General features: G+C 44.1%; 5 protein-coding genes across 9 annotated transcripts in view; 4 read left to right on the top strand and 1 right to left on the bottom strand.

Annotated features, from left to right (window-relative positions):
* Positions 1-3,509, top strand: part of rft1 (RFT1 homolog) — a 26,395-nt gene extending 22,886 nt beyond the window's left edge. Inside the window, exon 11 of the transcript XR_002474201.2 lies at positions 3,490-3,509. The gene's annotated coding sequence lies outside the window, so the exon portion shown is untranslated. The remainder of the gene's footprint in view (positions 1-3,489) is intronic.
* The window catches only part of LOC110528987 (scm-like with four MBT domains protein 1), a 17,986-nt gene extending 13,824 nt beyond the window's left edge, over positions 1-4,162 (top strand). For all 4 annotated transcript variants that reach the window (XM_036983674.1, XM_036983678.1, XM_036983675.1 and 1 more), the window contains exons 17-21: positions 771-946; positions 2,378-2,553; positions 2,792-3,025; positions 3,125-3,253; positions 3,348-4,162. In XM_036983674.1, coding sequence (XP_036839569.1) covers positions 771-946; positions 2,378-2,553; positions 2,792-3,025; positions 3,125-3,253; positions 3,348-3,488 — 856 coding nt within the window. In that variant the 3' untranslated portion in view covers positions 3,489-4,162. The remainder of the gene's footprint in view (positions 1-770; positions 947-2,377; positions 2,554-2,791; positions 3,026-3,124; positions 3,254-3,347) is intronic.
* Positions 4,163-8,941: 4,779 nt separating this feature from the next.
* On the top strand, positions 8,942-10,941 carry mustn1a (musculoskeletal, embryonic nuclear protein 1a). The gene is made up of 3 exons (XM_021609958.2): positions 8,942-9,353; positions 9,524-9,653; positions 10,723-10,941. The coding sequence occupies exons 1-3, from the start codon at positions 9,345-9,347 to the stop codon at positions 10,818-10,820; spliced, it is 237 nt and encodes a 78-aa protein (XP_021465633.1). The 5' UTR covers positions 8,942-9,344; the 3' UTR covers positions 10,821-10,941.
* Positions 10,942-11,524: 583 nt separating this feature from the next.
* ruvbl1 (RuvB-like AAA ATPase 1) lies at positions 11,525-23,968 on the bottom strand. Of its 2 annotated transcripts, none has more exons than XM_036983680.1 (11): positions 23,945-23,968; positions 21,293-21,379; positions 20,997-21,129; positions 18,795-18,946; positions 18,622-18,711; positions 17,504-17,653; positions 17,280-17,343; positions 16,877-17,075; positions 16,606-16,708; positions 16,383-16,474; positions 11,525-11,998 (listed from the first exon to the last, which is right to left on the bottom strand). In XM_036983680.1, exons 2-11 carry the CDS (start codon positions 21,338-21,340, stop codon positions 11,839-11,841), a joined length of 1,191 nt encoding a protein of 396 aa, XP_036839575.1. In that variant the 5' UTR covers positions 21,341-21,379; positions 23,945-23,968; the 3' UTR covers positions 11,525-11,838. The 2 variants fall into 2 exon arrangements, with proteins under 2 accessions (XP_036839575.1, XP_036839574.1); XM_036983679.1 differs by lacking the exon at positions 23,945-23,968 and adding an exon at positions 21,583-21,926.
* eefsec (eukaryotic elongation factor, selenocysteine-tRNA-specific) lies at positions 22,078-45,717 on the top strand. The gene is made up of 7 exons (XM_021609959.2): positions 22,078-22,849; positions 25,247-25,454; positions 27,131-27,227; positions 27,579-27,743; positions 29,619-30,290; positions 32,837-32,993; positions 45,288-45,717. The coding sequence occupies exons 1-7, from the start codon at positions 22,546-22,548 to the stop codon at positions 45,467-45,469; spliced, it is 1,785 nt and encodes a 594-aa protein (XP_021465634.2). The 5' UTR covers positions 22,078-22,545; the 3' UTR covers positions 45,470-45,717.
* Positions 45,718-71,240: the final 25,523 nt, after the last annotated feature.

The following is a 71,240-nucleotide window of genomic DNA, read 5'->3' on the forward strand; positions in this document are numbered from 1 at the left end:
TCCCACAGTGAAGCATGGTGGTGGCAGCATCATGCTGTGGGGATGTTTTTCATCTGCAGGGATGGCAAAACTGGTCAGAATTGAAGGAATGATGGATGGCGCTAAATACAGGGAAATTCTTGAGGGAAACCTGTTTTCAGTCTTCCAGAGATATGAGACTGGGATGGAGAATGACCCTAAGCATACTGCTAAAGCAACACTTGAGTGGTTTAAGGGGAAACATTTAAATGTCTTGGAATGGCCTAGTCAAAGCCCAGACCTCAATCCAATTGAGAATCTGTGGTATGACTTGAAGATTGCTGTACACCAGCGGAACCCATCCAACTTGAAGGAGCTGGAGCAGTTTTGCCTTGAAGAATGGGCAAAAATCCCAGTGGCTAGATGTGCCAAGCTTATAGAGACATACCCCAAGATACTTGCAGCTGTAATTGCTGCAAAAGGTGGCAATTATGCACGCTCAAGTGTTCCGTTTTTTTGTCTTATTTCTTGTTTGTTTCACAATAAAAAATATTTTGCATCTTCAAAGTGGTAGGCATGTTGTTTATATCAAATGATACAAATTCCAGGTTGTAAGGCAACAAAATAGGAAAAATACCAAGGGAGGGTGAATACTTTTGCAAGCCACTGCATGGTAGTAGTCGAGTGACACTGAGGATATACACACTCTCTGCTGCATAAACATCATACTGGAAGAGATGCTCCCTACCACATTGGTGTCTGACAGACAGTAATGGATCAGATTCTGCTCTGGACCATGTTGTGGTTTGAAGGTACAAAGGGAAGAGTTACCGGGCCACTGTGGGGATTGCCCGTACAGCTGACCAGGTGGCTGAGTTCTGCAGGAAGACGTGTGTGAGGCTGGAGTGCTGCCCCAACCTGATCGCACCTCACATGGTGCTGGAAGACTGCTCGGAGAACTGCTCCCTTCTCACCAAGACCAAATACAGTACGTGATACCAAACATGCACACACGCATACATACAGTACCAGTCAAAAGTTTGGACACCTAGGGTTTTTCTTTATTTTTTACTATTTTCTACATTGTAGAATAATAGTGAAGACATCAAAACTATGAACTAACACATATGGAATCATGTAGTACCCAAAAAAGTGTTAAACAAATCAAAATATATTTTTTAGGTTCTTCAAAGTAGCCACCCTTTGCATTGATGACAGCTTTGGACACTCAACTGGAACTGGAATGCTTTTCCAACAGTCTTGAAGGAGTTCCCACATATGCTGAGCACTTGTTGGCTGCTTTTCCTTCACTCTGCGGTCCAACTCTTCCCAAACCAGGTCATCTGATGCAGCACTTCATCACTCTCCTTCTTGGCCAAATAGCCCTTATACAGCCTGGAGGTGTGTTGGGTCATCGTCCCACTAAGCGCAAACCAGGTGGGATGGTGTATCGCTGCAGAATGCTGTGGTAGCCATGCTGGTTAAGTGTGCCTTGAATTCTAAATCAGCGACAGTGTCACCAGCAAAGTACCATCACACCTCCTCCATGCTTCACGGTGAGAATCACACATGCAGAGATCATCTGTTCACCTACTCTGCATCTCACAAAGACACAGTGGTTTCAACCAGAAATCTCAAATTTGGACTCATCAGACCAAAGGACAGATTTCCACCGGTCTAATGTCCATTCCTTGTGTTTCTTGGCCCAAGTAGATCTATTCTTATTATTGGTGTCCTCTAATAGTGGTTTCTTTGCAGCAGTTTGACCATGAAGGCCTGATTCACGCAGTCTCCTGTGAACAGTTGATGTTGAGATGTGTCTGTTACTTGAACTCTGTGAAGCATTTATTTGGGCTGCAATTTCTGAGGTGCAGTTAACTATAATGAACTTATCCTCTACAGCAGAGGTAACTCTGTGTCTTCCTTTCCTGTGGCGGTCCTCATAAGAGTGAGTTTCGTCATAGCGCTTGATGGTTTTTGCGACTGCTTTTAAAACTTAACGTTCTTGAAATTGTCCGTATTGACTGACCTTCATTTCTTAAAGTAATGATGGACTGTCGTTTCCCTTTGCTTATTTGAGCTGTTCTTGCCATAATATGGACTTGGTCTTTTACCAAATAGGGCTATCTTCTGTAAACCACCCCTAGCTTGTCACAATGCAACTGATTGGCTCAAACGCGTTAAGAAGGAAAGAAATTCCACAAATTAACTTTTAACATGGCACACCTGTTAATTGAAATGCATTCCAGGTGACTACCTCATTAAGCTGTTTGAGAGAATGCCAAGAGTGTGCAAAGCTGTCATCAAGGTAAAGGGTCGCTACTTTGAAGAATCTTAAATATAAAATATATTTTGATTTGTTTAACACTTTTTTTGGTTACTAAATAGTTTCCTTGGTGTATGTCTATGTGCTCTATAGCTCATTACTATGGTAAGCAGAAGACCAAGCGAATCAGCCTTCCCCTTGGTGGTTACACCAACCTGGAGAGCAGCACCAAGCAGGGGAGCAGGAGGAAGAAGAAAAAGCCCCTATTTGTCCTCAAGAAGAAACACCTGTCTACCTCTGTAGACAGCACCCCTGCTGGCTCCCCACTGGTACTGCACATTCTTACGTTCATCTCCATCAACTGCCATTAACTTAATCATCACAGAGAAGCCAGAAGAGTTGCCCCTAACTATTGGTCCCGGGTCAGATGTTATCTAACGGTTAAGGTTAGGATTTGGGGTAGGTTGCAGAGAAATCTGATTATAGATCTGATGTTACGGGGAACTTTTATATGAAAGGAGCCAGTATTCAAACTAATCATAACTGTCCACATTTCTTCCACCCCAGGCTAGTGGAGAAGAGGAGGACCTGGATGAGGACTACTCTCTGAGTGAAGAGGACTCAGGCTCAGAGCCGCAGGATGACTATGAGGTATCAGAGAGGAAGTCCCAGCCCCCCTCTCCCTCCCCCTGTCCCACCCCTATAGAACCTCGCCCCCGGGACAGACCCCGTCGCCAGCGCAGGAAACCCGCCCGCTCACCCTCCTACTCAGACGATGAGAACGGGCCCACCTTACCTAAGGTAGTGGTGGTTACATAATTATGCACACAAATACACACACACACACTGATCCTGGAACTATATACGTGTAACCTCCCCTTTGTGTGTGTTCTGTCTCAGAGTGGGCGGGTGGAGGTGCAGGAGAAGCTACATCTGGACAGCAGTCCTCTGGGCTGGAGCATCACTGATGTGACCCGTTTCATCAGAACTACTGACTGTGCCCCGCTGGCACGCATATTCAGGGACCAGGTAGGAGTGACGCACACACCAGGAAAAACACACTCACATACACACACTCACAGTGTGGTAATTTTCTGAGCCATGTTGTTGTGCGTGTTGACAGGAGATAGATGGCCAGGCCCTGCTGTTGCTGAGCCTGCCCACAGTACAGGAGTGTATGGGGCTGAAGCTGGGCCCTGCCATCAAACTGTGCCACCTTATAGAGAGGGTTAAACTGACATTTTACCAGCACTTTGCCAGCTGAGGTGTGTGTGTGTGTGTGTGTGTGTGTGTGTGTGTGTGTGTGTGTGTGTGTGTGTGTGTGTGTGTGTGTGTGTGTGTGTGTGTGTGTGTGTGTGTGTGTGTGTGTGTGTGTGTGTGTGTGTGTGTGTGTGTGTGTGTGTGTGTGTGTGTGTGTGGTTGGTCTCAAGCTCATTACTAAGCCATATCACATCCAGCGTTGTTGTAATGTACAGTATGTGCTGCTCCAGGATGGACACAGCTTATAGCCTCAGCTGTTCACCCTGGAATGTGACTGGATTCTGTATCGTTCAGGGATTTTATGTTTACAGTGCCTTCAGAAAGTATTCACACCCCTTGACTTATTATACATTTTGTTGTTACAGGCTGAATTCATAACGGATTAAATTGATTTATTTTCTCACCCATTTACACACAATACCCCATAATGACTAATTTACATAAGTATTTTCACCCCTTAGTCAATGTTAGAATCACCTTTGGCAGCGATTACAGCTGTGAGTATTTCTGGGTAAGTCTCTGGGTAAGTCTAAGGGTTTTCCACATTGTTCAATATTTGTAAATGTTTTTTTATTTTATTTGTTGAACTCTGTCAGGTTGGTTGTTGATCATTGCTAGATAGCCATTTTCATGTCTTGCCATAGGTTTTCAGGCTCATTTAAGTCAAAATTGTAACTAGGCCACTCAAGCATTTAATGTCATCTTGGTAAGCAACTCCAGTGTATACAGTTGAAGTCGGAAGTTTACATACACCTTAGCCAAATACATTTAAACTCAGTTTTTCACAATTGCAGACATTTAATCCTAGTAACAATTCCCTGTCTTGGGTTAGTTAGGATCACCACTTTATTTTAAGAATGTGAAATGTCAGAATAATAGTAGAGAGAATGATTTATTTCAGCTTTTATTTCTTTCATCACATTCCCAGGGGGTCAGAAGTTTATATACACTCAATTAGTATTTGGTAGCATTGCCTTTAAATTGTTTAACTTGGGTCAAATGTTTCGGGTAGTCTTCCACAAGCTTCCCATAATAAGTTGGGTGAATTTTGGCCTATTCCTCCTGACAGAGCTGGTGTAACTGAGTCAGGTTTGTAGGCCTCCTTGCTCGCACATGCTTTTTCAGTTCTGCCCACAGATGTTCTATGGGATTGAAGTCAGGGCTTTGTGATGGCCACTCCAATACCTTCACTTTGTTGTCCTTAAGCCATTTTGCCACAACTACGCTTGGGGTCATTGTCCATTTGGAAGACCCATTTGCGATCAAGCTTTAACTTCCTGACTGATGTCTTGAGATGTTGCTTCAATATATTCACATCATTTTACTCCCTCATGATGCCATCTATTTTGTGAAGTGCACCAGTCCCTCCTGCAGCAAAGCACCCCCACAACATGATGTTGCCACCCCCATGGGTGGGATGGTGTTCTTCAGCTTTGCAAGTCTCCCTCTTTTTCCTCCAAACATAACGATGGTCATTATGACCAAAGAGTTCTATTTTTGTTTAATCAGACCAGAGGACATTTCTCCAAAAAGTATGATCTTTGTTCCCATGTGCAGTTGCAAACTGTAGTCTGGCTTTTTTATGGCGGTTTTGGAGCAGTGGCTTCTTCCTTGCTGAGCGGTCTTTCAGGTTATGTCGATATAGGACTCATTTTACTGTGGATATAGATACTTTGTACCCGTTTCCTCCAGCATCTTCACAGGATCCTTTGCTGTTGTTCTGGGATTGATTTGCACTTTTCGCACTAAAGTACGTTCATCTCTAGGAGACAGAACACGTCTCCTTCCTGAGCGATATGACGGCTGTGTGGTCCCATGGTGTTTATATTTGCGTACTATTGTTTGTACAGATGAACGTGATACCTTCAGGCGTTTGGAAATTGCTCCCAATGAGGAACCAGACTTGTGGATGTTTACCATTTTTTTTCTGAGGTCTTGGCTGATTTTTTTTTATTTTCCCATGATGTCAAGCAAAGAGGCACTGAGTTTGAAGGTAGGCCTTGAAATACATCCACAGGTACACCTTGAAATACATCCACAGGTACACCTCCAATTGACGTCAATTAGCCTATCACAAGTTTTTAAAGCCATGACATCATTTTCTGTAATTTTACAAGCTGTTTAAAGGTTACAGTCAACTGAGTGTATGTAAACTTCTGACCCACTGGAATTGTGATACAGTGAATTATAAGTTAAATAATCTGTCTGTAAACAATTGTTGGAAAAATTACCTGTGTCATGCACAAAGCAGATGTCCTAACCGACTTGCCAAAACTATAGTTTGCTAACAAGAAATTTGTGGAGCGGTTTAAATGAGTTTTAATGACTCCTACTGAAGTGTATGTAAACTTCCGACTTCAACTGTATATGGTCTTGTGTTTTAGGTTATTGTCCTGCTGAAAGGTGACTTTGTCTCCCAGTGTCTGTTGGATAGCAGACTAATCCATGTTTTCCTCTAGGGTTTTGCCTGTGCTTAGCTCAATTTCATTTATTTGTATCCCTAAAAATACGTCCAAGTCCTTGCCAATGACAAACATACCCATAACATGATGCAGCCACCACTATGCTTGAAAATATGAAGAGTGGTACTCAGTGATGTGTTGTGTTGGATTTGACCCAAGCATAACGCTTTGTATTCAGAACAGTTAATTTCTTTGCCAATATTTTTGCAGTTTTACTTTCGTGCCTTATTGCAGACAGGGTGCATGTTTTGGAGTCTTTTTATTTTTTCTGTACGGGCTTTCTTCGTTTCACACTGTCATTTAGGTTAGTATTGTGGAGTAACTACAATGTTGTTTATCCATCCTCAGTTTTCTCCTATCACAGCCATTAAACTGTAACTGTTTTAAAGTCACCATTGGCCCATGGTGAAATCCCTGAGCAGTTTCCTTCCTCTCCGGCAATTGAGTTAGGAAGCACGCCTGTTCCTTTGTAGTGACTGGGTGTATTGATACACCATCCAAAGTGTAATTAATAACTTCAACATGCTCAAAGGGATATTCAATGTCTGCTCTTTTTTTTAAAATTTTTACCCATCTACCAATATGTGCCCTTCTTCGTGAGGCATTGGAAAACCTCCCTGGTTGAATATGTTTAAAATTCAATGCTCAACTGAGGGACCTTACAGATAATTGTATGTGTAGTCTTTCAAATATGATGTTAAACACTTAATTGCACACAGTGTGAGTCAATGCAACTTATTATGTGACTTGATAAGCAAATGTGTACTCCTGAACTTATTGAGGCTTGCCATAACAAAGGGGTTGAATACTTAATGGCTCGAGACATTTCAGCATAAAATTTTACATATATATATTTTTTTATATCACCATGCTCTACCAACTGAGCCTTACAGAACCACAACCCTGGCGGTGCAAAGCACCATGCTCTACCAACAGAGCCTTACAGAACCACAACCCTGGCGGTGCAAAGCACCATGCTCTACCAACTGAGCCTTACAGAACCACAACCCTGGCGGTGCAAAGCACCATGCTCTACCAACAGAGCCTTACAGAACCACAAAGTCAAGGAGTGGTGTTAATACTTTCTGAAGGCACTGTATGTGTTTGTTTACCATTTGTTTGTGTACGATCAGATACATAGTGGAGGGGAATTGAAAAGCACAAGATAATTGTATGGAGTCATGATGGAATTATTTTTCATCCATCCATGACTGAGCTATTCAGGGTATAATGAACACCCAAGGTAAAGTATGTCAACAAAATACATCTGGATTCCTGTTTAGGTACTAGTTCACCCCTCATTGTGAAACAGTAAAATATGAATAATGTGAATAACAAACAGCACCTGATGTGGGGAGACACATTTGCACTATCACAGCTAGGTTTTTACATTGGTCTACAGGGCTATGTTATCAATTTGACCGACTTCTTCTTGAAAATAAATAGCAGCTCAGACGTTTGGGTCTGGTTTCCAACACAGATTAAGCCTAGTCTAAAAAGCATGTTCAAAGAAGATTCTCCATTGAAAGTTGTTCTTAGTCCAGGATTAGTCTTAATCTCTGTGAAATCGGCCATTGGATTGTGATTCATTGCATTTTAAATGCATCCTATTAGATTATCAAGGGGTTAGGCTGTTCTTAACCTTTTGTCTTTATGATGACTATGATGATTGTCACTTTAGTTGTGTGTAGTATAGTAAGTCACTCGTTCTGTGGCCATGGGGTGTACGACAGCGTTATAAGATGGTCCTAACAATTATTGACATCTCGGTTCATACAAATATTTTTATAGATTGTTGAGGACCTGTCTGTCCTCATTTTACCTCTTGTATATTGCAGCTTGATCAAAGTATACATTTATGTTTTTACAGGTATTTCTAAAGATTAAATATAAATGATGCTCGGAAGCTTTCTGTAGATGGCTTTGAGTAGGCTAAAACATGTCTTTATTGTTTTGATTTATGTCATGTTTTTGAGGATAATATGATACACTAATGCTATATCTAAAAAATGAACTGTACTGAAGGCAAAGCTGAACAAGTATTGTTCAATGTAAAATTACATTTTTGTTAGTTCTGCATATGGTTCAGGTTGGTTTTGTTGAAAAACAAAATGTTGTGCCATGTTTGAGACATTCCCTGTTATTTATGTATCTGTTTTCACATTCCACATCAGCTTGGTTTTTCCATTCAGGGCTGTCATTCTCATTCACTATACACTATATCGATTACACTAGATTTTACATAACCTGTTGCTCATGTTGAATATAAGTGTTGGCCGTTGATGTAAACTAAAGGAATTTCTCATGAAACAATCCAAAATGTAAATGGTTATTATTGGTTTGTGGATGTTTCCAATGCGAATATGTTTACAGAATGATCATTATTAAAAGTTATTGCTTTTGAAACTCATAAAATGATAAACTGATTTTCTTATATTTCCTGTATTGTGTCATTTGTTTAATCCCAGGAAGCTATCTTCACTGAATGATCTCATTCATATTTAGTAAAGCTAGGATCCACCTTTGAAAACCATTGCCTAGCAGCCCTGAGAATGATAACATGAGTATATTGTATTGGCTTTCAAATGTCTAGAGGGAGATGTAAGGTGGAGACAGCCTTCTGTAGCTCCAGCTGCTCTCTCCATGATTCACAATGTTAATTAAAGATCCTACTAGGTTTTATATGGAACTTCTGTCAGCCCCCCCCCCCCCCCTTTTTTCTGAAGAGGAACAGATTAATGACATAATGACAGAACAGAGGAAGGAAGGGGAGGGAATGAGACATACCTCTGTTGGCATGTAAGTTGTTTCTCTGCCCATGTTATTTGTTTGTCCATTGAATGATTGTGGTATGGACATATGCATGGTAAAGTGTTGCTCTGTTTGACTGTAGGGTCTCTTCTATCCATTGATGAGTGTAAGGGTTAGATTGGTTCCTTAGGTTGTTATTGTTGAGGATAGAAAGATGTCTTAAACTCATTTCAATTGTGGCCTAGTGACAGGAGAAAAGGAGGAGGGCCATGACAGAATGTTGTCATAGTGGAGGAGGAGTTGAGTTGTAGACTTTGATTTGTGATCTTTTATTTGTCCTTGAGGAGTTGCTTTAAAAGAAGGCAAGATCGTTCCAACTGTAGAGCAGATCACGTCATTCACTCCCTAGTGATACACCACCCTGAGAACAAACAGACTCAGAGAACGTGAGAGAGAAGAAAGAAGGGAGGAGTCCACTGACCCACTGAGTCATCTACTGGGCCTGCAGACAGAGTTATAGCTCACTGGAGAGTTACAGTGTGTGTGTTGGCCTGCACTGCCGAGAGGGAGAAAGAGAGCGCCGCAGTCATTCTGACCACAACAGTCTTTATCCAGGAGGATCATCCACTACTTCACAGTCAGTCACCATGTCTCAGGTAAGACTACAGTGCTGGACTAGGGAGGGACATGTAGAGTTATGACATGATCTCACTGAAACTTGCCTAGAAAGTTCCTGCTTAGTAAACCTACTGGAGAACTCTACATGGGAACTTTTCTTCAGCTGTCTTTCTTCGGCATTCCAATTCTTCCCTCTCTTCTTCTCCAGCCTGAAGAGGGGGAGGAGGGACAGCTGAAGCGTCCTGAGGTGAGCGAGGAGGATCTGATCGGAGCGAAGGATAAGCTGAGCTCCAAAGGAAAGCTGAAGGGCAAGACCATAGAAGTGATGGATGAGTGCGGTGAGCAGTGCCACTTTTATTGGCATGACAATAGGGTTAGGGCATCGTTTCCCAAACTCGGTGCAATTTTGGTTTTATTGCCCTAACACAACTGATTATAATGATCAAAGAATGAAGATTATCTGATTATTTTCATCAGTTGTGTAGTGCTAGGGCAAAAACCAAAATGTGCCCCCTTTGGGATCCTGAGGATGGAGTTTGGGAAACCCTGGTTTGGGGTAAGTCTACGGGGCAGGAGTATATATTTAAAAACCTCTGAAATCTGTTTGTTGTTTTTGTGGCGGATTTAAAGCGGCAATCAACAGTTGAAACTATAACAAAATATACTCCCCACCCGTTTCCGTAAAAGGTTGAGGGATGGGGCTGAAATGTAACAAATCTCAATTCATATACAGAGCTATGGATGCAAGGACTGGCTATACATATTGAAATTATAGATTGAATCGTGTTGAGGCTATATAGTGTTTGTTTGCATTTATTTGTTTACAAACATTTTAATAAAACAACTTATGGTTTATTATGGGATATGACAGTTGAATTAAGCTTCAGACATTTCTAAGTTATATTCTTCAATAATCAATGGGTACATATTAATTAAGTCCAAGAATGGAGGTAGCAACTGCTGATTGCTCCTTTAAGATTGGAAATAAGTTTACATACAAGTGTACATATAGAGAACCTGGGCTGTGTTTAAACAGGCAGCCCAATTCTGATATTTTTTCCACTAACTGTTCTTTTGACCAATCACAGATCTTTTCACATCAGATCTAATCTGTCAAAAGACCAATTAGTGAGAGAAAAAAGATCAGAATTGGGCTGCCTTTCTAAACAAAGCCAGAGTGTTATTGAACAAGAGAGGGAGTTAGTGATTAGAGAGGGCGTTCCTTACTGTGATGAAGTTTCCACTCCATATACAGCGCAGTTGAGGATGTTCAAGACTGTCAAACACACTGCCCATCTCCCTGCTGCATGAACTATGGATGTTTATACATATCTACTGTATGACATAGCTCTTCGACTGTAGCTACCTGACTTCAGAGTGATGGATGGATCTGTGTTGTGTTCACAGAGCGTGCGGGTAAAGTTGCCCCTTCTGTGTTCAGTGGAGTGCGTTCAGGGAGAGAGACCGCCATCAACAAGCCCCAGGGTCGACAAATCAAGAAGTAGCAGAGGCAGTAAAGCCGCTTCTTATACTCCAGCCTGGCCTATATTTAAAACCACACTTGTGTGACTGAATGGGCCTTATGGTCAAGTACTTCTTAACTTTAATAAAAAGCTTGAACCCTCATTCTGTCAGGAGTCTTGATTGTTAAGAAAGGAGTTTAAGTGGGCATTAACTGGATGTCAGTTGAGTAGGCTGTATTGGTTGGGTGTGAATATATTTGAGTTGGGCCGCCCGAGTGGCGCAGCAGTGCTAGAGGCGTCACTACAGATCTGGGTTCGATCCCGGGCTGTCGCGACCGGGAGAACCATGAGGCGACACACAATTGGCCCAGCGTTGTCCGGGTTAGGGGAGGGTTTGGCTGGCTAGGATGTCCTTGTCCCATCTCGCTCTTGAGTTCTTGTGGCGGCCGGGCGCACACACGCTGACTTCGGTTTCAGAGGACGCATGGCTCTCGACCTTCGCCGAGTCCGTATGGGAGTTGCAGTGATGGGACAAGACTAACTACCAATTGGATATCACTAAAAAGGGGTAAAAAAAAGATTCCCCAAAATACATATTGGTGCTGTTCAGCTATACACTTTTGGTGTTCATTGAGAAGTGGATGTTCTCATTATGCTGAGCATCTCTTTGCCATTCCCAGTCCTGTACTGTATCAGTTAACTCTAGCTAGTGTATCTGATACGTCTGAAAGCAACAATGACAAATATCAAGTTTTCAGTTTTATTGAAAAAATCTAATTTTATTAACACGCAAATAACCTTTAAAACAATGTATTTATCTGAACGTAACAAGCTACTACAGTGGATGATGCACAGATGGGGCAGCTTGATGGGGGCTCAGAACAAAAGGATGAGAGGAAGGCTGGAATGAGAGAAACAAGAACGAGCAGGATGAACTTTACATGAAGGAGAACGAGGAGAGAAAAAGAGACTGTCAGGGTTTACAGACATTTGATGCCTTGTGGTAGAAAGTGAGGATGAAGGGAGGTAGAGAAGGGTGGAGGGAGTGGACGATAGTTCTTTATTTCATGTACTTGTGCTGCTGGTCCTGGAGGATCTTAGCGGAGGACTTGGCATCGTAGAAGAGTTCGTTGATCTCCTCCACCTGCTCCCTCTCTACTCCCTCCTTCCCCTGGACTCTGCCTAACAGACTGGCTGGGGTCAGCAGCTGAGCCGCATACCTGACAGAGGAGGAGAGGGGTGGGTGAGTCAGTACGCACGCGCACACACACACACACACACAGTATGGGTCTCTCCAACCTTTTCTAGCATGAGAGCTACTTTAGAATTATGAAATATGTCAAGAGCTACTTAATTTTTTTCCCCTAGCATTCAAATAGGCACTCTTTGTATTTTCCCAAATTCCATTTTCTCTGTGTTATTTTTCCAGGTTTGGGGATTTTTGGGGGGATTTTCACTCAAAATCACAACTATTCATAGAGAAACAAGAAATTGGATGTTTGGAGTTCATCTCAATGCTTAAATCACATGAGAATACAATTTTTGCGTGCTGGGAAAAAAAGAACAAATTCAGATTAGAGTATTAATACCCCTTTAATTGTGCATTTTGCAAGAGAGGATTTTGCTGGTCTAGGGATGTGTTTGCTGTTACATATGCCATGACACAGCTTGCAAAACAAAAGCCCACCCGATTGATACAAATAATCATGATATACACCGAGTATACAAAACATGACAGACTGACCAGGTGAATCCAAGTGAAAGCTATGATCCCTTATTGATGACACTTGGGGAGGAGACAGGTTAAAGAAAATGTTTAAGCATTGAGACATGGATTGTGTATGTGTGCCATTCAGAGGGTGAATGGGCAAGATAACAAATGTAAGTGCCTTTGAACGAGGTCTGGTAGTAGGTGCCAGGCGCACTGGTTTGTGTCAAGAACTGCAACTCTGCTGGGTTTTTCACACTCAACAGTTTCCCGTGTGTATCAAGAATGGTCCACCACCCAAAGGACATCCAGCCAACTTCACAACTGCGGGAACCATCCCTGTGGAACGCTTTGGACACCTTGTAGAGTCCATGCCCTGACAAATTGAGGCTGTTCTGAGGGCAAAGGGGGGTGCAACTCAATAATAGGAAGGTGTTCCTAATGTTTGGTAAACTCAGTGTAATTCTGCCAGGAAAGCATACCTTGCACTTAACATTTAAATGAGAAGGTTTTGGGGAAAGTATTTCTGTCTATCCAGAAGTAGCTAACTGGTTACACGAAGTGAATGACAGAAACGCTCACACATCGGTGGAAGCTGTGGAGGGGAGGGCGTCTCATAATAATGTCTGGAACAGAGCAAATGGAATGGCATCAAAAACATAGAAACCATGTGTTTGATACCATTCCAACTATTCCGCTCCAGCCATTACAATGAGCCCGTCCTCCCAAATGAAGGTGCCACCAACCTCCTGTGACACACATACAAGGAAAATATTGCTGGAAATTAATCGACAGACAGTGTTATGTTTTTATAAGCCAATTGTGACTAACTAGGGATAATGTGGATTTGATTTGATAGAAGCCAGGAGCTTGAGGTGTCTGATACTGGACAGTTTGCGGTAGAGGCCGACCATCTGTGCTGGTCTTATACATAATAGTAAAATGCTTGATTGCATGTAACGGCATGAATGACTCAGATGCTGTGTAATGGCATGAATGAATGATTATATTGAAGTAGGCTAAGTTACATTTAAACAGAAAAGAGGCAGAAGGTGAGGTCAGGACAGGTGCATCAAAGCTGAAACAAAGACTGGAAAACAGCTTCCATCTCAGGGCCGTCAGACTGTTAAATAGTCACCACTAGCCGGGCCTCCGCTCAGTACCGTCCTGAACTTTAGTCACTAGCCGACTAACACCCGGTTACTCAACCCTGCACTTTAGAGGCTGCTGTCCTATGTACATATTAAAGTGACCAGTGTTCCACGTCTAAAGTTGACATACTGTTTTAGCCATTTCATATGTACAGTGCATTCAGAAAGTATTCAGACCCCTTGACTTATTCCAAAATGTAATTTCGTTACAACCTTATTCTAAAATGTATTAAATCGCTTCCCCCCCCTCAATCTACACACAATACCCCACAATGACTAAGCAGAAAACATGTTTGTAGTAACTTTAGCAGATTTATAAAAAAAATAAACAGATATAACATTTACATAAGTATTCAAACCCTTTACTCAGTACTTTGTTGAAGCACCTTCAGCAGTGATTACAGCCTTGAGTATGACGCTACAAGCTTGGCACACCTGTATTTGGGGAGTTTCTCCCATTCTTCTCTGCAGATCCTCTCAAGCTCTGTCAGGTTGGATGGGGAGCGTCGCTGCACAGATATTTTCAGGTCTCTCTAGAGATGTTCGATCGGGTTCATGTCTGAGCTCTGGCTGGGCCACTCAAGGACATTCAGAGACTTGTCACAAAGCCACTCCTGCATTGTCTTGGCTGTCCGCTTAGGGTCGTTGTCCTGTTGGAAGGCGAACCTTTGCCCCAGTCTGAGGTCCTGAGTGCTCAAGGATCTCTCTGTACTTGGCTCCATTAATCTTTCCATCGATTTTGACTAGTCTCCCAGTCCCTGCCGCTGAAAAACATCCCCACAGCATGATGCTGCCACCACCATGCTTCACCGTAGGGATGGTGCCATGTTTCCTCCAGATGTGACCATTGGCATTCCGGCCAAAGAGTTCAGCCTTAGTTTCATCAGACCAGAGAATCTGGTTTCTCATGGTCAGAGTCTTTAGGTGCCTTTTGGTAAACTCCAAGCGGGCGGTCATGTGCCTTTTACTGAGGAGTGGCTTCTGTCTGGCCACTCTACCATAAAGGCCTGATTGGTGGAGTGCTGCAGAGATGGATGTCCTTCTGGAAGGTTCTCCCATCTCCACAGAGGAACTCTGGAGCTCTGTCAGAGCGACCACCGGGTTCTTGGTCACGTCCCAGACCAAGGCCCTTCTCCCCCGATTGCTCAGTTTGGCCGGGCGGCCAGCTCTAGGAAGAGTCTTGGTGTTTCCAAACACCTTCCATTTAAGAATGATGGAGGCCACTGTGTTCTTGGGGACCTTCAATGCTGCAGAAATGTTTTGGTACACAATTCTGTCTCTGAGCTCTACGGACAATTCCTTCGACCTCATGTCTTGGTTTTTGCTCTGACATGCACTGTCAGCTGTGGGACCTTATATAGACAAGTGTGCGCCTTTCCAAATAATGTCCAATCAATTGAATTTACCACAAGTGGACTCCAATCAAGTTGTAAAAACATCTCAAGAATGATCAATGGAAACAGGATGCACCTCTGAGCTCAATTTTGAGTTTCATAGCAAACGGTCTGAATACTTATGTAAATAGGGTATCTGTTTTTAAAAAATTATATATTTGCAAACATGTCTAAAATCTGTTTTTGCTTTGTCATTATGGGGTATTGTGTGTAGACTGATGCGTGAAAAAATAATTTAATACATTTTAGAATAAGGCTGTAACGTAACAAAATATGGAAAAAAGTCAAGGGGTCTGAATACTTTCCGAATGCCGAATACTGTATTCTAGTCAAGTCCATCCTATTAAACTATTGCTGTACATATACTATTCTATGTATTCTTCAGATATAAACAGGATGGATAGAATATATAGTACACATTCCATCACATATATGCCGGACTCTGACATTGCTCATTCTAACATTTCTATATTTCTTAATTCCATTCTTTTACATTTTAGATTTGTTTTCAAGATACTGCATGTAACTTTAAAAATAATCATCTCCATGCAGGGATGATTTCTGTATTTTGAGAGTTACCTATTTTGAAAACTTGATTGCTGACAAGCAAAACAGTTTGTGACTATGCCAACAATAGACTAATGAAACACCAAAATATGTTTTTGGGTGGAGTTTTCCTTTAACAAGTGGATTTTGCTCTTAACTCGTGTAGTAGCCCATCCTTCTCCCGACCAACTTCCTGTGACATGTCTGATTATCAATCAATGCGATTTTGTTTCAATTCATCTCCATCTGTACATTTGATTAATTGATCTCTGGCTGGGCAAGTTTTGGGATGGAATTTTCTTTTAGGCTACATAACATGCTAGCAAAATGTTTTGATCAGCTAATATGTGAGCAAACTATATATAATAAAGATAATCATTAGGACTCATCTCAACATAGCTAACATTTTCCCAGCCTAATTGTTACCAAATATCCAAACTGATTCAATGAAAACATTGAGTGATTTATCAAGAGTACACCACGCTAGTCGCAAATCCGCGCGATGGTGCTGTCCCGATTAAAACGGTGCTGAAATGATCACACACACGACTATTTCTTTAAACAATTCTGAAAGTTAATTATTAGGCGAGCTACTCCTAGCTGGGCTGCGAGCTACTCCTAGCTGGGCTGCGAGCTACTCCTAGCTGGGCTGCGAGCTACTCCTAGCTGGGCTGCGAGCTACTCCTAGCTGGGCTGCGAGCTACTCCTAGCTGGGCTGCGAGCTACTCCTAGCTGTTGGAGACCCCTGCACTAGAGACAGTGGAGTGAGCACACATGCACAGAGTAACCGACTGGTGAGTGTTACCGGAGTGTGGTCTTGGTTCCGATCTCTCCCAGGTGACTGAGGGCCTCCTCACTGATGTTGATCCCCTCGGTCTGAGCACGAATCTTAATGATCTACAGAGAACACACACACGCTGTCAGCATCACGCTACAGTGACCACATACTTCATATATTAACATACCATCACTCACACATTCACACTTCATATGTAGGAATGCCATCTCGGACATGATAACACACACACCTGCTTCATCTCCTGCGGTGTGTAGAGCATGGTGCGGATGATCATGACTCGGTCCAGCAGGTCCAGGGGAATGCCATGAGGAGAGCTGATGTCCTCTGTCCCCCTGATAACCAACCAACCACACAACAGAAAGGTTAGTAAACAGGGTAATAGGTTGCTATAACCCTAACATGTTTGGGAGCATAATTAGAGTGTGCAACTTTATAAGTTCCAAAACAAACTGTCAGAGTAACTCACATTCATGCACATTAGCACACACACACCCACCCACCTGATGAGGCAGTTGCCCCTGTTGGAGGCGAATACTACGATGGGTGCGATGGTGCTCTCCAGAGCTCGGTGCAGGTAGGTGAAACATTCGATGTCCAGCATGTGCACCTCGTCCACAAACAGCACCCCAGGGACCAGCTCAGCCACACCCTGGTCAATGTAGCGGTTTACCACCTTGTTGATCTCAGCTCGCAGCTTGTCTAATGTACAGCATGAAGAGCCAATGAAGAGTCAGGGATCAAGCAAGGGAGCCAATCAAAAGGCAAGGACAGAGCAGAAAGGGTGGGGTTCTTTTGAATGATGCTTATTGGGGGGGGGGGTTGAAAGTACAAGCTGCTATTACTACAAGGATAGAACTAGGGCTGTGAGTTTAAAAAAGTTAGGTTACGTGCTTCAGGTCTTACCTGTGATCTCGGTCTTCTTGGGCTTCATCAGCTGTCCCATCATAGACAGGATATCTTGACCTCCCTGAGAGGACAGGAACCTCACTTTAACAACCAAAGATCAAGTGTGTCTTTGTTTGTGCATAATTCTTTTTCAATCAACAGTTATTTTCTAAGTGTATATCTGCAGTGCAGTCTCATATTCACTTGAATCAGGGTCTAGGGGAGACTGTGTGTGTGTGTACCTGTGGTCTAGCATTGGCAATATCCAGGTCGTGTAGCGTGACGTCTTGGATAATCTCTTTCTTCTTGTGGACGTCCCCCTTAGGCAGCGGCACGTACTCCTCAGCCTCCAGGTCAAACTCTGTGGCAAATGTGTCACACCGACCTTGTCTCTGTGCACACCCCATACACATGGAAGGAATGGTTCAACACAGAACACAGGCATTAAATATTAACCCAATCCCATTCAGAGGTGGTCAGGTGGCTGAAACTAGGCCAATCCCATTCAGAGGTGGTCAGGTGACTGAAACTAGGCCAATCCCATTCAGAGGTGGTCAGGTGACTGAAACTAGGCCAATCCCATCAGAGGCGGTCAGGTGACTGAAACTGGGCCAATCTCATCAGAGGCGGTCAGGTGACTGAAACTGGGCCAATCTCATCAGAGGTGGTCAGGTGGCTGAAACTGGGCCAATCTCATCAGAGGTGGTCAGGTGGCTGAAACTAGGCCAATCCCATCAAAGGTGGTCAGGTGGCTGAAACTAGGCCAATCACTTCATAGGGGAACAAAAAGAAGGGATGGGAGGAGTGAGAGCAGGTGTGTATGATTGGACTCCATGCCATCTTAAGGAAGGCATGAAAGAGGCGGGGGGATGAAAGAGTCAGGGAGGGTCCTCTGGGGGCTGTCAACAGCAACAAATGTAAGGCCCCCAGCCACCTGTCCCCCCCGTCACACCTACACCCTCGGCCCACCTGCACCGATTAAAGAAGCCGTCAACACAAGCGTCAAACTATGCCATGAGGCCGTCCACCAGAACAGAGGAAGCGGAGGAGAGATGGAGAGATAGGGAGAATAAAACCCAGGGGCGATGAAGAGCTGGAGAATGCCTACAGTAGAGAGATGAAACAGAGCCGGCATGAAGGACTGGCCCAGGAGGATAGCGCACTGTTCTTTTAGTGTTGTTTTATTTGGGGGGGTATTCTTAGTTTGTACTTGTTTGTTAGTTTATCTACTTACTCCGTTTACAATTACTCTGGACTTAAACGTTTGAGCCATTGCAAATGTGTAATTTGTGTATGGGAGCCTTTCCAAAGCGAGTGTTTGTATAGAAGTGTACTGTAATAAGTGGAAGTGTACTGATACCTTGACGGCGCCACTGTTTGCTTCAATGTAGATGACGTCTCCCGCTTCCACACGCTCCTTCTGCAGGCTCTCATAAATACTGGGGTCCAGCTACAAAAACAACATAGAGACAGACAGTGAGACACATGGGCAACTTCTATATGGACTGGTCTAGCCTCTGACTCGTGCCTGACCTTGAGCTGCTTGGTGCCCTTGCCGGTCTTCAGTCCGATGATGACGTGGCTGATGGTCTTCCCGTAACCACCCATGGGATTCTCTGTCTCACAGGGGGTCAGCTCTGTGACCTCCCCCTCATACACCTCCTTGGTCTCCTTAATACGTAACCCTGGACGAGGGAGGACAGGGTCACACACAATGAATGAAGACTCTGTAAAGCCTTACCCTCTTGAATCAATAAAAAACGCCACATCCTTTGGTCTACCTGGTGGATCATTTAATGGAGATTGTGAGACTGTGTGTACAGTGCATGGTCCTCTCTCTTTGTAATGTGAACACACTGTAGCCCTTGTTCCTCCTGCATACAGCCTCCCAGTGTGTGAGTGGCAGGGGGGGGCACACTTCTGAGGGAGAGACCATCTGTCAGAGTGCTCTTATCAGGGGGGTGTCGACAGGCTCAGAATGTATCCCGCCATTTTCCTCCATCGTTAAACTTGTGTGTTCTGTGGGGTGAGGGTGCTGACCACCACTCTGCTCTCAACCCACGCTCCATTTCCTTCTCTGTGACAGGTAATGTCAACACTCCAACAAACCCCTTCCCCCAATCCCTCTCCAAGGCCATCCTCCCCAGTGTCAGCCACACTGATACCCTCCCCGAGTCCTGCTTCTGTCCAGCAGGAGGAGAACACCTGGCTCTGGAGTCTATTCTGATGGTGGTGCAGCAGGGGAATGGAGGGTGCAGCTTTATCTGGTCTCCAATTGACCCAAGCTTATGAGCTTGTGTTAGTGCTGAGCGATTAACCAAATGTTTGTTTGTTTTGTAAAGCAACTACTTGACCAACGTTGGTTCAATTATTTTAATTTAAAAAAAAATGTTTTGTTGCTGTGGGCTTATTGTGCAGTTTCTCTAGAGATAAATCAGATCAAGACCAAACTGTGCGATGTAGTAGGGAGTTATAATTTCCAACAGGCCAATATTCTACATATACTGAACAAAAATATAAGCAACATGTAAAGTGTTGGTCCCATGTGTCATGAGCTGAAATTAAAGATCCCAGAAATGTTTCATATGCATGAAAAGCTTATTTTTCTCAAATGTTGTGCACACATTTGTTTACATCCCTGTTAGTAAGCATTTATCCTTTGCCAAAATAATCCATCCACCTACAGCTGTGGCATATCAAGAAGCTGAATAAACAGCCTGGTCATTACACAGGTGCACCTTGTGTTGGGGCCAATAAAGAAGCCACACTAAAATGTGTAGTTTTGTCACACAACACAATGCCACAGACGTCTCAAGTTGAGGGAGAGTGCAGGAATGTCCACCAGAGCTGTTGCCAGAGAATTTAATGTTTATTTCTCTATCATAAACCACCTCCAACAACGCTGTTTTAGAGAATTTGGCAGTACGTCGAACTGGACTACGTGTAACCACGCCAGCCCAGGACCTCCACATCCGGCTTCTTCTTCTTCATCCAGACAGCTGATGAAACTGAAGAGTATTTATGTTTGTAATAAAGCCCTTTGTGGGGAAAAAAATCATTCTGATTGGCTGGGCCTGGTTCCCCAGTGGGTGGGCCTGCCCAGTCATGTGAAATCCATAGATTAGGGCCCAATTAATTTATTCCAATTCACTTCCTTATATGAACTGTAACTGGGTAAAATCTTGAAATTGTTGTATGTTGAGTTGTATTTTGTTCTGTATAGTTTCACACATTAAAACGTAGTAATTAACTACAATCCCCATAATCCATTGCACGTCTACTTGTCCGGTCTTACGCCTGCTACGTAAAAGAGAGAAGAATGCATAATCGAGAGGGAAAGAGAGCAGTTGCTTTGAGGTAAAATACATGACCTAAGTGATTGATAGTTGGACCTAAGTGATTGATAGTTGGTATTCAGCAGTCATAAAGTATGCCTTATTTACTTTGAAGAACTACTAAAATAGCGCATATTGAACATTTCTACCGCTTCTTAGACTTGCTTTCAATGAGAAAGATAGGACTATAACTCACATTTCTATGTGAATTTAGTCAGGTCACCCAAAAAAGTTACATACTGCAGCTTTAAAGTCCCCCCCAAAAATGTGAAACTGAAATCAAAAACTGGGATCATTTTTTACATAATCGAACTGAAACCACCTCAAAAAGCACAACTCGCTCAGCACTAGCGTGTGTGATCCATTCCCAGTGGCCCTGTGTTTGTGTGTGGCCCCTCACCTATGGCCCTCCTGAAGTTCTCCATTAGCACCTCTGTTTTCTTGATCTCAGAAGAGTAGACCTCACTGCCCACCATGGGGCAGAAGGGCACCTTGTTGCCGAGCTCCTGTGCCATAGCCAAAGCCAAGGCGGTCTGCAGGGGGGGAATGAGATGGTGCAAAGTAGGGTTGGTCAAAGTCTCTCAAGTTGTATTCTTTCTATTACTGTGGAGGCCAGAAGACACAGTAAGCATATCAGACATTTCACAATTACGACTTTGGGGTATCATTGAAGTACTGCAGTAACATCTTGTCTACCTTTCCTGTACCGGGAGGTCCAGCAAGTAAAACTGCCCTTCCCGACATCTTCTTTGAACGGATCAGTTCCACAATGATACCACAAGCCTGTTGACAGAAAACAAAGGTAAAGAACATCCATAGATATATGTATATGTTTAATTGAAAAAGAGGTATAGAAAAATAAATACATCTAAGAAAAATGCAATACAAACCTACTTTCTGAAATACAGTGGCTAGCTAAATAACTAAACGTAACCTACTTTTGATATAACGTTAACTAGTTAGCTTGGCATCTCGTTTGCTAATACCTCTCTTGCGGTCTCCTGTCCAACAAGACCTGACGCATTTTGCTTTGCGTTCCCGGCATCGTCTAGCCCGAGTCCTTTCACATGACTGTGAGACGCGATGCGCTGGGTTTTCGTGGTGCTTTTGACTTCCTCGATCTTCATGGCTGTGTATTTTATGAACGTCTTATAATAAAGTAACAAATGCAAACAAAAATGCTCCCTTCCTGATCGTTATTTATTCACATTTAGAATTGGCGCGGTAAAACAAAACAAACAGATGCGATCTGTTTCAGTGTGGTATGATAAGAACTGTTTCCATGTGGGTTACCAAGGAAGTTGAAGGAAATAACACAAAAGTTCATTTTTTAGCTCTAAGAGGTACACTATTGGACAATTATGCTCTTCTGTTATAAAGCGATTGGATAGAAGCACTGTCAATCTCACCCATACAAAAACAACCACGCCTCTTTTTGGCTTTTATTTCCGCTTGTGTTCACGTCACTTTGACTTTACGGAAACTAGTACATCATTTGAGATTGATTCCTGCCTTTGTGATTGCATTCCATCGCCTACACTCTCTTATCAAAAAGTTTGTTTAATAAATGTAATTCGTTTTGAGTTCTAAACGGATATTTTCTTCACACCTCATGATTTTGTAGCCTCTACTTGTGAGAGGGAGTAAAACGTTACTCACACTGGCATAATTTCCAGAGGACTGTTTTTACTGATACGCAGGAAGAAAAGTTTTGTGTAGCTCGACAGCTAACGTTTGTGTTTAGTTACCTTTATTTCATCAAACATATGAATTAATTGTAACGTAAGGAGTTTAATGTATGAGTTTATTGAATGAATATTAGTTTATCGTAAATGTTGTCAATCGTGTTGTGTCATTAACTTACTGAACGTAACTACAGTTCAAGGCACAGCCAGTAACGCTAACTGCTGAGGTTGCGAAAGGAGCAGATAGCTAGCTAACTACCAGTCATGGCAGACTCGAGCAACAACCACCCGAAGACATTAAATTTTAATGTGGGGGTACTTGGGCATGTCGACAGCGGGAAGACATCGCTTGCCAGGGCGCTCAGCAGCACAGCGTCCACGGCTGCCTTTGACAAGAACCCCCAGTCCCGAGAGAGAGGCATCACTCTGGATCTCGGCTTCTCCTCCTTCAACGTGGACCTCCCCGAGCAGCTGCGGGAGGACCCCGGGGGCCACGGCTACGACAACCTGCAGTTCACGCTGGTGGACTGTCCTGGACACGCGTCCCTCATTCGCACCATCATTGGGGGTGAGAGAAGTGAATGAGAATATCATATTACTGCAGAGAGAAATCGATACCCTAACCGTAGTAGCAAGACAGCAAATGTTCAGGTGTTGACACCTGTGTAATGGTGGAGATCCCATCACTCACACTAAATGACTGTACATGACACGTAGTGACATAATTCAATTGTCCAGTCGGCTGTCTGACATCTCCTGGTACTCTAGAGTTTGACAGCCAGCTTTAATAATGGCAAATGGGAACATACTAGGGCTGCAGAATAAAGAGTACACATTAGAGGTCGACCGATTTATGATTTTTCAACGCCGATACTTATACCGATTATTGGAGGACCAAAAATTGATCGGCCGGTTATTTTATTTGTAATAATGACAATTACAACAATACTGAATGAACACTTATTTTAACTTAATATAATACATCCATAAAATCAATTTAGCCTCAAGTAAATAATGAAATGTGTTCAATTTGGTTTAAATAATGCAAAAACAAAATGTTGGAGAAGAAAGTAAAAGTGCAATATGTGCTATGTAAGAGGGCTAACGTTTCAGTTCCTTGCTCAGAACATGAGAACATATGAAAGCTGGTGGTTCCTTTTAACATGAGTCGTCAATATTCCCAGGTAAGACGAGGTTGTCGTTATTATAGGAATTATAGGACTATTTCTCTCTACCATTTGTGTTTCATTAACCTTTGACTATTTAATGTTCTTAAAGGCACTTTAGTATTACCAGTGAAACAGTATAGCTTCCGTCCCTCTAGTTAGCGTGCGCTAACAAGCTAGCCATTTCACTTCGGTCACACCAGCCTCATCTCGGGAGTTGATATGCTTGAAGTCATAAACAGCGCAATGCTTGACGCACAACGAAGAGCTGCTTGCAAAACACATGAAAGTGCTGTTTGAATGAATGTTTACGGCCTGCTTCTGCCTACCACCGCTCAGTCAGATACTTGTATGCTTGTATGCTCAGTCAGATTATATGCAACGCAGGACACGCTAGATAATATCTAGTAATATCATCAACCATGTGTAGTTAGTTAACTAGTGATTATGATTGATTGTTTTTTATAAGATAAGTTTAATGCTAGCTAGCAACTTACCTTGGCTTACTGCATTTGCGTAACAGGCAGTCTCCTTGTGGAGTGCAACGAGAGAGAGGCAGGTCAGGTCGTTATTGCGTTGGACTAGTTAACTGTAAGGTTGCAAGATTGGATCCCCTGAGCTGACAAGGTGAAAATCTGTTGATCTGCCTCTGAACAACGCAGTTAACCCACCGTTCCTAGGCCGTCATTGAAAATAAGAATGTGTTCTTAACTGACTTGCCTAGTTAAATAAAGGTATAAAATAAAAAAAATCTGCGCACAAAAATACTGATTTCCGATTGTTATAACTTGAAATCGGCCCTATTTAATCGGCCATTCCGATTAATCGGTCGACCTCTAGTACACATACACTTGATACAAATATACATCATTTCTTGACTCAACAATTTAATCCAGCCATTACATGGTTAACCCACACTGATTGACTGGCCCCTCCACTAGCCTGTGGCTTGGAAAGGAAGAGAGAGAGGAGGAATGGGTAGAAGTCTCGGGGAGGACATGAGAATACCTTACGCCCCAGCTTAGTTATTTCCCCTTTCTTTCTTGCTACAATCTCCCTTTCTCTCTCTCCTCACTCCTGAGAAGTGTTCTTTGGCTTTATCCACATTTTATTATTTTTGTTTAATTATTTCTAGGTAAGAAATGTACTATGTATGCTGTAAGTGGAGACTGCTTTGACAGGGCTGAGAGGTGAGGGTATGCATTGGTGGTAGAAGACGATTGAAACTGAAGGAAAATAGGATAAGGAGAGCACACACAGTGGGAGTGTGGCCTGAGTCAGTGTATATGGCTGGTAGTTGGCTATATAAAGCCAGTGTGTCCCTGTGGATGGCAAATGCTGTGGATTAGGGCAGAAGGAAGGTGTGGGGATCAGGGTATGTAATACACTTCCTCTCCTGTCCCCAGTGGGGAAAGCACAGGAAAGAAAGAAAGCCAAAGAGAGGCAGAGGAAAGAAAGACTGCCAAAGTGAAGGAAAGAAAAGAGGGAGAGGAAAGACAACCAAGTGAGCTGGGGCTCTAATTTCAGCCATCTAGCCGTTCTCCCTTGTCTACATCTTTATCCTTTGTACCCTCCCTCTTCTCTCCCTCTCTTCGTTATTATTCTTGGTTGTCTGTTGCTGTTTCTCCATTGGTTGCTCAACTTATGACTGGTCCTTTGGGCCCTGTGTAGATGAGCTGTAACCATGCAGTGCTGAGTGGTCACAATCATTTCGCTGCAGTAGTTTTGGACTGGGGTGTTTATTATGGACAAGCCATATAGCCTACATACAAGTCTAATAGTGAGTGTGTGTGTTTCAGGGGCTCAAATCATAGACTTGATGATGCTGGTGGTAGACGTGGTGAAGGGGATCCAGACCCAGACAGCAGAGTGTCTGCTGATAGGAGAGCTGACCTGCCCCCGCATGGTGGTCATTCTCAACAAGACTGACCTGCTGCCGCCCAACAAGAGACAGACCGCCATCGACAAGATGACCAAGAGACTGCACAAGACACTGGAGAACACCAGGTAACACACACACCAGGCCCCCAGTGTCCTTTCTGGAGAGTGAAGTCACCAGTTCTGCTGGTCGGCTACTATGTAGTAACCTAGCGGTGCCAAAGCTCTGGGCCTGTATCCACAATCCATTTCAGAGGAGAACATTTGTCCTAGGTGCTGAGAATCGAGACATTTTACTCCTACTCTTATGGGTAAAAATGAAAGCTATGCAAGGAGGGCTTTAGTCATAAGAGATACCAAGTCGACAGATTATTTAGGACGTCTCATAAGCTGTCCTAACCGGTTAATAGTTACCAGCAGGGGTCTTGATAATAGAAAAATGCAGCGAGTAAGTGGTTCCTGCACCACATGCAACTGCTTTGCAGTTGTTGAAAGAATGTTTTGATATTTCTATACAATAAATCTATAAATAATGTAGACATGCTCTTGTCTTTGACAATGATTTCACGAGGCCTATTACACGATATGCCTAAATACGTAGAACCGCTAGGCTAATAAATGTGTCTAATTGGGCATGTTTATAAGTTGGGAAATTGAAGGAATCTAGGGCTTATGTTTGATTGTTTGATGAAAATGATAGACCTTTCAAACATTGTATGCAACATTATCAGCAAGTGACATTGATGCCTACTGTGCCAAATCGATGTAGATATGTTAAATAGGAGTGACGAGTGTGTCGATATAATGGTATTGTCAAAATTCCACTTTTAACAACCATCAGAATTGGTTTAAAAAAAAGTTTATGCATGCCAACATATTAAGCAATCATTAAGAATAGGCAAAGTGATGGTGTCAGTCGGAAATGATATAAAACATTTTACCATTGAAACATTTGAACATTCACATTCATTGTGGTTGTCTGAAGAAACATGTGCTATAGAGTTCACAGCTGGCAACGCCTCATCAGGATTGGTTATTCCCCAATTTGCAACATGTCAATCAGCATCATCACTATCTTTCCTTTGTAGTACCTCAATTGTTGCGATTACCAGCTGAGAAACTTTTATGGGGTTGATTTTGTCTGGGCCCTGTCTTAACATCATCCTAAAACCTACTCTGAGTTTGGATTTTTTTTGGTCTAAGCAGGTTTTAACAGGATTCTAAGAACGTTTCTGGGATGCTTTGTAGATATGGGCCCAGGTCTGACCTAGAAAGCCTGTAAATTACGATCTAGATCTAGATGGCCAGTATTGCCAAACACATTTTGTTTAGACGGCTGTTTTGTGCTCTAAAATGTGTTTATTATGATCAAGTTCGATCCCCACTGTGAATTATTTTAAAGTTTGCTACAAATCAAGATACTGAATTAAGTAGTGATACATTCTGACTACTATATTTGTCGTCACACAGGATCAGGTGCTAACACAGACCAATCATGGCCGGCAGGCTATTAGGAGGCTCCATAGACATTAAGGCAGGATGAAAACGACTACATTGACCATGATCCTTTGCTGCTTATTGCCACTTTCACGATGATCCTTAGCTATTTTTTTGGGGTGCCATTCAGCCCCATTCAGCAATAATGGCGTGCTTCAAATTCAAATACTACCAGCTTCATGAGCCATCGCGAGTTTTGCATAGGAATACATGGATGACATCAATGCTATCACTGTCTTCTGGTTTTAATGTCTATGACACACACACACAAAATAATTCTAACCCTCGTTTCATCCCCTGTTGGATAGATTTAAAGACTGTCCTGTGATTGCCTTGTCAGCAAAGCCTGGGGGTCCTGAGGCCCCTGAAACAGAGGAGCCCCATGGAGTGCCTGAGTTAATAGAGGTAAAGACCCTGGACACACTGGTGCCCCAGGAAGTGCCTGCGCTATTAGCAGTTTGGCTTAATATTCTGACTGATGTGTAGAATGCTTCAATGATACATACAGTATGATTCAGTAAAAGGTCACTCTTACAGAACAAAGAGGTATGACAGACACTGTCAGGTCAGGGGTTCTGCCCTATAATTAAATCACAAGAGACACTGTCAGGAAGTGTTGATGAAACCACAGGATACACACTCAACACTACTATATGGCACTCTGTGTGTATGACTGAATCACACTCATGCCTACAAGGATGTTACGATGTTAATGAGAGCAGTTTTGACTTTGGTGTGTGTGTGTGTGTGTCCTAGTTGTTGAAGAGCCAGACGTACCTCCCTCACAGAGATCCGGGGGGAGCTCTGCTGATGGCTGTGGACCACTGCTTCTCCATCCGTGGTCAGGGCACAGTCATGACCGGAACCATCCTACAGGGGGCGCTGGCTGTCAATGACACTGTGGAGATCCCTGCGCTCAAGGTATGGTCACTTACCACAGTACATGACCACTAAAAATAAGTCTTGATCAGTGGTTCTCAACCTCAATCCCACATGTCTATAGACCAGAAACCATTTTTTGTGACATTGCAGAACATTAGAGTGCATTAGCCAATTTAATTTGTTCTAATTATAAAGAGACTATAGCATGATGGTAGTCCCTGCTTCCAGAAAGGTTGAGAATCATTGATGTAGTAGAAGAGCCCTGATTCAGATGACCTGGACGGCTGGAGTAGAAGATAAAAGCTACAGAGATTTTTTGGGAAGTTCAGAAGTTGACTGCAAGAGGAGAGGGGGAGGGATGGGTGTGGAGGATGTGTCTGTGTTTTTGGGGAGACTGGGGAGGAGGGGTGGGGTATTGGCAGTACAGGAGCTGGCTAATTCAGACCAGATGCAGTTGTAGGCCAGCCCAGTTTATTATCTTGAACCTTACTGTCAACTGGTGTCATCATAACATCCTCCACTGGGTGGCGGCAGAACCCTGGATTAACCAGCAGGTAGTGTTGGAGAGAAATTGTGGTTAGGCTACACCAACCATACTCACCCACTCACAACATAAAAACAACACTCAAAGATTATTCTGTTATACACTGAACAAAAAATATAAGCAACATGTAAAGTGTTAGTCCCATTTGTCATGAGCTGAAATAAAAGATCCCAGAAATATTCCATACGCACAGAAGGCTTATTTCTTTCATTCTCTGTTAGTGAGAATTTCTCCTTTGCCAAAATAGGTGTGGCATATCAAGAAGCTGATTAAACAGCATGATCATTACACAGGTGCACCTTGTGTTGGGACAATAAAAGGCCACTGTAAAATGTGCAGTTTTGTCACACAACACAATGCAACAGATGTCTCAAGTTTTGAGGGTGCATGCAATTGGTATATTGACTGCAGGAATGGCCGCCAGAGCTGTTGCCAGAAAATGTAATGTTAATTACCACTCCAGGCCAGGACCTCCACATCCGGCTTCTTCACCTGTGGGAAGGTCTGAGATCAGCCATCCGGACAGCTGGTGAAACTGTGGATTTCCACAATCAAATCATTTCTACACAAACTGACAGAATCCATCTCAGGGAAGCTCAACTGTACTGGGCAGATGGCAGCGTGTAGGTTCGTGTGGGTGAGTGGTTTGCTGATGTCAGCTTTGTGAACCGAGAGCCCCATGGTGAGGGTATGGGCAACAAACTTAATTGCATTTTATCGATGGCCATTTGAATGCACAGAGATACCGTGATGAGATCCTGAGGCCCATTGTCGTGACATTCATCCACCGCTGTCACCTCATGTTTCAGCATGACAATTCACAGCCCCATGTCGTAAGGATCTGTACACAATTCCTGGAAGCTGAAAATGTTCCAGTTCCTCCATGGCCTGCATACTCACCAGACATGTCACCCATTGAGCATGTTTGGGATGCTCTGGATCAACGTGTATGTGTCCCAGTTCCCGCCAATATCCATCAACTTTGCACAGCCATTGAAGGCTATATGCTAAGGAGATGTCACACTGTGTGAGGCAAATGGTCATGACACCAGATACTGACTGGTTTTCTGATCCACGCCCCTACCTTTTTTTTAGGTATCTGTGACCAACAGATGCATATCTGTATTCCCAGTCATGTGAAATCCATAGATTAGGGCTTAATGAATTTATTTCAATTGACTGAATTCCTTATATGAACTATAACTCAGTAAAATCATTGAAATTGTTGCATGTTGCATTTTATATTTTTGTTCAGTGTAATATTGAACATGTTCATACTCTGTCAATTGTATACTTAACCTTGCACAAACAATCAATAGAGCTGATGAGGTAGTTTGATAGTCTCTCTGTGTTTGTCTTTTAACCCCTAGGTGACCAAGAAAGTGAAGTCAGTTCAGATGTTCCGGCGGCCGGTGACCGGGGCCATGCAGGGTGACCGGGTGGGCGTGTGTGTGACCCAGTTTGACCCTAAACTGCTAGAACGGGGGGTGGTGTGTACCCCTGGTTCCCTACACACCCTCCACGCAGCCATCATCTCTGTCAGAAAGATTGGCTACTTCAAGGGTTCCCTGGCCACCCGTGCCAAGTTCCACATCACCGTGGGACATGAGACTGTCATGGCCAGGGTCACCTTCTTCGGTCTGCCCCCTGGAGAGACCCACCAGGCCTCCACCACGGACCCCCAGCTACCCACCTCAGACCCCCACGCCTCTGAGCCAGACCTTAGACCCCTGGACACACCCTTCTCTTTTGACCGGGAGTACTTCCACCAGGATGAGTATGTGATTGGCCAACGGGAGGCCGGCGGGGCGGGACAAGACCCGGAGCAGTGGGCGCTGCTGGAGTTTGAGCATCCGGTCACATGTCCCACTCTTTGCCTAGTGATTGGCTCCAAGCTGGATACAGACATTCACGCCAACGTGTGCCGACTGGCGTTCCAGGGGCGTCTGCTGGAGGGTTTTGAGGAGAAGAGCTACTCTGAGACTACACTACTCAGACTACGTATCTACAAGACCAAACACAAGGAGGGACAGGTGGAGAGGGTGAGTGGACCCCCTGCCACACACAGACACATCTTCCAACCCCTCATAACCCTAATAGGCTGCACACACACACCCTTCCCATCAGTCTTCGTGCTTGGCTCTCTGTCCTTGTTCCTCTGCCCCCTCCCCTTCCTGTATTCTGGTCCTTGTTCCTCTGCCCCCTCCCCTTCCTGTATTCTGGTCCTTGTTCCTCTGCCCCCCTCCCCTTCCTGTCTTCTGGATCTTGTTCCTCTGCCCCACTCTCCTTCCTGTCTTCTGGATCTTGTTCCTCTGCCCCACTCTCCTTCCTGTCTTCTGGATCTTGTTCCTCTGCCCCACTCTCCTTCCTGTCTTCTGGATCTTGTTCCTCTGCCCCCCTCTCCTTCCTGTCTTCTGGATCTTGTTCCTCTGCCCCCCTCCCCTTCCTGTATTCTGGTCCTTGTTCCTCTGCCCCCTCCCCTTCCTGTATTCTGGTCCTTGTTCCTCTGCCCCCTCCCCTTCCTGTCTTCTGGATCTTGTTCCTCTGCCCCACTCTCCTTCCTGTCTTCTGGATCTTGTTCCTCTGCCCCACTCTCCTTCCTGTCTTCTGGATCTTGTTCCTCTGCCCCACTCTCCTTCCTGTCTTCTGGATCTTGTTCCTCTGCCCCACTCTCCTTCCTGTCTTCTGGATCTTGTTCCTCTGCCCCACTCTCCTTCCTGTCTTCTGGATCTTGTTCCTCTGCCCCACTCTCCTTCCTGTCTTCTGGATCTTGTTCCTCTGCCCCACTCTCCTTCCTGTCTTCTGGATCTTGTTCCTCTGCCCCCCTCCCCTTCCTGTCTTCTGGATCTTGTTCCTCTGCCCCCCTCCCCTTCCTGTATTCTGGTCCTTGTTCCTCTGCCCCCTCCCCTTCCTGTCTTCTGGATCTTGTTCCTCTGCCCCCTCCCCTTCCTGTCTTCTGGTCCTTGTTCCTCTGCCCCCCTCCCCTTCCTGTATTCTGGTCCTTGTTCCTCTGCCCCCCTCCCCTTCCTGTCTTCTGGAGCTTGTTCCTCTGCCCCCCTCCCCTTCCTGTCTTCTGGTCCTTGTTTGGATGTTTCTCATTACTGGTGGCACTGGAGAGATTTTCAGGGACTGAGCTCCCATTGTGGACACACACACACACACACACACACACACACAGAGTCCCGGCAATGCGGCGTGGAGAAGAATGCAGGGCCTTTGCGTGTGCTGGGCTGTGACACAGGCGTGTGTCCCCCTGACGCCAGTGGCGACAGCCAGGCTGGTGCTGTTTGGACCTGAGTGGCACAGGAATATACCCACATCCACATGGCTCTCTGCATTCCCCCAGGCCCTCACTCTGGCCCCTGCTCTCTCACGCTCATCTTTCTTTCTCTCTCTTTGAGTCCTCAATCCATTATGCTTTTCGATCTCTCACCTTTACCGTCTTTCTCCCTGGCTCGATCTCGCTCTTGTAATATAGTCAATTACTTATTTTGTCATTTAATTCAACACTTCTCTGACTATTTTTATTGTTCCTCAGTTTATCTTCCCCTTTTGACTCATAAGAGTCTTATCTGCCTCGTTGCTCCTGCCTGTTTGTCTGTTTCAGTGTTGTCTGCAGCCAGCAGCGTGTCTGTGTGTACACAGTACGCATCCTCTCTCAGGATCACTCACAGGTCAGAGGTCAAGTGTGTGGACAAGTTTTACTGCTGTTAGGCTGTTACACATAGGTCATTGACCCTGAGGTTGATCCTCTCCCTGTGAGGTCAGACTCAGGTGTTGTGACATGGGTTCCCCTCCCAGACTGAGGAAGTCCGAAGTCCGAAGAGGACAAATATCTGAGTTTGAGATATGGCTTAGTCACTGTGTTGTTTTATTAGGATCCCCGTTAGCAGTTGCAAATGCAGCAGCTACTCTTCCTGGGGTCCACATAGAACATGACCTAATACAGAACAAAAATAGACAGGAACAGCTCAAGGACAGAACATACATTTAAAATAAGAGTATAATTTTAACCAACTGTAGCTTATCAGCGATGACGCATCAGTCAGAACCGAATGTGAGAGTGAGCGAGGGAAGGAAGTGACAAAGGGGGAGAAGTAGCGAGGGAAAGAGCGGTGCCCTCCCTTTATCGGATCAGTGACAGGTGAGAGAGTCTCTGTGATGGACAGATACAAAACAGAAGAAAACATGCAAAGAGGAATGAGAGGACAGACAGACGGCAGTCCTAGGGGAATGTGGCTCATAGCAGCGTTGGGTTGGGACAGGGGACAAAACAGTGTCATGGTGGGGTCAGCCAACCCCCCACCATTCACTATGGCGACAGAGTGGCAGCATGGCAACACACGAGATCATGCAGCAGTGTGTGTGTTAGATCAGAGAGAGGAACATGAAAAACAAACACACACTGTCTGCCTCAAATCATTAAGGGATATGCTGGAGCGTTAGTTAATAATGGTATTTGTATGATATTTGTTACAGGAAGCTGCTCATTTAATGATCATATTATTTAAGTGTATTGCATTACAATAAGGATATTTTGTTGTATCTGTCATTGGTGCCTCTCAAGTCTCCTCCTCCTTCTGGTCAGGTGACAGACGACTACACTGTGATTGGCCGAAATCTCTTCAAGAAGGAGACCAACCTGCAGTTGTTTGTGGGGTTAAAGGTCACGCTGTCGACCGGCGAGGAGGGGGTCATCGAGGGCGGCTTCGGACAGAGCGGGAAGTTTAAGATCCGGGTGCCAGGTATGTAGGCATGGGCCTGTATGAATGTGTTAATGATAAAACAGACCTCGCTGCTGAGCGGTTTAAAGCAGCGTATGGGTGTATGATCACATCTGACCAACAGATATCAGACATTTTATATGAATTTCCTGCCGGGAATCCCTCTCCAGGATCCTCTGGGGGTAGCTCTGGTTCCGGGGGCAGTCTGCACCCTGTTTATTTTACCTTCTGTTGCTCCTCTCACCTCCGACCCACAGATAGGCTCCACACTGGGCCCGGTGGGAGAGAAAGCTAAAACATTTAGAAAGAGAACCGTACCTACTTCCTCTCAACTCACTCACACTGGCGTGCACACTCACAAACATGCTCTTATATATACACTGACATACTTGGCTAGTCACTTAAGACATTCAGCATGCTCATTGCTCATTCACTCTCATAGTTTGCCCTCTGCTGTGTGTTCTTCTGACCTCTCGCTACTCTGGGTGTGCTTGTGTGAGCTCCCTTTCTCTCATAGTTTTTTGCCCCTTCAGGGCATATGATTCAAAATGGAGAAAGTGAGGGAGAGAAAGGAAAAGAGGGCTAGTTAGATTTGAGTAAGTCTTTGAAGGCCCCCCAGACACCTCACAACCTCCCCCTTCACACACACTACTGTCCAATTCCCCCCCGCAACCTGCCCTGACCCCAAACTCATCCCCTACAAGCCCCTTAGGGCCACCAGCCTGGCACTAGACAGCTATTCTAGAGGAGGAGAGAGGGATGGATAGATTGTGGGAAAGGAGCAGAGGGGGATAGCTGTCATTTAGACTTTGAAGTATAGGTCTTCTCGGCTCCAAAAAGTTGGACCCGAGGACAATCGGACCCGATTTAAAAAAAAAAATTTAAAAAAAAGATTTTTAAAAAATGAAATACATTTTTGTTCTTTTTTAAATGGGGACCTGAACGGACCCGAGAACAATCGGGTCCATTCGGGTTCAGGTTTGATGCCAACCAGACCTAGACCCGGCCTGTACCCGATTGGACCGAGTCATGATCAAAATATGTGATGATAAAAACATGTTTATCAACCAAGTTGATCTTCTGGTTAACAAATAGCCTATAGCCAACATATGGGTCCACTCTGTTCTATCAGCTGTAGTTGCATAGACCCAATGACAATCAAACAGGACCCGACCTGGACCCGAGGGAAAAGTTAGATTTATGAATCCAGACCCTCTCGGGTATTCAGGTTACATTTTACATTTGAGTCATTTAGCAGACGGCCTTATTCAGAGCGACTTACATGCATGCATACATCAGACTTCTACTTTGTCTATGTGATATGTCAGCCTGTAATTAAAAGGATAAAATACATGTTAATTATGTTGTTTAATGCAAAAAAACAACTTGTTATACGTTTGTGGTGATAGCTTTAGGAGGATCATTTAATATTTTTTGTAATTATGCTGAATAAGGGGTGTGTGTGTGTGCTGACTCCATTTACAAAAAGAAAAGTGAAGTTCAAGCATTGATGAACTGGATTTTATTTGAAATTACATCACACTGATTCATTTGTGTGTGTGTGAGCGGTGTGAGCTAAGGCCAAGTGAGTTCTGTAGATCTGAGATTCTGCCTGGCTTGTAACCATAACAACCTCCTCTGTGGCGCCATGTGATGCGGGTAGATGAGGTCAGCCAGTGCGAAGGTTTGCTCAGGGAACATTTCTCACCTCTACGTGAGTGGAACAACAAGCAAACAAACATGTCAAACGCACACACACACAGGAAGGGATGCCCCAGCGGAATCCACAGCACGTGCCCAGTCGCCTGAGGACTGTCAGACACCAGAATAAATGTCAGCCAGAACAGAACCGCCACATAGAACCCTGACAGAGAGACAGAGTCAAGGTTCTTTCACGACCTTGAGCGTGAAACGGGAACCGTGAGACAAGACCACAACTGCTTAATAAGTTAAGGAGACAATGACTGGTGGGACAAAGTTGCATGTGTGATTGGATGCCCAATCTGGACGGTAAATATCAGATGAAACATGACCGTGAGTCAGGACTGTGACCTTTGTCTCCACTCTATCAGCAGCAGGATCAGGAGGCTGAGGTTGGCGATCCAGTTCAGGTTCAGCAGACCACAGTGGCTCCAGCATTGTCACTCTTTAAGTAGAGCAGAGAGAGGATCACTATCTATCTGTTCTCTCTCTCATCTCCTATCTCTGTCATCGTCAGTGTAAAGAGCAGATGTACTGTTGACCCTGAGACACCACTATAGAGCAGTAAGAATGGGACTAGTGGTGTGGACATTTTTAAAAGTGACTTGTGTGGTCTAGCGGTCTAAGCTGCTGCCTCCAGATCACATACACAGAGTATACCAAACATTAGGAACACCTTCCTACACTTAACAAAAATATAAACGCAACATGTAAAGTGTTGGTCCCATGTGTCATGCGCTGAAATAAAAGATTCCAGAAAATTCTGTTCACACAGAAAGCTCATTTCTGTCTTTTTTTTGTGCACAAATTAGTTTACATCCCTGTTGGTGAGAATGGCAGAGTATTGAAGGCTATTTTGTAAATTACATCGCCGAAGTCAAGGATCATTAGGATAGTCAGTTTTACGAGGGTATGTTTGGCAGCATGTGTGAAGGATGCTTTGTTGCAAAATAGGAAGCCGATTCTAGATTCAATTTTGGATTGGAGATGCTTAATGTGTGTCTGGAAGGAGAGTTTACAGTCTAACCAGACACCTAGGTATTTGTAGTTGTCCACATATTCTAAGTCAGAACCGTCCAGAGTAGTGATGCTAAGCGGGCGGGCAGTTGCGGGCAGCAATCGGTTGAAGAGCATGCATTTAGTTTTACTAGCATTTAAGAGCAGTTGGAGGCCACGGAAAGAGTGTTGTATAGCATTGAAGCTCGTTTGTAGGTTTGTTAACACCGTGTCCAAGGAAGGGCCAGATTTATACGGAATGGTGTCGTCTGTGTAGAGGTGGATCAGAGAATCACGAGCAGCAAGAGCGATGTCATTGATATATACAGAGAAAAGAGTAGGCCCGAGAATTGAACCCTGTGGCACCTCCATAGAGACTGCCAGAGGTCCGGATAACAGGCCCTCCGATTTGACACACTGAACTCTATCTGAAGAGTAGTTGGTGAGACAGTCAGAGAAACCAAGGCTATTGAGTCTGCCGATAAGAACGTGGTGATTGACAGAGTCGAAAGCCTTAGCCAGGTCGACGAAAATGGCTGCACAGTACTGTCTTTTATCTATTGCGGTTATGATATCGTTTAGGACCTTGAGAGTGGCTGAGGTACACCCATGACCAGTTCTGAAACCAGATTGCATAGTGGAGAAGGTACGGTGGGATTCTAAATGGTCGGTGATCTGTTTAACTTGTTAAGGACTGCCCTCCAGTTCTTCTCAATTTCCGCCTGAAAGTATACCCTAATCTAACTGCCTGTAGCTCAGGCCCAGACGCAAGGATATGGATATTCTTGGTATCATTTGAAACGAAGCACTCTGAAGTTTGTGGAAATGTGAATTGAATGTAGGAGAATGTAACTCAATAGATCCCGTAGAAGAAAATACAAGGAAATAATCAATGTTTTCTGTTCTTTTAATTTTTTTGCATCTTTGAAATGAACAAGAACAGCCAAAATATTCAAACATGATGCTGGGGATAATTTAAAATAAGAACATAAGTGGGCAACAGTATTTGACCAAAGTTTCAGATAGATACCTTCAGGAATGAGTGAGGTACATGCCATTGAGCATGAAGACACCCAGGTGTCCCTCACAAGCTTCCCAAATGTACCCAAGTGGCCGAATTGGTAGAGTGATACATTGATGCAAATAACTATATACACTGCTCAATAAAATAAAGGGAACACAAAAATAACACATCCTAGATCTGAATGAATGAAATATTCTTATTAAATACTTTTTTCTTTACATAGTTGAATGTGCTGACAACAAAATCACACAAAAATTATCAATGGAAATCAAATTTATCAACCCATGGAGGTCTGAATTTGGAGTCGCACTCAAAATTAAAGTGGAAAACCACACTTCAGGCTGATCCAACTTTGACGTAATGTCCTTAAAACAAGTCAAAATGAGGCTCAGTAGTGTGTGTGGCCTCCACGTGCCTGTATGACCTCCCTACCACACCTGGGCATGCTCCTGATGAGGTGGCGGATGGTCTCCTGAGGTATCTCCTCCCAGACCTGGACTAAAGCATCCGCCAACTCCTGGACAGTCTGTCGTGCAACGTGGCGTTGGTGGATGGAGCGAGACATGATGTCCCAGATGTGCTCCATTGGATTCAGGTCTGGGGAACGGGCGGGCCAGTCCATAGTATCAATGCCTTCCTCTTGCAGGAACTGCTGACACACTCCAGCCACATGAGGTCTAGCATTGTCTTGCATTAGGAGGAACCCAAGGGCCAACCGCATCACAAGGGGTCTGAGGATCTCATCTCGGTACCTAATGGCAGTCAGGCTACCTCTGGCGAGCACATGGAGGCCTGTGCGGCCCCCCAAAGAAATGCCACCCCACACCATGACTGACCCACCACCAAACCGGTCATGCTGGAGGATGTTGCAGGCAGCAGAACGTTCTCCACGGCGTCTCCAGACTCTGTCACGTCTGTCACATGTGCTCAGTGTGAACCTGGTTTCATCTGTGAAGAGCACAGGGCGCCAGTTGCGAATTTGCCAATCTTGGTGTTCTCTGGCAAATATCAAACGTCCTGCATGGTGTTGGGTTGTAAGCACAACCCCCACCTGTGGATGTCGGGCCCTCATACCACCCTCATGGAGTCTGTTTGAGCAGACACATGCACATTTGTGGCCTGTTGGAGGTCATTTTGCAGGACTCTGGCAGTGCTCCTCCTTGCACAAAGGCGGAGGTAGCGGCCCTGCTGCTGGGTTGTTGCCCTCCTACGGCCTCCTCCACGTCTCCTGATGTAATGGCCTGTCTCCCTTTTTGCCCTGATGCACATTCCTGCCTGCAATGATACATTTTGGCATGTGAACACCACTGGTTGGAGCAGAAGGGACAGAGGTAGAGGGGACAGAAGGTGCTACAGTGGTCTTGCTGTAGCTAGCAAGCTCCTGGATGAGCAACTCCCTGAAGGCTAGCTGTGAGATGGGGGGCTGTCCACAGCTCCTAGCCATTTCCTTCTGGAGCAATGTCAATAAAATGATAAAACAATGTCTTGTATCATTTCATGGTTTTGTGGAGAACATTATAGTAGCCTATCAGCGCATCTGACAGGGCCACACCTCCCATGCTCTTGTTGTAGTCCTTTACAGCAGCTGGAATGGGGACATTTTTGGTGGTCCATGCCCCAGTAGCGCCCTTCACACGCCTGACGACGTGATCTCCACTGAAGGACTTGTGGATTGTTGTGCACATCACCACCTCTCTGGTATCCATCCACTTCACAAAGAGCAGGCCATCTTCACGGATCCATCTCATGTAGAGGTCGACCGATTATGATTTTTCAACGCCGATACCGATTATTGGAGGACCAAAAAAGCCGATACCGATTATTGGAGGACCAAAAAAGCCGATACCGATTAATCGGCCGATTTTATAAAAAAAAACATAATATTTGTAATAATGACAATTACAACAATACTGAATTAACACCTTATTTTAACGTAATATAAAACATCAATAAAATCAATTTAGCCTCAAATAAATAATGAAACATGTTCAATTTGGTTTAAATAATGCAAAAACAAAGTGTTGGAGAAGTAATATGTGCCATGTAAAAATATGTGCCATGTAAGAGGGCTAACGTTTAAGTTCCTTGCTCAGAACATGAGAACATATGAAAGTTGGTGGTTCCTTTTAACATGAGACTTCAATATTCCAAGGTAAGAGGTTTTAGGTTGTAGTTAACATAGTATTTTCGGACTATTTCTCTATACCATTTGTATTTCATATACCTTTGACTATTGGATGTTCTTATAGGCACTATAGTATTGCCAGTGTAACAGTATAGCCTCCGTACCCCTCCTCGCCCCTACCTGGGCTTGAACCAGGAACACATCGACAACACTCAGCATCGTTACCCATCGCTCCACAAAAGCGCAGCGCAAGGGGAATAACTACTCCAAATCTAAAAGCGAGTGACGTTTGAAACAGTATTAGCGCACACCCAGCTAACTAGCTAGCCATTTCACATTGGTTACACCAGCCATTAGGCTGATAGGCTTGAAGTCATAAACAGCGCTGTGCTTGCGAAGAGCTGCTGGCAAAATGTACGAAAGTGCTGTTTGAATGAATGATAACGGACCTGCTGCTGCTCAGTTCGACTGCTCTATCAAATCAGTCTTAATTATAACATAATAACACACAGAAATACGAGCCTTTGGTCATTAATATGATCGAATCCGGAAACTATCATTTCGAAAACAAAACGTTTATTATTTCAGTGAAATACGGAACCGTTCGGTATTTTATCTAACGGGTGGCATCCCTAAGTCTAAATATTCTTGTTACGTTGCACAACCTTCAATGTATGTCATAATTATGTAAAATTCTGGCAAATTAGTTCGCAATGAGCCAGGCAGCCCAAACTGTTGCATATACCCCGACTCTGCGTGCAATGAACGCAAGAGAAATTACACAATTTCACCTGGTTAATATTGCCTGCTAAACTGGATTAGTAGTTATAACTAGTAATTTATGATTTTATTGTTTTTTATAAGATAAGTTTAATGCTAGCTAGCAATTTACCTTGGCTTCTACTGCATTCGCGTAACAGGCAGGCTACTCGTGGAGTGCAATGGTTAGAGCGATGGACTAGTTAACTGTGCTGTTGCAAGATTGGAACCCCTGAGCTGACAAGTTGAAAATCTGTCGTTCTGCCCCTGAACAAGGAAGTTAACCCACAGTTCCTAGGCAGTCATTGAAAATAAGAATGTGTTCATAACTGACTTGCCTAGTTAAATAAAAGGTATAAAATAAATGTTAAAAAAAAAAAATTAATCTGAAATTTCCGATTGTTATGAAAATTTGAAATCGGCCATTCCGATTAATCGGTCGACCTCTAATCTCATGGTGGCCCGCTTAGGCATGTCGTTCACCCTGGTTTTCGAAAATCCCACTCTGTCGGTCCGAATGGTGCCACAGGCCCACATCTCCAGCTTCCTCAGGTCTGTGAACAGGGTAGGGCTTGTGCAGAAGTTGTCCACAAACAGTTTGTAGTCCTTCCCTAGCAGCTGAAAATCTAATAACTCCATAACGGAGTCATAGCTAAATTAAAATAAGTCTTGCAAGCCTCAAGGATGTCGAGGTAGAGAGGTTTGATTTTGCAGAGCTTATCAAACCGTGCCGTGCCTCGCTTCGTCTTGTTGTCCTCGTCAACTTTTGGGTCACTGATATGAAGTGCCCGTGAGATTGTCAGAAACCTACTGCATGACATGACCGTGGTGGGGAAAGGCAGTTGATAGAGGGGTGCAGATTTCCAGTAGTCCTTCAGGGTTTTCAGCTTTACAAGACCCATGTAAATGACCATAGAAAGGAAACAAAAAAGATCTGACATGGAAATGGTCTGAATACTTTTGGTCTGAATACTGGAAGTGGTGGCGCCACATCCTCCTCCAGCACAGAGTGCCAACGACCCTCCTCTGCTCTGCCAGCAGGTTCCACACTTCCCTTCCTCCACTTCTTTGTCACCGACTTCACACCTCTTGATGGCCGGGCGGGGGTAGGTGTTGTGCCGGACACAGCAGGGGTCCGGCTGGATGGACCAGCTTCAGTGGGGGATTTGCACCTTGGCAGTATGGGCTCCCAATCAGAATCGCTGGGACTGTGAAATAAAGACACAGACACACAGACACAGATTATATATAGAGTAGGGAATGAATCACTATGGTGAGGAGCTGATCCATTCCATGTTTAGATAAAATAAAATGTAAAAAATATCTAATATATACAGACACACAGTCACAGACACACAGACATACACTCACCCACAATGTAGAGCAGTGTACTTTACACATTTCATTACTGATTATATTTTTATATATGGCAAATAAAGTAAAAATATCTCAACTCAAATTAATAATATTTGATATTATACATTTCAAATAACGTTACTCACCAATCCAACACAGAATCTTCTCCATACAGGAACATCTCCTCAGATTTAGAGTCAAAATAATTCTGTCTGTCTGAATCATCTTGTAGTAATGTCTGAATCTGTCTGAATCATCTTGTAGTAATTCACTGTCACTATCTTGATCAATTTCTTCAATAATATTGTGTATATCTGTATATTTTGTCTTTGTCTTTGATTTTAAAGTTTTACTCGCCATAATTCTTCTCTGAAAATGCTCTCAAAACAGAAATGCTGCCCGTAACCAGCGTGGCTGCTTCTAGTAGAATTTTCAATGGCGAATGGTTGTGTCTTTACGCTCAAGTTTCCCACAAAGGCTAGTCTTCCTGGATAGAACCATCACCTGTTGTCGTTTACCTCGGCTCATTGGCTATCTACCAAGCTAGATTTCAAAACGATCAGTGGTCATTGGTCCGAAATACAGTCAATCAACGAAGAACTGGTCATATCATTGGTGCGCAATGAGGTCATAGTTTGGTGTGTTCAAATCAGTTCCTTTCGGTCAATATGTCCCGGGAAAAGAACCATGAAGTATGGCTGTATTACTAACAAACAAAGGATTGCAATGAAACCAAACATGACTCGATAAACATCCGTTTAGAGTGAGTAATTACATCGAATGTTACGTCCAAAGTTGAAGGACACTGAATTTATGACACAAAGCCGTTTACAAAATGTTTCCTGTTAGGCTATAAAAATGGATTATATCGAACAAAACAACAATTTATTGTTTCGTCATGACCTTTAGTGTTGCCAAATGAAGAAGATTTTCAAAGGTAATTGATTAATTTAATTGCTATTTCTGACTTTTGTGACTAATTTACTTGGCTGGTAGCTGTACATAATGTTTTGTCTAGTGATCGATAATCGCATGGTTTGCTTTCCCAGTAAAAACGTTTTTAAATCTGACATGGTGGCTAGATTAACAAGACGTTTAGCATTCATTTGCCGTATTGCACTTCTGATTTAATTAACGTTAAATATTTATAATAATTACATTTCTGCAATTTTGACGAAACAGAGCGCTAATGGAACGCCATTCCTAGTCAGGTTAACTTGGCTTTCGAAGACTTTAGAAAGTCAGGGCAGGATGGATATCGGTCTGTATCAGTTTGAGTCTAGTGTCTCCCCCTTTGAAGAGGGGGATGACCGCGGCAGCTTTGAAATCTTTGGGGATCTCAGACGATACAAAAGAGAGGTTGAACAGGCTAGTAATAGGGGTTGCAACAATTTTGGCGGATAATTTTAGAAGAGAGGGTCCAGATTGTCTATCCCAGCTGATTTGTAGGGATCCAGATTTTGCAGCTCTTTCCGAACATCAGATATATGTATTTGGGTGAAGGAGAAGGGGGGGGTGGCTTTGGCAAGTTGCTGCGGGGGGTGCAGAGCTGTTGGCTGGGGTAGGGGGGAAATGCTTATTGAAATTCTCGATTATCGTAGATCTATCGGTGGTGACAGTATTTCCTAGCCTGTGGGCAGCTGAGAGGATGTGGTCTTATTCTCCATGGACTTTACGGTGTCGCAAAACTTTTGGGAATTAGTGCTACAGGATGCAAATTTCTGTTTGAAAAAGCTAGCCTTAGCTTTCCTAACTGACTGTGTATTGGTTCCTGACTTCCCTGAAAAGTTGCATATCGCTGGGGCTATTCGATGCTAATGCAGTACGCCACAGGATGTTTGGAGTGAACCAAGGGCTATCTGTTCTTAGTTCTAAATGTTTTTGAATTTGGCATACTTATTTAAGATTGTGAGGAAAGCACTTTTAAAGAACAACCAGGCATTCTCTACTGACGGGATGAGGTCAATATCCTTCCAGGATACCCTGGACAGGTCGATTAGAAATACCTGCTCTCTGAAATGTTTTAGGGAGCTTTTGACAGTGATGAGGGGTGGTCTTGACAGAAGCAGGCAGTGATCGCTGAGATCCTGGTTGAAGACAGCAGAGGTGCATTTAGAGGGCAAGTTGGTCATGATGAAATCTATGAGGGTGCCCATGTTTACTGATTTAGGGTTGTACCTGGTAGATTCCTTGATAATTTGTGTGAGATTGAGGGCATCTAGCTTAGATTGTAGGACGTCTGGGGTGCTAAACATATCCCAGTTTAGGTCACCTAACAGCATGAACTCTGAAGATGGATGGGGAGCAATCGATTCACATATGGTGTCCAGGGCACAGCTGGGGGTTGAGGGGGATCTATAACAAGCGGCAACAGTTAGAGACTTATTTCTGGAAAGGTGGATTTTTAAAAGTAGAAGATCGAATTGTTTGGCACAGACCTGGATAGTATGACAGACCTCTGCAGGCTATCTCTGCAATAGATTGCAACTCCGCCCCCTTTGGCAGTTCTATCTTGACGGAAAATGTTGTCGTTGGGGATGGAAATTTCAGGATTTTTGGTGGCCTTCCTAAGCCAGGTTTCAGACACGGCTTGGACATCAGGGTTGGCGGAGTGTGCTTAAGCAGTGAATAAAATATATATGCATAGTCACTTTAACTATACATTCATGTACATACTACCTCATTCCAGGGTTTTGCTTTATTTTTACTATTTTCTACATTGTAGAATAATATTGAAGACATCTAAACTATGAAATGACACATGGAATCATGTATTAACCAAAAACGTGTTTCAGATTCTTCAAATTAGCCACCCTTTGCCTTGATGACAGCTTTGCCCACTCTTGGCATTCTCATAACCAGCTTCATGAGGTAGTCACCGGGAATGCATTTCAATTTAACGGGTGTGGCTTCTTAAAAGTCAATTTGTAGAATTTCTTTCCTTAATGCGTTTGAGACAATCAGTTGTGGTGTGACAAGGTGGGGGAATATACAGATGATATCCCTATTTGGTCAAAGACCAAGTCCATATTATGGCAGGAATAGCTCAAATAAGCAAAGAGAAACGACAGACCATCATTACTTTAAGACATGAAGGTCAGTCAATATGGAAAATTTCAAGAACTTTGAAACTTTCTTGGAAGTGCAGTTGCTAAACCATTAAGCGCTATGATGAAACTCACTTTCATGAGAACCGCCACAGGAAAGGAAGACCCAGAGTTACTTACCCCTGCTGCAAGTTCATTAGTTACCAGACTCAGAAATTGCAGCCCATATAAATGCTTCAAAGAGTTCAAGTAACAGACACATCTCAACATCAACTGTTCAGAGGAGACTGCGTGAATCAGGCCTTCATGGTCAAATTGCTGCAAAGAAACCACTACTAAAGGACACCAATAAGAAGAAGAGACTTGCTTGGGCCAAGAAACACAAGCAATGGACATTAGACCGGTGGAAATCTGTCCTTTGGTCTGATGAGTCCAACTTTGTTTATTTTGTTTCTAACCGTCGTGTCTTTGAGACGCGTAGGTGAACGGATGATCTCTGCATGTGTGGTACCCACCGTGAGGCATTGAGGAAGAGGTATGATGGTGTGGGGTTGCTTTGCTGGTGACGCTGTCTGTGATTTATTTAGAATTCAAGGCACACTTAACCAGCATGGCTACCACAGCATTCTGCAGCGACATGCCATCCCATCTTTTTTTGCGGCTAGTGGAACTATCATTTGTTTTTCAACAGGACAATGACCCAACACACCTCCAGGCTGTGTGAGGGCTATTTGACCAAGAAGGAGAGTGATGGAGTGCTGCATCAGATGACCTGACCTCAACCCAATTGATATGGTTTGGGATAAATTGGACCGTAGAGTGGAAAAGCAATCAACAATTGCTCAGCATATGTGGGAACTCCTTCAAGACTGTTGGAAAAGCATTCCAGGTGATGCTGGTTGAGAAAATTCCAAGTGTGTGTAAAGATGTCATCAAGGCAAAGGGTGGCTACTTTGAAGAATCTAAAATCAAACGTATATTATGATTTGTTTAACATGTTTTTGGTTACTACATGATTCCATGTGTGTTATTTCAGTTTTGATGTCTTCACTATTTTTCTACAATGCAGAAAATAGTAAAAATAAATAAAAACATTGGATTGAGTAGATGTCCAAACTTTTGACTGGTAATGTATACATATTTAATTCCTCTGTCCTATCCAATAAACAAACTATATGTGAATACTTTTTTTTAAAGGAGGGAAATATGACTTGTATAAACTAACAGCAATTCTAATTCTAATTTGAATTATCTCTTTCTTTATCTCTCCCTCTCTCTCTTCCCCATTCCCTCTTTCTTCTCTTCAGAGGGTCTCAGTCTAGAGACTAAGCAGCTCCTCTCCTCCTCTGCCAAGAAGAGAGTTAAGGGTGGTGCTAAGGGGGAACCAGCCAAAGAGGATGATGCCAAGACAGACTCTCAGCCAATCTGCATCAACCTCCGATTCAAGAGATACGTCTTTGACCCCCACAAGAAGATGGTTCAGAGCTGACCTCTGCAGCAGCTATAGGATGATACCTGTGATGTCGTGTAAAAACAAAAATGTTGCTTAAAAGCTGATCACCGTTCATGGGGAAAGTATTGCTCACTATATTTTCAATGCATTTTTCTGCGATCGTCACAGCCGTCTAAGGCACTGCATCTCAGTGCAAGAAGCGTCACTACAGTCCCTGGTTCGATTACAGGCTGTATCACATCCGGACGTGATTGGGAGTCCCATCGGGCTGCTCACAATTGGCCCAGCGTCGTCAGAATTTGGCCGGGGTAGGGTGTCATTGTAAATAAGAATTAGTTCTTAACTGACTTGCCTAGTTAAATAAAGGTTCAATTTTAAAAAATAAATCAAAATGTTAACAAAAAAGGTGCATAAGTGTCGTTTGTATGCGTTTACCCTCCCCTCCGCTATACCACTACCATGTTACAGTGATGATGGATAGAGGAGAGAGAGGACAGTAGTTCATAGACCATGTAGAGCCTGGCCTCTATATCTGGGGAACAGATGCTTCCATCTTCTCTTCCACACAGACTGAGGACCTAAAGATCTCACCTGAATTCCCATCAATATATATGTGCTTCTTTGTTTCAACCACATTTTCCCAGTGACAGTAGTGACAGCCTAGGTTTTTTGTCTCATGTTACTCCCCAGTTATCGCCCCCTTGTTATTTTGTTGGCTGACCTGATAGTTGCTCATGTATGATGTGGCAAATGTCATGTAGTTTACAATGGTTCAGTCAGTAAAGCAGGTCTTAATAGTTGGCTCTCTTTAACTTCATACAGTAATTATAATATAATTCCCATTGTTTCCTATTCTACGGACGTGGTGAAAAGTATCTTTATCAGTATAGCGTCATTTCTCCCCTATTTCGTGGTATCCAATTGTTGTAGTAGCTACTATCTTGTCTCATCGCTACAACTCCCGTACGGGCTCGGGAGAGACGAAGGTTGAAAGTCATGCGTCCTCCGATACACAACCAACCAAGCCGCTGCTTCTTTAACACAGCGCACATCCAACCCGGAAGCCAGCCGCACCAATGCGCCGGAGGAAACACCGTGCACCTGGCCACCTTGGCTAGCGTACACTGCGCCCAGCCCACCACAGGAGTCGCTGGTGCGCGATGAGACAAGGACACCCCTACCGACCAAGCCCTCCCTAACCCGGGCGACGCTAGGCCAATTGTGCGTCGCCCCACGGACCTCCCGGTCGCGGCCGGTTACGACAGAGCCTGGGCGCGAACCCAGGACTCTGATGGCACAGCTGGCGCTGCAGTACAGCGCCCTTAACCACTGCGCCACCCGGGAGGCCCGTCTCTCCTCTTTTCTATTAGCCACATGCAGAATCTCATTCAACCTATTTATCTTATAGCATGTAAGCACAATAATGCCCCTTCACACTTGCTGTTTTACCTACAGTTGAAGTCAGAGGTTTACATTCACCTTCACAAATACATTTAAACTCTTTTTTTTTCACAATTCCTGACATTTAGTCCTAGTAACAATTCCCTGTCTTAGGTCAGGTAGGATCACCACTTTATTTTAAGACTGAAATGTCAGAATAATAGTAGAGATAATGATTTATTTCAGCTTTTATTTCGTTCATCACATTCCCAGTGGGTCAGAAGTTTACATACACTCAATTAGTATTTGGTACCATTGCCTTTAAATTGTTTAACTTGGGGAAGACTTCCACAAGCTTCCCACAATAAGTTGGGTGAATTCTGGCCCATTCCTCCTGACACAGCTGGTGTAACTGAGTCAGGTTTGTAGGCCTCCTTGTTCGCACACACTTTTTCAGTTGTGCCCACAAATTTTCTATAGGATTGAGGTCAGGGCTTTAATTTTGTACCTGTTCCCTCCAGCATCTTCACAATGTCCTTTGCTTTTGTTCTGGGATTGATTTGCACTTTTCGCACCAAAGTACGTTCATGTCTAGGAGACATACCGACATCCTGAGCGGTATGACGGCTGCGTGGTCCCATGGTGTTAATACTTGCGTACTATTGTTTGTACAGATGAACGTGGTACCTTCAGGCACTTGGGAATTGCTCACAACGATGAACCAGACTTGTGGAGATGTACAAATTTTTTTCTGAAGTCTTAGCTGATTTCTTTTGATTTTCCCATGATGTCAATTGGAGAGGCACTGAGTTTGAAGGTAGGCCTTGAAATACATCCACATGTACATCTCCAATTGACTCAGGCTAATTGACATTTATCAGAAGCTTCTAAAGCCATGACATTTTCTGAAATTTTCCAAGCTGTTTAAAGGCACAGTCAACTGAGTGTATGTAAACTTTTGACCCACTGGATTTGTGATACAGTGAATTATAAGTGAAATAATCTGTCTGTAAACAAAATTACTTGTGTCATGCACAAAGTAGATGTCCTAACCGACTTTCCAAAACTATAGGTTGTTAACAAAAATTTGTGGAGTGGTTGAACAACGAGTTTTAATGACTCCAACCTAAGTGTATGTAAACTTCCGACTTCAACTTTATGGCTCTTGCAATTTTCACCTTTCTCTCAACCAATGGGTACATCTCGGGATGTATTTATGTCAAACTTACCCATGTTCTCTTACTTGCTGTGTTACAGCAAAAGTTACAGACAACGCTCCACCTCCCCCCTACCAGCTGAGGCCCGTCATTGGAAATCCTTTCTCCCAGTGGGGGGGTTTCGATGCCATCTGCTCCAAATAGGGCTACATGCTATCAAAGCATTTAGCTCCGGGAATCTTCCCTCTGAGACGAGGCCACTACCCAAACTATTTTAATCAACTTTCATATTGCATTTTGTGTCTGTTGTTATTTCAGTTAAGCCATAAACTCAATTGAATTGAATATCCTGACTGTCTTTTGCTCTTGTGCTCTTTCTTCCCATATCTATTTCCCCTTTTTTCTCTCTGCCTTAATAGGCATGACCACATTAGCTAGTGTTGCCACAGAAATCATCCGTTTTACAAACGTAACCCATCACCAACTCTCCGCTCTGCTCTCTGATCTCACCCTCATGTTTGGGTGAAAGGTCACCTCTCTCTGGATATAGACCCGTTAACTCCTTTCATGTGATTTCAAATTTCATTTTTCCCTTTTAATGACATTTACATTTCTGGATGGGTTGCAGCAGACCTGCATTTGTGCCTGATTGCCAGTTGTAATGGGAAAAGTTACTCTTGAGTTTCAATTTTAATAATGATATAAACTCAGCAAAAAAAGAGATGTCCCTTTTTCAGGACCCTGTCTTTCAAAGATAATTTGTAAAAATCCAAACAACTTCACAGATCTTCATTGTAAAGGGTTTAAATACTGTTTCCCATGCTTGTTCAATGAACCATAAACAATTAATGAACATGCACCTGTGGAACGGTAATTAAGACACTAACAGCTTACAGACGGTAGGCAATTAAGGTCACAGTTATGAACACTTAGGACACTAAAGAGGCCTTTCTACTGACTCTGAAAAACACCAAAAGAAAGATGCCCAGGGTCCCTGCTCATCTGCGTGAACGTGCCTTAGGCATGCTGCAAGGAGGCATGAGGACTGCAGATGTGGCCAGGGCAATAAATTGCAATGTCCGTACTGTGAGATGCCTAAAACAGCGCAACAGGGAGACAGGACGGACAGCTGATCGTCCTCGCAGTGACAGACCACGTGTAACAACACCTGCACAGGATCGGTACATCCAAACATCACACCTGCGTGACAGGTACAGGATGGCAACAACAACTGCCCGAGTTACACCAGGAACGCACAATACCTCCATCAGTGCTCAGACTGTCCGCAATAGGCTGAGAGAGGCTGGACTGAGGGCTTGTAGGCCTGTTGTAAGGCAGGTCCTCACCAGACATCATGTGCAACAACGTCGCCTATGGGCACAAATCCACCATCGCTGGACCAGACAGGACTGGCAAAAAGTGCTCTTCACTGACGAGTTGCGGTTTTCTCTCACCAGGGGTGATGGTCAGATTTGCATTTATCGTCGAAGGAATGAGCGTTACACCGAGGTCTGTACTCTAGATCGGGATCGATTTGGAGGTGGAGGGTCCGTCATGGGCTGGGGCGGTGTGTAACAGTATCATCGGACTGAGGTTGTTGTCATAGCAGGCAATCGCAATGCTGTGTGTTACAGGGAAGACTTCCTCCTCCCTCATGTGGTACCCTTCCTGCGGACTCATCCTGACATGACACTCCAGCATGACAATGCCACCAGCCATACTGCTCGTTCGGTGCGTGATTTCCTGCAAGACAGAAATGTCAGTGTCCTGCCATGGTCAGCGAAGAGCCCGGATCTCAATCACATTGATCACTTCTGGGACCTGTTGGATCGGAGGGCTAGGGCCATTCCCCCCAGAAATGTCCGGGAATTTGCAGGTGCCTTGGTGGAAGAGTGGGGTAACATCTCACAGCAAGAATGGGCAAATCTGGTGCAGTCCATGAGGAGGAGATGCACTGCGGTACTTAATGCAGCTGGTGGCCACACCAGATACTGACTGTTACCTTTGATTTTGACCCTCCTTTGTTCAGGGACACATTCTTCCATTTTTTTAGTTACATGTCTATGGAACTTGTTCAATTTTTGTCTCAGTTGTTGAATCTTGTTATGTTCATACAAATATTTACACGTTAAGTTTTCTGAAAATAAACGCAGTTGACAGTGAGAGGACGTTTCTTTTATTCAGAAAGAATAAGTAAAGCAAACACATGCTCAACATCCACTTCTGTCTCTTATTGATGTGTGTGTGTCTGGTGAATACATACACCCCTCACAGACACTTCCCAATGGTAACATATGACTCATGAGCATAACTATGGGATGTGAAATCTGTATTGTGTTTGACTGGGCTTTTGTAGGGTAGAGTGATGTCATTTTGGTGGGCTCATTGTGATTGGTGTCAAATGACTCCTGCCCAATGACATTGTTGTGATTGACAGGTGACAGAGTAGGCATGGGTTGATTCTGTTGGATTTCAGCTGTGTGTGTAATGTCTACAGTGCCTACAGAAAGTATTCACACCACTTGACTTTTTCCACATTTTGTTGTGCTACAAAATATATTTAATTGTAATCTTTTGGGTCAATGATCTACACAAAATACTCTGTCGAAGTGGGGGAAAAATATTTGTATTAATGGAAAATAAAACACTAATATATTTTAATAAGTATTCAATCCCCTGAGTCAATACATGTTAAAATGGCAAATAAGTCTGGCTGCACAACCGTTTGGCAAACGTACTGTAAATTGAGAAATCATGTGACTAAACTGAACAATAATAATAAGAAACTATACTATGAAACAAAGATATAAATTATGTAAAGAATGATAGTAAAAAGCTCTGGATCACCTAAATTAACATTTCATCACTAAACCCGCTGTAATTGACAATTATTTTCATTATTTTTTTCATTTGCAAGATTAGCAAATTTAGGCATGACATGCCAGCAACAAACGCTGACACTACAAATTCAAGTTTAACTGATCAAATGATGTTGTTGTCTATCACCATGATAAGCCACCAAGGTCTGACAACTAGGATGGAAAATTACTGAGTATAATAGCAGATGACATTGCCACTCCTATTTGCCATATCTTCAATTTATGACTACTAGAAAGTGTGTGCCCTCAGGCTTGGAGGGAAAGTCAAGTCATTCCTCTACCAAACAATAGTAAAGCCCCCTTTACTGGCTCAAATAGCTGACCAATCAGCCTGTAAACACAGGCTTAGTAAACAACACTTAGTAAACTTTTGGAGCAAAAAAATATTTGACCAGATACAATGCTATTTTACAATGAACAAATTGATGACAGACTTTCAGCAAGCTTATAGGGAAGGACATTCACAGCACTTACACAAATGACTGATGATTGGCTGAGAGAAATTGATCATAAAAAGATTGTGGGGGCTGTTTTGTTCGACTTCAGTGCGGCTTTTGACATTATCGATCATAGTCTGCTGCTGAAAAAAGCGTGTGTTATGGCTTTACACCCCCTGCTACAATGCATTTGGGAAGTATTCGGACCCCTTGACATTTTCCACATTTTGTTACGTTACCGCCGTATTCTAAAATGAATTAAAAATGTATTTCCCCTCATCAATATGCAATATACACACAAAACCCCATAATGATAAAGCACAAACAGGTTTTTATATATATTTTTTTTTATATATAAAATCAACTGATATCACATTTACATACAATACTCAGACCCTTTACTCAGTACTTTGTTGAAGCACCTTTGGCAGCGATTACAGCCTTGAGTCTACAAGGGTGTGACGCTACAAGCTTGGCACACCTGTATTTGGGGAGTTTCTCCCATTCTTCTCTGCAGATCCTCTCAAGCTCTGTCAGGTTGGATGGGGAGCGTTGCTACACAGTTATTTTCAACTCTCCAGGAATGTTCGATTGGGTTCAAGTCTGGGCTCTGGCTGGGTTCCTCAAGGATATTCAGAGACTTGTCCCAAAGCCACTCCTGCGTTGTGTTGACTGTGTGCTTAGGGTCGTTGGCCTGTTGGAAGGTGAACCTTCGCCCCAGTCTGAGGCCCTGAGCGCTTCGGAGCAGGTTTTCATCAAGGATCTCATTCTTCTTTGCTCTTTTCATCTTTCCCTCGATTCTGACTAATCTCTCAGTCCCTGCCGCTGAAAAACATCCCCACAGCATGATGCTGCCACCACCATGCTTCACCGTAGGGATATTCTAAACTTGATTAAATTAACAATACTCCATAATGACTAAGTGAAAACAGGTTTTTAGACATTTTTGCAAATGTATTCAAAATAAAAAACAGATACCTTATTTACATAAGTATTCAGACCCTTTGCTATGAGACTCGAAAGTCAGCTCAGGTGCATCCTGTTTTCATTCATTATCCTTGAGATGTTTCTAAAACTTGATTGGAGTCCACCTGTGGTAAATTCAACGGATTGGAAATTATTTGGAAAGGCACACATCTGTCTATATAAGGTGCCCCAGTTGACAGTGCATGTCAGAGGAAAAAACAAGCCATGAGGTCGAAGGAATTGTCCGTAGAGCGCCAAGACAGGATTGTGTTGAGGCACAGATCTGGGGAAGGGTACCAAAACATTTCTGCAACATTGAAGGTCCCCAAGAACACAGAGGCCTCCATCATTCTTAAATGGAAGTCTGGAACCACCAAGGCACTTCCTTTTATTTTTAATACATTTGCGAAACATTTATAAAAAACTGTTTTTGTTTTGTCATTATGGAGTATTGTGTGTATATATTGATGAGGGGAAAAAAACAATTTAATCCATTTTTAGAATAAGGCTGTAATGTTACAAATGTGGAGAATGTGAAGGGGTCTCAATACTTTATGAATGTACTGTACATGGTTTGGTAAACCAGTGGGGATTTGGTAAGCCAGGACTGGTCAGCCAGTGGGGATTTGGTGAGCCAGGACTGGTCAGCCAGTGGGGATTTGGTAAGCCAGGACTGGTCAGCCAGTGGGGATTTGGTGAGCCAGGACTGGTCGGCCAGTGGGGATTTGGTAAGCCAAGACTGGTCAGCCAGTGGGGATTTGGTAAGCCAGGACTGGTCAGCCAGTGGGGATTTGGTAAGCCAGGACTGGTCAGCCAGTGGGGATTTGGTAAACCAGGACTGGTCGACCAGTGGGGATTTGGTAAACCAGGACTGGTCGACCAGTGGGGATTTGGTAAGCCAGGACTGGTCAGCCAGTGGGGATAACCAGGACTGGTCAGCCAGTAGGGATTTGGTAAGCCAGGACTGGTCGGCCAGTGGGGATTTGGTAAGCCAGGACTGGTCAGCCAGTGGGGATTTGGTAAGCCAGGACTAGTCAGCCAGTGGGGATTTGGTAAGCCAGGACTGGTAAACCAGTAGGGAATTGAGCATCTAGTGTGTGATGTCAGCAAAGCACCTCTGTGGACCGTTCCTATATCTGAGCAGGAATCAGTGGAAATAGGAGAGTGAAAGTGAGGGAGAGGGAGGAGAAGGGGACACTACTAGGATTGTTCCTCTGACTGACAGTCCTTTTAGTCTTATCTCCTCCAGTTCCTCTTATAGAAAACCAGACGGAGGGGAAAAAACCCTCTCCCTGTCCCTCTCCGTATTCCTCTCAAATTTCTCCCCTGCTCCATCATGTCTCTCCATCTCTCCATCCTGCTTTTTATTTCAGTTTGTTTCTGCCGGTCTGTCACTCTCTCATCCCCTTGTCACGTTGTGCCTTCCTATTTTCCCACGCTCTCATTCTGTCTGGTTTTCCTCAGTAGCACCTCACTTATCTTTGTGTGAAACCTCACTCCTCTCACACAGATTGTATCACACTGTTCTCTGTGTTGTGGCGTTAACAGAAAGGCCAGAAACAACAAAACAGGGATGTGTATGTTCACATACACATTATTTGTACAGCTGTGTATATTTAGTGTGTGTGTGTGTGTGTGTGCGTGTGTGTGTGTGTGTGTGTGTGTGTGTGTGTGTGTGTGTGTGTGTGTGTGTGTGTGTGTGTGTGTACCCACCTGTGCATGTGCCAGCTAATGTATGTGTACGTACCCAATAACGTGCAGATCATGTGTCATTGTCATTTCCTCAGACGAAGACAGTGCGGCTCAAGGAGGATGAGGAAATATAAATATATTTTTGCTAAAACAATTCCCTCCAATATATATTGTCTTATTGTGTTGGTCTTTATTTGTGAAGTGATGTGACAAATGTGACTGGGTGTTACTTCAGAAACAAGCCTTGGATATGAGCACACCAACTAGATGGAGAATATCTGTGTTACAAGAGTAATAAACCATTCTGTCATTGGTCTCCATCATCCATCCTGTTAGCTCTTTTATGTAGTCCTGCAGACTTATCATCTATAATGAACAGGGGTTTTCCATGTATAATCTATAACCCATACTATATAATTCTTAAATATTCCCACCACCTAAACTATGTTTTATGTGTATGTTTTCAGTTTTTTTGCAAAGCAAGACCAAACTGTACAGAAAGTAGAGAATGTGTTTTTTTGTTTAAGAGGTAGATCAGCTTTAATATTGCAGATAGATTGAGGCCTCTATAAATGTAACTGTCTGCATAATTTCTAATCCCCCTGTCACGCCCTGACATTAGAGAGCTTTTTATGTCTCTATTTTGGTTTGGTCAGGGTGTGATTTGGGTGGGCATTCTATGTCCTTTTTCTATATTTTGTATTTCTTTGTTTTGGCCGGGTATGGTTCTCAATCAGGGACAGCTGTCTATCGTTGTCTTTGATTGGGAACCACACTTAGGTCGCTTTTTCCCACATGGGTTTTGTGGGTAGTTCTTTTCTGTTTGGTGTTTCTGCACCTGACAGGACTGTTCCGGTTTTCTTTCATTCTCTGTGATTTTTGTTATTTAGTGTTCAGTTGTAATAAGAGTATGAACACTTACCACGCTGCGCTTTGGTCCTCACCTTCTTCAACAGACGATCGTTACAGTATGAACACTCACCTTCTTCAACAGACGATCGTTACAGAATGCACACTTACCACGCTGCTCTTTGGTCCTCACCTTCTTCAACAGACGATCGTTACAGAATGCACACTTACCACGCTGCTCTTTGGTCCTCACCTTCTTCAACAGACGATCGTTACAGAATGTACACTTACCACGCTGCCCTTTGGTCCTCACCTTCTTCAACAGACGATCGTTACAGTATGAACACTCACCTTCTTCAACAGACGATCGTTACAGAATGCACACTTACCACGCTGCTCTTTGGTCCTCACCTTCTTCAACAGACGATCGTTACAGAATGTACACTTACCACGCTGCCCTTTGGTCCTCACCTTCTTCAACAGACGACCGTTACAGAATGCACACTTACCACGCTGCTCTTTGGTCCACACCATCTTCAACAGACGATCGTTACAGTATGAACACTTACCACGCTGCTCTTTGGTCCACACCTTCTTCAACAGACGATCGTTACAGTATGAACACTCACCTTCTTCAACAGACGATCGTTACAGAATTCACACTTACCACGCTGCTCTTTGGTCCTCACCTTCTTCAACAGACGACCGTTACAGAATGCACACTTACCACGCTGCTCTTTGGTCCACACCATCTTCAACAGACGATCGTTACAGTATGAACACTTACCACGCTGCTCTTTGGTCCACACCATCTTCAACAGACGACCGTTACAGAATGCACACTTACCACGCTGCTCTTTGGTCCACACCATCTTCAACAGACGATCGTTACAGTATGAACACTTACCACGCTGCTCTTTGGTCCACACCATCTTCAACAGACGATCGTTACAGTATGAACACTTACCACGCTGCTCTTTGGTCCACACCATCTTCAACAGACGATCGTTACAGTATGAACACTTACCACGCTGCTCTTTGGTCCACACCATCTTCAACAGACGATCGTTACAGTATGAACACTTACCACGCTGCTCTTTGGTCCACACCATCTTCAACAGACGATTGTTACAGTATGAACACTTACCACGCTGCTCTTTGGTCCTCACCTTCTTCAACAGACGATCGTTACAGAATGCATACTTACCACGCTGCCCTTTGGTCCTCACCTTCTTCAACAGACGATCGTTACAGAATGCACACTTACCACGCTGCCCTTTGGTCCTCACCGTCTCCAACAGACGATCGTTACATAATGCACACTTACCACGCTGCCCTTTGGTCCTCACCTTCTTCAACAGACGATCGTTACAGAATGTACACTTACCACGCTGCCCTTTGGTCCTCACCTTCTTCAACAGACGACCGTTACAGAATGCACACTTACCACGCTGCCCTTTGGTCCTCACCGTCTTCAACAGACGATCGTTACACCCCCATATATTTATATATATATATATACCGTACCAGTCAAACGTTTGGACACATCTACTCATTCCAGGGTTTTTCTTTATTTTTTACTATTTTCTACATTGTAGATTAATAGTGAAGACATCACAACTATGAAATAACACATATGGAATCATGTAGTAACCAAATAAGTGTTAAACAAATCAAGATATATTTGAGATTCTTCAAAGTAGCCACCCTTTGCCTTGATGACAGCTTTGCACACTTTTGACTGGTACTGTGTGTATGTGTATTCCTTGTTTATTTTCCCCTAACCCATCCACCCATTCCCCATTGGAGTAAAATAATGGACAACAACACTTAGGCTTCTACTTCCAGTTTATACATACTATATACATTTTACAGACACAGCATATTTAACGTTAGTTATCTTTTGTTTGTTTCTAGTCCCATCCTTCAGCTAACCTGAACCCCTCCCATCTTTCTCTGAACACCATCCAGTTTTAATTTCGCCATATATTTTTCAACTGCGCTGTGATGTTTCACAGAAGTTCCGAACCTTTCTAATCTCATAGATTCTACAGATTGTAAATGAAAGATATACAGTTTAGCCAAGAGTTATTATATTATTAATCGATTGACTATGACTTTTCAATTTGAGCAGTGTTTGTTGGGGAAAGATGGAAAAGAATATGGAGAAGTGATCCTCTCTCTTCAATCCTTCTCTTCATTCTTCTCTCCCTCCGTGATAAAGATCTCCTCGGGGTTCATTAAGACAGACAAGCCAGTGTGTGTATTATAACATGCATACTAATCCTGTTGGTGTGTGTATGTGTGTGTGTGTGTGTGCTGGGAGCATCGCTGGAGCCCAATCTAGGCTTAGGTGAGGAGGGTTAAGGGGGGTCTAATCCGGTTTTAGAGCCATGGCTGATTGTGGCAGGAGGAGGCAGACAAGAAGGCGATGTGACTGGGACTAGGGGTGCATTCTCGTCCCAGCTCAGACACCCCTCTTCTAATACTACAGACAGACCAACTGACAGACATACAGACAAGTAGGAGGAGAAGAGACAGACACCAGACAAACAGAGCGATCAAACCTTTACTCTCAGGCCAGCACACAGACACCCACTACACAAAGTGATATTATTAGATTACTTGTATGCGTAAATCTATGCTCACACTGTATTTAACCAAAATGAATCCAGTGACTGGGGAGGTTTCACCAGGTCTTCTCTCCTCCACACGGAGATAAAAGACAATCAAGGACGTGTTTCAATTTAGGTCTACAGTGACCCTAGTATCGTTTCTGTCCACGACCTCAGGGTCACGACAGGGCCAGGGGTCAACAGCTGAGCACCCACATTTACAAACAGAAGAGAGGAACGGAGAAGGACACAGACAGAGAGAGAGAGGCTATAGAGTAATACACAGGAAAGTAAGAGAAAAGAGGGAGAAGGACACAGACAGAGAGAGAGGCTATAGAGTAATACACAGGAAAGTAAGAGAAAAGAGGGAGAAGGAGACAGACAGATAGAGGCTATAGAGTAATACACAGGAAAGTAAGAGAAAAGAGGGAGAAGGAGACAGACAGAGAGAGAGGCTATAGAGTAATAAACAGGAAAGTAAGAGAAAAGAGGGAGAAGGAGACAGACAGAGAGAGAGGCTATAGAGTAATACACAGGAAAGTAAGAGAAAAGAGGGAGAAGGACACAGACAGAGAGAGAGGCTATAGAGTAATACACAGGAAAGTAAGAGAAAAGAGGGAGAAGGAGAAAGTGGTGCGAGGCAGAGGCAGAAGATTAAAAAGAGTAATTAGCATGTGTTTGGCTGATGAACGAGAGTGTGGTTAATTAACAGCTGTTTAACCAGTGGGCATGTGGTTAGGCTACTGATGTCCTCTCTCTGTTTCTCCTAACTCTTCCTCACTCTCTCTCTTTCTCTCTCTCTCTCTATTTAGTTTACTTTTGTAGTTGTGTCAGTCTTTTTACTCCATGATTGGTTTGGATCATGTGCGGATTCTTCCCAGTCACTGACTGCGTCTTTGGATCACAGTTTGCTCAGAAGATAGACGGGGTGAATGTTCCCATTCGTTGTCAAGTGCGTTGGCAGACCTATAGTACACAACCCTGTCTCATAGTACTGTTGTCACAGCTCTGTATTCACATGAAGTCATCCTTCCTGCTTTACAATATAATCAAACCTTTGTCATAAAAGAGCAATGCCAATTTTGATGTTATTGATGATATGAAGACGGAAATATAGTCACTGTTTCTATTGAAAAGAAAAACCCTGCATTGTGTTGATGAGCACGAGTGATCAAATAATTAATGGGTTCAGATAGAATCACCCTCTAGCCCCTATCCCTCTTGCCTTTCCCGCTTGCACAAATGTAATTAACTATGATTAAAATGGGCATTCTTTAATTTATACTACACTGCCTCTTTTCGCTCTCTACCTCTCAATTTCCTGTCTCTCCTATCTCTCATCCCTCCATCCCCCTTTCTCTTTCCCTTTTAGCTGCTGTGTTCTCTCGTTCTATCCCTCTACTGCTTGGCCCATCCTCAACGTCGGTGGATGTGAACGTAAATGTACATGTGCAGACAGTTTCCTCATTCTTTTTGGCTTAGAGATTCTCCAGTACTTTTCTATACTTTTAGCCAGTAGTTCTGAAAATTGCGCCCACGAGCCAAAAGGTCCCTGAAACTGCATGCGACGTCATATATGTTCAGATATGTGCACCATGTCATTGCTTTCTCTCTGCTGTGTGTGCATCTATCCTATCTGTCACTGAAATGGCGAGGGGCTGAAGCTCATTGGCTTGAACTCGATTTGCTAGGGGGCTGGCCCACGCGGGAGAAATGTTGAGAAAATGGCGCCGCACAGCTTCTGGAAAACTATGGATTTCGTGGCTAATTGAGGTAAGACAGTAATTCTGCTCATAGATTATGCATGTATGAATTGCACATTGACACGTCCAGCCCAAAGCGGGAAGTTTAAAAAAAGACTTACTAGTCAACAAAGTTCCTAAACATGTCTTTAAAGCTTAGGAAATTCAGAATCTCCATCTTCCCTGTTGTATGTTCGTCAACTTATACTGCATAGTTGACCAAAGGATGGATGGATCTAAGTGTGTAGGCTACAGTACAACAGTATACATGGAATACATTTAAATAATGGTCATGGGAGTGTTTAAAAAAAATAACAGGCCTAATGCCCCACAATGTTACTATGTCTCAGCAGAACGGGGTAGAAGTATAAGTCCTTTTGACTAAATGTGTACATGAATATAGAAACGATGTTAAGTGGATGAGCTTCCTTAGGAACATCAGAACAGAGTATGGTTTTAATAAAGCAGGGCACTGGTCGTCATGGGATCCAGCATACTGTCATTTCTGCCCTCCCTTCTCCAAATCCTGGGTCTCAGAGTTGTGCCTTAAATGCGGGTGAAGAAGAGAGGGGTTTGGAGTTTAGGTTCTGATCCAAGTTAAATGGGAAGAATGACAGGCGGAGGGACTCGGCAAGAGCTTTCAGTATTGTCTTATAACTAAGATAACTTCATATGAGCCATTTAAAGGGAGAGGCATCTTCACAGTCCATTAGGTTTCATACACTGATCCACGGTAGCCATCTTTATCACCCTCCTTATGTTCCTGATTTGTGTTGATGTGGTTTAGTATCAGCATTAGATGGAAATAGCAACAGGAAAAGATATTGTATCATGTGCTATTGAGTTCAGTAATACTGGGTTGTACACTGCTCCAATCAGCTGTGAAGATAGCAGATGCATGAAAACATGAGTCTCTCAGAAGTTCAGTTAGCAATGCCACATTTCTGTTTTATTTACATACAAAAGAAACCCATTAGCTGATCCTTCAGTAAAATTGGTGCAAGGCAAAAAGCAGAACACCCTTATGAAAGAAAAGCAAATGACCCTTCAAGGCCACCATTGTTCTCCCATCACCGCCAGCTTGTTTGCATATCTATTCCTGTCTCATTACTCACACAGAGAAAAACATTCATGCAAATTAGTGCTGGCACCCCAGTAAAGCAATGTATTGATATACTGTTTCCATATCCTTGACGCTCGCCAGCAGACACACACACACACACACACACTAACCTCTCTTACCCAAAGGTCCAGTTGTGTGACTGCTGTCTTTGTGTTTACCGGCCCTGTCAGCCCCCAGCTCTCAACGTCACCTTAAGAAGAGTGTGTGTGTGTTGGAAGGGGGTAGAAACTGATGGCTAAAGAATAACTGCCAATCATGGCGACTGAACAGAGCTCATCAGAACCTAGCCACTGAGGTCAGGGGTCAGCGGCGGCAGTGGCACCTTGAGAAATGCCAGGCAGCCCCACTGTATCGCCGTCACTGTGTCATCCTGTCCATCCTAGACCACCCCGACCAGGCGGCCTGGCCCTCTGTGCTTTATGATTGGCTGCATGTACACTGCCACCACCACCACTTCTGTATGCAGCTGTGAGCCAGAGATTGGGGCCTCTTTGACAGCGGGGTGGAGTCATGCAGACTGGGGATGTCAGGACGGTTTGGGGAGATCCAGGGTGGCTTTCTATCTCTTTCTTCTGCTTGTCTTCTACTTCCCTCACTTTTAACACCCCGTGCCTGCTTCATGGAGGGGGGGGGGGGGCATGTCCCCCCATCATTCTAATAAAAATCATACAATGTGATTTTCTGGATTTTTGTTTTAGATTCCGTCTCTCACAGTTGAAGTGTACCTATGATACAAATTACAGACCTCTACATGCTTTGTAAGTAGGAAAACCTGCAAAATCGGCAGTGTATCAAATACTTGTTCTCCCCACTGTATATACATTTGTCCACCCCACATCTATAACCAAATTTGCGCCCCTGGTGTTTGACTACAGTGTGTAGTAAGTGTAATAGTGGAGAGCGTGTGAATATTGTCCTAACATAAGGAGATTCCATAAACATTTGATGTTTTACCATTATGGTTAAAGTATTTCTTTCCCTCCCTACCACGGTTTGTCAGGGCGACAACAATAATTGAATGCCCTGTTTCGCTCTGCAGCTCATGCTGATATTGCAATGTCTTTAAGCACAAAACCATTTAACTCTTCACATTCCTGTTCCTAATTATGCCCATGCCATATTGACTGCACACCAGTGTTGTGTCACAGTTAAACCCTGAATACTCTGTGTGGGTGGTGACCAGGCCACAGGGAGGGGTTAGGGGGCATTGTGTGGCCCAATTTGGCAACCCCACCATGCTGCTCAGTCAATGTCACCTTTGATCGGGGGCCAGTGGGACATCGTGACAGCACGGTGACATCATGGCTCTGGACCGCCATTGTCACAGATTGAATGTTCAGAATATAACATTAGGCAGAAGTTTGTGTTCTCTCTGTCTCTCTCTCTCTCCCTGTCTCTCTTTCTCTCTCTCTTTATCTCTCTGTCTCTCTCTCTGTTTGTGTGTGTCTCTCTCTCTGTCTGTCTGTCTGTCTGTCTGTCTGTCTGTCTGTCTGTCTGTCTGTCTGTCTGTCTGTCTGTCTGTCTGTCTGTCTGTCTGTCTGTCTGTCTGTCTGTCTGTGTCTCTCTCTCTCTCTCAGTGAATGAACGTCTAACCCAACATCATCATCATTAACTCTGTGTGGAGGTTATTTGACCATGTTCAAACTGCAGGGTTGGGGTCAGGGGTTAGGTATGGGACAGAGGGGCTTTTGCTGGCTGTGTTATGTATGCCCCTGAGGTATTCTGTGTTCAGCTGGGTGGGTGATGGGGAGGGAGAGGTGGGTTGAGGGGTGGGGGTGGGGGTAGTCAAAAAGCTGTGAAGTTGGAGCAAGACTTCTGCTTAGAATGGGATGTGAAAGGTTGTGTGAAAATTCCCCTTCCTCACTGGATGACCTAGAGGAGTAGGCTGCACACCGTGACCCGCACGTGATGTCACAGAGCTTGTCAGTGTCGTCTAGGGGTCACTCTCCCCTACTCCACAAACCGCGCTCTGTTTTCATTTGACCTTTTTCTAAGAACGGGCGTATTTTTAGATATCTGCTCCATGCTATTATTATTATACTCGATGTGGTTGTTATTTAAAGACGTAGATCATGGATGGTCCGTGGAGAGTCCCTGTTTATCTGTACTCTTGACCTGCCGCCGCCCTGGAGGGTGTTTTAGGTTTACCTCGTCCTTTCATTTTTTTTTTTTTTTTATCTTTCCTTTGTCACATGTCAAAGTTGACCTGTCTAACTGTCTGTCTGTGGAAAGAGAGATATTGTTGATATTTTCCAGCAGTGAAAATGCTGTACTGAAAAGAGTAGCACCATATATAGTATCTGAACAGTCAACAGTGTTTTATATTTTGTTGCATGCATCTCTAAACCATCAACTGAGATGCTATTTCTATGATAGCGTGTTATGTGTATGTACATGTTGTATAAACAGTGTTCCAGATACAGTACTGTATCATAGTGGAAGAGTCTTTGTTGATACTATACAGTAAGGTTATCAGATCAGGACTGTAGAGGATATTTATTGTGGCCTAGAGGCTATGTTGTATGGACTGTAATAGCAGCAGACTGTATACAGAGTTAATCCTGGCCTGACAGGCTTAGACCAGCCAGGGTTCTGGTGGCCCTGGGGGGGGGGGGGTGTCTCGGCAGGTCCGACCATCTGCGACCCGTCTAGTTCTGTCAGGCAGGCCCATACAGAGGCAGAGGTTCAGGGGGGCTTGGAAGGAATGGGGGGTGGGGGCAAGGGGCCTGATGAGGCTTTTAGAGCGGCAGGCAGAGTGAGTGACGGAAGTTTAGAGCGGACTTGACATGGCGGACTGGAGAGCTGTTTATGTATGCTGGCCCTCCAAACCTGTGTTTATGAAAACAGCGGCTCGCTGCCAATCAGATAGTGCTCTGACTAGTGCTGGGATGGGGACTGAGAGAAACAGAGAGAGGGGAGGGGGGTGAGGGGGGGCGGGGGGGTAAAGAATAAAAAAAATATGGTAAAAGCAAAGGATAATAGAAATGAGAGACAACTTGTTTATTTATTTAACCTTTATGATGGCCGTGGATGAGTCATGAAGATAATGACAGGTAATAATCTGTCATTACATTCAGATATAAGGGGTGAGCGTAGCTATATTCAGTAACATTAAATGTTTCATCCTTTATCATGGTTGGTGTCTTGACGGATTTGTTCAAAATCGTGTGACGTAAAGCATTACTTTTCTATCCTTGCATTTAAGGCAGTGTAAGTTGTCATATCATATATTAGACATTACAGTCAAGTGACGAACAGCTATGTACATGTGACGCAACAGCAGCCCAAGTGCTGGAGAAAAGGTGTTCGTGAGGAATGTCCAGAATATCTTGGTGTCTCATTCGTTGTTCTGGTGAAGACAGTTGTACCTGCGAATTGATGTTGATCATCTGTTGTTGTCTACTTGATTTACAGCAGGGTCTCGTTATATTTAACAGAGAAAGCATCAAGGTAATGTGTTCATGTTTTCATGTCTTTGTACCTGGGATTGGACACCAAGTATACTGTGCACAATTGTGTAGGACAGACTATTGCGCAACACACAACTGTATTCCTATGAATTCTTATTTATATAATGACAACAAATGACAGCCTAGTGGGCTTATTCACAATATGATCGGGTAATGAAATAGCATGACGAAACAATACAAGTGGCTTGAAGTAGCCAACGTGAATTTGGAGCGCAGAAATTGAAATAGGATACTGGCCTATCTTGAAAATCAGACGTTAACTCAATTTGGTGCTTGAAAAGTCCTTGTAATTATTGTAGGTTCTTCTGCTCCCTTAAAATGATGTGATTTTATTTTTGATCAGTCTTTTTGAGAGATGTGGCCACTTTTTGAGAGATGTGGCCACTTTCGTATGTTTCCAACTGCTTCAACTGAAGGGTGTTGCACCACTCTGTTGTGGTAAAACCATGTGTGGTTATTAAGAGGATGAAAACATCTAATGTTGGCTTCAACTGAAGGGTGTTGCACCACTTCAACTTGGCTTTCCATACAAATCCTTCCATTAAAAAAGGAACCCAGTTTTTGTTCACTTGCTCATTTTAAAAAACAGCATTGGTGAGATTCAAATGTTGAGATTGAGTTGGCTATTCACATGGATTTATTGTGTTCCTGCATCAGCCACATAGGCTACAGAAAAATCGCCATGTATGCATCCAGTCTATTTAGTCGTTCTCACATATTTTAGAATGTAATAATAATTTAAATATCCATCCATTGACAAGGCCAGAAACAAATGCATTATTCTTCAAGTGGTAATGGCCTACTTTTTACACTTTTTGCATGCTTTGTAGGTGTGGGGGGGCTCTATATGTACAATTATATAAATGATTAAATTGTAAACATTGAGGTCCTTGAAAATTTGAATTAAGTCCTCCTCCTCCTCCTCCTCCCCCCCTCCTCCTCCTCCTCCTTCTCTTCCTCCTCCTCTTCCTCCTCCTTCTCTTCCTCCTCCTCTTCCTCCTCCTTCTCTTCCTCCTCCTCCTCCTCCTCCTCTGCCTCTGCCTCCCTGTGTCAGCCAAGCTCAACTCTCTCATAGAAGTAACTTAAGTTTGTCTCTTACTAATCCTCTCTAATTTGATTTGTCTCTTCGCTGTTTCACCCTGACAGACAGTTGTATTTTCCCTGTAATTAGATCCTCTCGTCTCCCTCTGGTTTCATAGATTGGGAGAGTTGACTCGCAGACGGCACTGCCCCAAATCAACTATATCAATCTCCTCCCAATACTTATCCCTCTCCACCCCCCTCTTTCTACCTCCCCTTCTGTCGTGCTTCCCTGGCACTCCGGAAGCCAAAATAGCATTGTTGTCCCCCCCAACCCCCCCCCCCCCCCCCCCCCCCCCAAACCCATACATTGCTTGCCCACTGGCTGCAGTAGACTGAGTTCCCTTGCCTTTGAAGTGGCACATGCAGAATGGAGATTCTGTGGCTGTTATGCCCTGCACTGTGCCCGCTACTATAGCCCGCAGGCAGCACAGTCAGTCTGCAGATCGCTGTCAAAGGAGTCGTATTCACAGCCCATGACCGTTCCTGTGAGCATGTGATGTTTATTTCTGAAAGTTTATTTGTGTGTGGGTGTCAAATGAAAATCAAATTGTATTTGTCACATGCTTGGTAAACAACAGGTGTAAAATAACAGTGAATTGTTACTTACGACTCTTCCCAACAATGCAGAGAGAAACATTATAGAAAGATAATAACACGAGGAATAAATACACAATGAGTAACAATAACTTGGCTATATACATGGGGTACCAGTACAGAGTCAATGTGCAGGGGTATGAGGTAATAACTTGGCTGTATACATGGGGTACCAGTACAGAGTCAATGTGCAGGGGTATGAGGTAATAACTTGGCTGTATACATGGGGTACCAGTACAGAGTCAATGTGCAGGGGTATGAGGTAATTGAGGTAGATATGTACATACAGTGCCTTGCGAAAGTATTCGGCCCCCTTGAACTTTGCGACCTTTTGCCACATTTCAGGCTTCAAACATAAAGATATAAAACTGTATTTTTTTGTGAAGAATCAACAACAAGTGGGACACAATCATGAAGTGGAACGACATTTATTGGATATTTCAAACTTTTTTAACAAATCAAAAACGGAAAAATTGGGCGTGCAAAATTATTCAGCCCCCTTAAGTTAATACTTTGTAGCGCCACCTTTTGCTGCGATTACAGCTGTGGGGTATTACAGCTGTGGGCTCGCTTGGGGTATGTCTCTATCAGTTTTGCACATCGAGAGACTGACATTTTTTCCCATTCCTCCTTGCAAAACAGCTCGAGCTCAGTGAGGTTGGATGGAGAGCATTTGTGAACAGCAGTTTTCAGTTCTTTCCACAGATTCTCGATTGGATTCAGGTCTGGACTTTGACTTGGCCATTCTAACACCTGGATATGTTTATTTTTGAACCATTCCATTGTAGATTTTGCTTTATGTTTTGGATCATTGTCTTGTTGGAAGACAAATCTCCGTCCCAGTCTCAGGTCTTTTGCAGACTCCATCAGGTTTTCTTCCAGAATGGTCCTGTATTTGGCTCCATCCATCTTCCCATCAATTTTAACCATCTTCCCTGTCCCTGCTGAAGAAAAGCAGGCCCAAACCATGATGCTGCCACCACCATGTTTGACAGTGGGGATGGTGTGTTCAGCTGTGTTGCTTTTACGCCAAACATAACGTTTTGCATTGTTGCCAAAAAGTTCAATTTTGGTTTCATCTGACCAGAGCACCTTCTTCCACATGTTTGGTGTGTCTCCCAGGTGGCTTGTGGCAAACTTTAAACAACACTTTTTATGGATATCTTTAAGAAATGACTTTCTTCTTGCCACTCTTCCATAAAGGCCAGATTTGTGCAATATACGACTGAGTGTTGTCCTATGGACAGAGTCTCCCACCTCAGCTGTAGATCTCTGCAGTTCATCCAGAGTGATCATGGGCCTCTTGGCTGCATCTCTGATCAGTCTTCTCCTTGTATGAGCTGAAAGTTTAGAGGGACGGCCAGGTCTTGGTAGATTTGCAGTGGTCTGATACTCCTTCCATTTCAATATTATCGCTATCACAGTGCTCCGATGTTTAAAGCTTGGGAAATATTTTTGTATCCAAATCCGGCTTTAAACTTCTTCACAACAGTATCTCGGACCTGCCTGGTGTGTTCCTTGTTCTTCATGATGCTCCCTGCGCTTTTAACGGACCTCTGAGACTATCACAGTGCAGGTGCATTTATACGGAGACTTGATTACACACAGGTGGATTGTATTTATCATCATTAGTCATTTAGGTCAACATTGGATCATTCAGAGATCCTCACTGAACTTCTGGAGAGAGTTTGCTGCACTGAAAGTAAAGGGGCTGAATAATTTTGCACACCCAATTTTTCAGTTTTTGATTTGTTAAAAAAGTTTGAAATATCCAATAAATGTCGTTCCACTTCATGATTGTGTCCCACTTGTTGTTGATTCTTCACAAAAAAATACAGTTGTATATCTTTATGTTTGAAGCCTGAAATGTGGCAAAAGGTCGCAAAGTTCAAGGGGGCCGAATACTTTCGCAAGGCACTGTACATAGGTAAGGGGTAAAGTGACTAGGTAACAGATGGAGAATAAACAGGAGCAGCAGCATATGTGATGAGTCAGAAAAGTTAGTGCAAGATGGGTCAATGCAGATTGTCCAGGCGTGTGTGAATGTGCTTATTCTTTCTAAATACTTTACTACATAAAGCATTTTGTCTATGTGCTGTATTGTATATTGACCTAAATGTTGTAATATATAATATAATCATGATTCTGTGTTTAGTTGTTACGTACTGCGTTCATCAGACACATCATGTGTTGATGATATTTCCTTTGTGTGCCGTTGTGTCTTTGTGTGTCTGCGTCATGTCTGTGTGTTTGTCTCTGTAGGATCACATCTTGGTCGGAGGTCACCCTACTATTTCTCCACTTTGTTTTGGTCATGTGACATTATAGTAGAGGGTACAACAGGACAGAGGTGAGGGAAAAGTGAAATGACTGAAATACATAGTTCAACAGCGTGTTTCAAATGTCTCTAATGGTATTGTGTTGCTTTTATTTATGTCTGTAATATGCAGAATCCCCTGAAGCTGCTTTGTGGCTGAAACACTGTTTACTTCCTTTGATTTGGAATCATTTGGCTTTTTAGTGCTCCAATTGGAGAAACTAGCAGAGAGGCAGAGCAGCACACTGTTACGAGCCCACCTTCCAGTACACACACACAGATGCAGAACTGATGAAAGTTCTCTGATTTTGATCAGCCTGCTATTTAAATGTTCTGTCTGCAAACTCTAGTACAAACATCTCTCTCCCCCTCTCTCCCTCTATCTCTCTCTCCCTCTATCTCTCCCTCCTTCTCTCTCTTTACGTACAGCAGTCTCTAATTCTATCTAGTCTTTGTTTCGTCCTTTCACTGATTTTTGAACTTCTGTGAGAACGGAAACAATTTAACACGTTGAAAGACGACACCTCTTCTTACTTTGTACTCTTTGCCGTTAACTCTCTCCCTTCCTCTCTGTCCACGCTATGTGTCATCATCTTCTCTCATGTTTTTTTATTTCCTATACACAGCCCTTTGTCTGGTAAAACACTCCATCGTTTTGATACAGCCTCTCATTAGCTGTTCAGTTTAATTAAAAAGCTCATTCATATGAAAATGGGGGACTGATAGTGATTTTCCTCCCGAGCAACAGTCATCTACCTCTCACAACAACTTTTAATTAGAATGCTGTTTGATTGACGTTGGGGTCGCTGACTGTTCTCTCCATAGACACACAGGGAGTGCACACACACACACACACACACACACACACACACACACACACACACACACACACACACACACACACACACACACACACACACACACACACACACACACACACACACACACACACACACACACACACCGGTGAACGTACACACTCACACACCTACAGACACACCCACACACATTGTAATATGAGGGTCTGCTGGCACTGGTCTTTCACTTAGTGTAAACTCTTCTTCTCCTTGCTTATCTCTGTTTCTCATCTCTTTCCCTATTTCCTCTCCTCCTGACTCTCTCCTCTCTTTCCCTTTCTCCTCTTCCCCTGACTCTCTCCTCTCTTTCCCTCTCTCCTCTCCCCCTGACTCTCTCCTCTCCCCCTGACTCTCTTCTCTCCCCCTGACTCTTTCCTCTTCCCCTGACTCTCTCTTCTTCCCCTGAATCTCTCCTCCCTTTCCCTCTCTCTTCTGTCCCTGACCCTCTCCTCTCCCCCTGACTCTCTCCTCTCTTTCCCTCTCTCCTCTCCCCCTGACTCTCTCCTCTTCCCCTGACTCTCTCCTCTTCCCCTGACTCTCTCCTCTTCCCCTGACTCTCTCCTCCCTTTCCCTCTCTCTTCTGTCCCTGACTCTCTCCTCTCCCCCTGACCCTCTCCTCTCCCCCTGACTCTCTCATTTCCCCTGACCCTCTCCTCTCTTTCCCTTTCTCCTCTCCCAGTGACTCTTTCCTTTCTACCTGACTCTCTCCTCTCCCCGGGACAGTCTCCTCTCCCCCTGACTCTCTCCTCTCCCCTGACTCACTCCTCTCCCCCTGACTCTCTCCTTTCACCCGGACTCTCTCCTCTCCCCTTGACTCTCTCCTCTCCTCCCCTTTCTCCTCTCCCCTGACTCTCTCCTCTCTTTCCCTCTCTCCTCTCCCCCTGACTCTCTCCTCTCCCCCTGACTCTCTTCTCTCCCCCTGACTCTTTCCTCTTCCCCTGACTCTCTCTTCTTCCCCTGAATCTCTCCTCCCTTTCCCTCTCTCTTCTGTCCCTGACCCTCTCCTCTCCCCCTGACTCTCTCCTCTCTTTCCCTCTCTCCTCTCCCCCTGACTCTCTCCTCTTCCCCTGACTCTCTCCTCTTCCCCTGACTCTCTCCTCTTACCCTGACTCTCTCCTCTTCCCCTGACTCTCTCCTCCCTTTCCCTCTCTCTTCTCTTCTGTCCCTGACTCTCCCTGTCCCTGACTCTCCTCTCCCCGGGACAGTCTCCTCTCCCCCTGACTCTCTCCTCTCCCCTGACTCACTCCTCTCCCCCTGACCCTCTCCTCTCCCCCTGACTCTCTCATTTCCCCTGACCCTCTCCTCTCTTTCCCTCTCTCCTCTCCCAGTGACTCTTTCCTTTCCACCTGACTCTCTCCTCTCCCCGGGACAGTCTCCTCTCCCCCTGACTCTCTCCTCTCCCCTGACTCACTCCTCTCCCCCTGACTCTCTCCTTTCACCCGGACTCTCTCCTCTCCCCTTGACTCTCTCCTCTCCTCCCCTTTCTCCTCTCCCCTGACTCTCTCCTCTCCCCTGACTCTCTCCTCCCTGACTCTTTCCTCTCCCCCTGACTCTCTCCTCTCCCCCTGACTCTCTCCTTTCCTCCCTGACTCTTTCCTCTCCCCCTGACTCTCTCCTTTCCCCCCTGACTCTCTCCTTTCCCCCCTGACTCTCTCCTCTCCCCCTGACTCTCTCCTCCCCCCCTGACTCTCTTTTTTCTTTCTTTCTCTCATCTCCCCCTGACTCTCTCCTCTCCCCCTGACCCTCTCATCTCCCCCTGTCTCTCTCCTCTCTTCCCTCTCTACTCTCCCCCTGACTCTCTCCTCTCTTTACCTCTCTCCTCTCCCCCTGACTCTCTCATTTCCCCTGACTCTCTCCCCTCTTTCCCTCTCTCCTCTCCCCCTGACTCTTTCCTTTCCACCTGACTCTCTCCTCTCCCCGGGATAGGCTCCTCTCCCCCTGACTCCCTCCTCTCCCCCTGACTCTCTCCTCTCTTTCCGTTTCTCCTCTCCCCCTGACTCTTTCCTTTCCACCTGACTCTCTCCTCTCCCCGGGAAAGTCTCCTCTCCCTGGGACAGTCTCCTCTCCCCCTGACTCTCTCCTCTTCCCCTGACTCTCTCCTCTTCCCCTGACTCTCTCCTCTTCCCCTGACTCTCTCCTCCCTTTCCCTCTCTCTTCTGTCCCTGACTCTCTCCTCTCCCCCTGACCCTCTCCTCTCACCCTGACTCTCTCATTTCCCCTGACTCTCTCCTCTCTTTCCCTCTCTCCTCTCCCACTGACTCTTTCCTTTCCACCTGACTCTCTCCTCTCCCCGGGACAGTCTCCTCTCCCCCTGACTCTCTCCTCTCCCCTGACTCACTCCTCTCCCCCTGACTCTATCCTCTCCCCCTGACTCTCTCCTCTCCTACCTGACTCTCTCCTCTCCCCTCTGACTCTCTCCTCTGCCTGACTCTCTCTTCTCCCCCTGTCTCTCTCCTCTCTTCCCTCTCTCCTCTCCCCCTGACTCTCTCCTCTCTTTCCCTCTCTCCTCTCCCCCTGACTCTCTCATTTCCCCTGACTCTCTCCTCTCTTTCCCTCTCTCCTCTCCCCCTGACTCTTTCCTTTCCACCTGACTCTCTCCTCTCCCCGGGACAGTCTCCTCTCCCCCTGACTCTCTCCTCTCTTTCC

This window comes from Oncorhynchus mykiss, chromosome 7 (genome assembly GCF_013265735.2).
Source record: "Oncorhynchus mykiss isolate Arlee chromosome 7, USDA_OmykA_1.1, whole genome shotgun sequence".
NCBI classification, from domain to species: Eukaryota; Metazoa; Chordata; class Actinopteri; order Salmoniformes; family Salmonidae; genus Oncorhynchus; species Oncorhynchus mykiss.

Bases quoted from the DNA above. Each gene is read 5' to 3' on its own strand.
- ruvbl1 (XM_036983679.1), bottom strand. From the start codon at position 21,723: ATGAAGATCGAGGAAGTCAAAAGCACCACGAAAACCCAGCGCATCGCG. The intron at 21,130-21,292 runs GTAGACAAGATG...CCCCCCCTGCAG, and splicing joins GACCTCCCGGTACAGGAAAG to ACCGCCTTGGCTTTGGCTAT. The intron at 17,654-18,621 runs GTATCAGTACAC...GGGTGTGCACAG, and splicing joins CAAACAGTGGCGCCGTCAAG to AGACAAGGTCGGTGTGACAC.
- eefsec (XM_021609959.2), top strand. From the start codon at position 22,546: ATGGCAGACTCGAGCAACAACCACCCGAAGACATTAAATTTTAATGTG. The intron at 27,228-27,578 runs GTAAAGACCCTG...TGTGTGTCCTAG, and splicing joins GAGTGCCTGAGTTAATAGAG to TTGTTGAAGAGCCAGACGTA. The intron at 32,994-45,287 runs GTATGTAGGCAT...TCTTCTCTTCAG, and splicing joins GTTTAAGATCCGGGTGCCAG to AGGGTCTCAGTCTAGAGACT.
- mustn1a (XM_021609958.2), top strand. The intron at 9,654-10,722 runs GTGAGCAGTGCC...TTGTGTTCACAG, and splicing joins AGAAGTGATGGATGAGTGCG to AGCGTGCGGGTAAAGTTGCC.